Below are 56,833 nucleotides of genomic sequence, written 5' to 3'. Positions count from 1 at the left end.
AGACACCTCAAGCAGCCCATTTTAGGAACAACAGCGGGAGTATAAGGGGGAGCCCAAGCTGCCCTTCTGGGACTCGACCCCAGGAGCACTTTCACACCATCCCCGAAGAGAAGCCCCATGGCCCACCCACTAACTCCCCTCGCTGGCCTCCTCTGTCTTTACCCAACCAGTTTCACCTCAACTTCTTCTTGAGCGCCCACAGGCAGTGATGGGGAACTGGAGCGCACGTCCAGTGGGAGGATACGTCCCTTGCATGTGGCCGGCCCGGGTCTCCCAAGCCCACAAGGGGTAATCCCTGAGCACAGAACCAGGAGCAACCCCTGAGAACCGCAGGGGGTGGGGCCCCCAAACAACAACGACGAACAAGAATTGGAAATTAAAACAGGCACTGGAGTGACCATAGTAGAGCAAGTAGGGCGTTTGCCTTGCACACAGCCCACCGGGGGTTTAGATCGCCTCACAGGGTCCTCTGAGCACCTCCAGGAGTAATTCCTGAGTGCAGAGCCAGGAGTCAGCCCTGAGCACTGTTTTGGGATCTGGCCCAATAACAAATTCAGCAGAGGGCGGAACCCCCGGCCCGGCCGCCCTCCCTGGGCTGCGGTGCCTTTAAGGAGGGGCGTGGCCACAAGGGGGGCGTGTCCAGGGCGGGGCGGGGCCTGCGGCGGGGCGCGGGGCGAACTCCGGACGCAGCGTCCGTCCGGCGGCGCGGAGGGGCTGGGGCGCGTCGGGGGCCGCGGGGCTGCGGGTTCGAGGCCCGGCCGAGGTAAGGGGCGCCGTTCCGGGTGTCACCCGAGAAGCGTGTCCCGGGTCGGGACTGGGAAACTGAGCGCAGGAATGTTCCAGAGCGCGGGCGCGCGAGGTCAGCGCGACCCCCTGCCCTGCCCCTGCGCCCCTGACCCTCCTCTCCTCTCCGCCCTGCAGATTCCGAGCTCGGGGCGTCCCCGGCCGGCGCCCCCGACACGCGGGCTGACTCTCCAGCGGGGGTCCCGGGGACGCGAGGCTCCATGTCCCGCCGGCTGCTGACCCGGGGCGACCCGCCGGCGTCCGCGCTGTCCAGAGGAGGACCCAGAGCCCCGCGCCCGCGGGTGCCCAAGTGAGGTGGGGAGGGCAGAGCAGGCGGGCAGGTGGAAGGGGGCAGGTACCCTCTGCCGGCCGCGCCCCTGCCCCGCGCCCCCGGGCTTCCCCCTGGCCCAGCCCCGCGCTCCCCGGGGCCTCCCCCGCACCCTCCCCGGGCTTGGCCCCGGCCCTGGCCCTGTCCCCAGTGGGCTGTTGGGAAAGACCATCCCCGAGTTGCAGAAACCGCCCAGCCGCGGCCACCGGCAGGGGAGGAGCCTGTCTGGGGTTTGCTTTTCCCTCCCCCTCCCTCCCCCAGTTTTTATTTGTTTGGAAGGAACCTGGCGCTTTGACCTGGCAAGGAGGGAACTAGGCAGATGCTCACCCGGAGGGGGGGTGGGGGGTGTCTCTCTCTCTCACACACACACACACGCACACACATGCACACACATGCACACACGCACACACCAGTTCTGCTTCTGATCAGCAGGGGACAGTGGAGCAATTCACTTCCCTCTGGCCCTTGATTGCCCCACAGGACAGGGGTGGGGGGCAGGGGGGCAGAGGGGAGGCTGTCCCGCTCTCTCCCCCAGCCCCCTCCTGGGGAGAGCACTGGGGGAGAGGGCCCAGGATGGGCTGAGTGCCAGTGTGCCCTGATGAAGTGGGGATCAGGGCGGACGCCTTCTTGTTCCGTGAGTCCTCGGACAGCTGCCGGCTGCCTCTCTGTGCCGGCTTTTGGTGTTTCCCGCCCTCGGCACTTGCTTCCTGTGCCTTTCGGACTCTTCTGGTCCCAGGAGGCAGAAATCTGGGCGTGGGAATCTCCTTCGGAGTCCTGGCAGTCTTAATTTTTGTTTCATGTTTGGGGGGGGTTTGGACCCCCCAGGCGGTGTCAGGGATTGAACTGGCTGCGTGCAGGGAGGCACCTTCCCCTGTGCTCTGCTCTGACCCACTCCTGGCGCAGGGTGGGGCATGGCCGTGAGGGGTCTGACTCTTCATGGAGGCCTTCAGGGATTGCAGCTGGAAGCCAGGGTGTGGCCCCCAGAAAAAACTGCACAGCCATATCCTGGTGTCTGCCCGGTGGCGGGGAGGGTTCTCCTGCGTTCCTGCGCCAGGTGTCTGTCTAGGGTCACACCTACCTCTGCTCCCCTCCCCCCAGGCCCGAGTTGCCAGCCCCTGGGAGCTGAGACCTGCAGAAGGGGGAGCCGGGGCCGGACCCCGTTGGGCGCACATGGCCAGGTACCTGCAGCAGGTGCCGAGTTTGCTCGGGCTCCTGCTCACGATGGCGGAGACGGTGTCCGGGACCAGCGGTCCGCCGCCGCCAGGGTCCCTGCAGTTCCTGCCCACCAGGGAGAGCCGGATCCCCATGGGAGATGTGAGTATCTGGGCAGGAAGCTGGCATGAGGCAGGGCAGGTGGGATCTCCCAGCCGATGTTTATTGGCAGCTACTGTGTCCTGCCTGAGGACCAAGACAGGGGACCCTGTCCTGGGGCTCCAGGTAAATGTTCTCCGGAGTCTGGAGGGTTCCTGGGCAGGGCTGGGGAACCTCTGAGTCCTGTGACTGCTGGGGCAAATGGCCTGGGGCAGGAGCTCATTGGACACAGGTCTGTTGGCCTGGAGGCTGCCTGGAGGGCTGAGAGGTGAGGGGCAGGAGGTGAGGCCAAGGACTGTTTAGTGGGCTGGAGTGATAGCACAGCGGTAGGGCGTTCGCCTTACAAGCGGCCAACATGGCCGACCCGAGTTCGATTCCTCCGCCCCTCTCGGAGAGCTACCGAGAGTATTCGATATGCCAGACACAGTAACAACAAAGTCTCCAATGGAGACGTTACTGGGACCGCTCGAGCAAATCGACGATCAACGGGAGGGCCTTTAGGGCTGGAGCGATAGCACAGCGGTAGGGCGTTTGCCTTACAAGCGGCCAACATGGCCGACCCGAGTTCGATTCCTCCGCCCCTCTCGGAGAGCCCGGCAAGCTACCGAGAGTATTCGATATGCCAGACACAGTAACAACAAAGTCTCCAATGGAGACGTTACTGGGCCCGCTCGAGCAAATCGACGATCAACGCGAGGGCCTTTACCTTTACCTTTACCAAATTAGAAAAGGCCTCCTGGGCTCAGTCTGGGAGGTGAGATTTGTTCAGAACAGCAGGGCGATGAGACTCTCAGCAGAATCCCAAGTTGATGCACTGGCAGGGGGGCAGGGGAGGGGGGCACCCGCGGGGAGGGTCCGAGTGGCAGGAGCAGGAGGGGCTGGGAGTGCGTGAATGGAACGTGGCAGCTGGGGACCCTTAAGGGACCAGGCCAGTGGGGGGGTACATGGGGAGCCGGCACGCAGGGACCCCTGGGGTGTGGCCAGAGGTGCACTTGGCAGTGGGAGGGGTGGAGCGGGGGTGGGGGGGCGCCCCGCTGAAGGCGGCTGGTCCCTCCGCGGGTGACGGCCTGTCGCCCCCAGTGCCGGGGGGTGTGTGACCTGAACGCGTCGGCTCGCTGCGTCTTCGTGCGCACCAACCCGGACTGCCACAGCCCCGGCGGCTACCTGGACTACCTGGCCGGCATCTTCTGCCACTTTCCCGCACACCTGCTGCCTCTGGCCATCGTCCTTTACGTGAGGCCCCCTGGGCTGGGCTGGGGACGGGTCGGGGGGTGGGGTTTGCGCTGGGCCCGGGGACCCTCACCCCTCCTCTCCATCACCCCGCCAGGCCCTCTGGCTGCTCTACCTGTTCCTGATTCTTGGGGTCACCGCGGCCAAGTTGTAAGTCGGCCTTGGGGCTCCGCTGAGCGCGAGGTGGGGGTGCAGGGCCCCCCTCCCCTGGAGGCTGTCTGCCGCTCTCCGGGTGGCACTCGGGGCTAACTCCTGGCTCTGTGCTTGGGGGTCACTCCTGGCATCGGGGGACCCTCTGGGGTGCCGGGATGGAACCTGGGTGGGCTGTGTGCCAGGAAGCCCCCTCCCCACTGTGCCATGTCTCTGCTCCCCACCCTCCCCCAGCTTCTGCCCGAACTTGTCAGCCATCTGCACCAGCCTCAAGCTGTCCCACAATGTGGCAGTATCCTTTGCCTGGCCCTAAGGGGCTGCAGGGGGCTGGGTGGGCCGTGCCCTGCACCGACCACCCCCTTAACTCGCCCTCCCATGGCGTCACCTTCCTGGCCTTCGGCAACGGGGCCCCCGATATCTTCAGCGCGCTGGTGGCCTTCTCGGACCCGCGCACGGCTGGCCTGGCTGTGGGGGCGCTGTTCGGTAGGCGCGGCTGTGAGGGCGGGTGGGTGGGGAGGGGAGCAGGGGGTGCAGTGTGCTGAGCCCGACCCTTCCCGCAGGCGCCGGCGTGCTGGTCACCACGGTGGTGGCAGGGGGCATCGCCATCCTGCGCCCCTTCACGGCCGCCTCCAGGCCCTTCCTCCGAGACGTCTCCTTCTACCTGGTGGCCACGTTCCTGACCTTCACCGCGTGCTACCTGGGCAAGGTCACGCTGGTCTGGGCCCTGGGTGAGACGGGGCCCGCGAGGGCCAGGGGAGCGGGCAGGGGCTGATGGCGTCAGTGCCACATTGGTGTGTTTCAGGGGTCACCCCCGGCGGTGCCCAGGAGACTGGCTTTGGCACTGGACGGGGGCCAAGCTCCAGCCGTTGGGCTGAGTGACAGCAGAGGGCGCAGGGGGCGACAGGGCGGGGGCCCAGCGACCTCCAGCCCCCCGCCTCAGCTTCCCGAGTTCTCCCTGCGAGGGTCCGCGCTGCTCTGCTCTGGGCTGCGGTGACGCGTGTCCCCTCCGCAGTCTGCCTGGGCCTGTATGCCTTCTACGTGGTCACCGTGGTTCTCTGCACCTGGGCCTATCGCTGGCAGCGGCGGCGAGCGCTGGCCTGCTCCATACCCGGGACCCCAGGTGAGGCCACTCCCCCCCAACGGCCCCCGCCGTGTGCCCCTGCCCCGCTGGCTCCCTGTCCCTCGCGGCGCCGTCACCACTCACGGTCACTCTGCTGCTCACCGCACTCCAGGGCAGCGGGCTGTCTGTCCGTGTATCCGTCCGTCTGTCCGTGCACATGCTTGCGGACACACGCGCACAGAGCACAGAAGCCAGCATTTACGCACGTGGGTTTACACGCCGCAGAGATCCATGTCGCCAACACATGCACACAGACACATCAGAAGTACCCACGGTCACAGATGCACACGTGACACACACACGAGGCCTGCAGCTACACATAGGCACACGCATTCACAGACACGCCGATGGTCACACCGCATATGTGAGCAAACAAATCTGCACACGTGACATGCTCCGTATACACAAGCACATGCCCACACACACTCACAGATAGCACATCACGTACATGCCATGTACATGAACACACGTGCAGGCGCATCCTCACAGATGCGCATATAACATACATCGCCTCATGAACAAACGTAGGTGCACACACAGACACGCAGGCAGCGTAAACGTGGCACATGTGCGCACCCGTTCATAGACCCATATGTACACGCCATGCGCTCACACACAGATCTGCACCCACATGCACAGATGCCCCCCGCATGCAGACTCAGAGCTCATGGTGTGGAGCACATGGGCACGCGTGCAGAGTGGCCCACACGCCTGACACACGGGCACAGGTGCAGGCACTGGTGTGCCACGTGCCCATTCCTGTCCCCAGCCCAGTGGCCACCCCCTCACAAACACACACACACACACACACGTACACACACACACACATCCTCCCCAACACGAATGTGCTTCTGTAAGTCTGCCTGAGGGGGCTGCCTGGCTTAGAGGCTGAGCCTCCACTTGGGCCCCCAGGTGCCCCTCACTGCCTGAGCCCCCTGGTCCTGCCTCAGACAGTGCCAACTGCAGTGTGTTGTACCCCAGGGGGTTCAGGGCATTGTCATCCCCCTCCCCCGCCGAGGGAATATACCGAGATCCTTTGAAAGTTCAGCCAAGGGCCTGGAGCGATAGGCCAGTGGGGAGGGCATTTGCCTAGCATGCAGGAGACCCAGGTTCAATCCCCGGCATCCCATGTGGCCCTCCGAGCCCACCGGGAGCAATCCCTGAGAAATGTCCAGGGTGGACCAAAAAGCAGTAAAGCCCAGCCAAGGTTGGAAATGAACAGATGTGCTGCTACCTCAAGCCTAAACCTGTCCTCTGGCATGGCCACACGGCTCAACAGGGCTCCCCCCCCCCGCCCCTGGCCTCCAGGGCTGCCCAACTCCTGGCCTTGGCGGGGCTGCATGGGGCCGGAGAGGCGGCACGGCCCTCTGTGCTCTGGGCTTCCTGCGCCAGTTTGGTTCCTCAGAGGTGCAGCCCACCCCACCCCATACACACGCGCGCTCACACACACACACACACACACACACACACACACACACACACCCCACAGGTCTCTGGGCCTTTGCAGGATTTGGCTTATCCTTTTGTGGGAAAATTTCAGGGCTCAGACTGGGGGGAAATCTAGAGACCCCTCCCCTCCAGATCCCCCCAGTCCACCCGAGTGATACCTCATTCTGATTTTTTTCTTTGTTTAGCTTTTTGGGTCCCACCCAGCGATGTTCAGGAGTTCCTCCTGGCTCTGCACTCAGGAATCACTCCCGACAGAGCTCGGGGTTCCCTATAGGATGCCGGGGATCGAACCCAAGTCAACCATGTGCAAGGCAAACACCCTCCCTGCTGTGCTATCGCTCCGACCCCTGTACTAATTTTCATATATGCCCACCTGTTGGCCTGTGAATTCCGTTCTGTAGGACCACACTCTGATTTCCAACTTTATGCAGAGGCACCTGCCCCCTACAGGAAGTCTGCCAGGATTTTATTCCTCCTTTGCACACTTTGTCCCTGGGCCTTCAGAGTTCGGTTCTTATCACCCCTGGAGGACTCCCCAGAGGAGGTTCCCGCTGGAAAGGAAGCAGAAGCAGGAGGGGCCCCTGACTCTGCATTCTGCACAGGGTGCTGCAGCCCCTCACAGTCCTCAGGGGCGCAGACATGGGAGGCTCCGGAGGGTGTGGGGGGCTGGGAGACCCCAGCAGCACGGGGCCCACAGAAGTGCACCCACAAGGGGGCCCATGTGACACGCTCACACCCTCTCTCCCCCCAGCAGAGCTGCCGTCCGACTCCGAGGAGGACCCAATGTCCTCCAGCACCTACAGCTCCGACTACTGTGGTGAGTGGGGCCCGCAGGGCGCGGTGGGGAGGGGGCGGCCGCCCACACGCCGTCACACCCGCCTGTGCACGCAGGGGAGGAGTTCCGGCCGATGCTGTTCTACCAGGAGCCCACGGCACGCATCCTGGCCCGCGGCCTCAGCCCCCTGGACAGCAGGACGTGGAGGGCCAAGTCCACCACCTGGAGGGTCCTCAAGGTGCTCAAGGTATGACCAGGCCAGTGCTCGCGATCAGGGGAGGCTCTGAGTTCGGCTGCGGGCCTAGCCCGGGGCTCTGCAGGAGGACGTTGACCCGGAATAGTGCAGGGGGTTGGGGGTTGGACCAGCCCCACCACACACACACACACACACACACACGCACGCATTTGTAGGCAGAGATGGGGGGATCTGGGTGGGGGTGAGGGGCTGGACCAGGGAGCTCAGGGGACTAGGGTGAGAGCTCCGGGCACTGGCCGCCTCGCTGGGCTCTGAGGCAGCCAGGCGCCCCTCCCCCCCCACGCTCCGACAGCTGCCCGTGGAGTTCCTGCTTCTCCTCACTGTCCCCGTGGTGGACCCCGACAAGGATGACCGGAACTGGAAGCGGCCCCTCAACTGCCTGCACCTACTCCTCAGCCCCTTGGTCGTGGTCCTCACCTTGCACTCAGGGACCTGTGAGTGCTCCCCGCCACCTCCTCCCTGCCACCACACTGCCCTTCCCGGCTGTGGAGGGGACACTGCGTATTCAGACCCCCTGGGCCAGCATCTCTGATGGTTGGTCCACCCCGGTCGCCCCTCACAGTCCTCAGGCTCAGTCGCCAGCCTCAGCGTGTAGGGTCATGCTGGGTGGGCCTCTAGGAGGAGGTGGCTGAAGCTGGGTGGTCAGTCCCCTTTGCCCGTTTGCCCCGGCCACAGATGGCGTCTACGAGATCGGGGGCCTCCTGCCTGTCTGGGCCGTGGTGGTGGTCGCAGGCACAGGCTTGGCTACAGTGACCTTCTTCGCCACATCCAACAGTGAACCCCCCCGGCTCCACTTGGTAAGACTCGAGGACCCTGTGACCTTGGCGGGCAGCACGCCGGGCTCCCAGACGGGCCCCCTGCCCTGGTCTCTGGAGCAGCTTGGCCAGCAGGTCCTGGGGGGCATGGCTGGTGTTCCCCGGGGACCCGGGGATGGCTGTGGGCCCGTGAGCAGGTGTGCCCACGCCAGTGCCCACTTTTCCCTTCTCTTTTTGCTCTTGGGCCACTCCCAGCTGTGCCCAGGGCTTACTCCTGCCTCTGCCCAGGGGTCACTTCTGGTGGGCTCAGAGTATGGGGTGCCATCTGGAACCCCGGTCAGCCCCGGTGGGACAGCGAGGGCATGCTGAGGGGCACACAGTTTCTGTTCCTGTTTGGGGGGGCACAGGGCATCGCACCCCATTTCCCTGCAGCGCCCATGGCAGGGAAATGGCGTGAAAGAAACGGGACCCCGACTCCCGCCCTGAGCTCGCCGGCCACGGGCGCTGCACGCTCGGGCCCCCCAGCTCATGCCACCAGGCCCCCACCAAGCCCTGATTCCCCCACAGCTGGGGCCCAGCCTGACCCCCCTCCTCATAGCTGGGGCTGAGCCCTGACCCCCCCCCCACCACACACACACATGCCCTCCCCCCTCAGCTCTGGGCCTTCCTCGGCTTCCTGACCAGCGCGCTGTGGATCAACACGGCCGCCACCGAGGTGGTGAACATCTTGCGGTCCCTGGGCGTGGTCTTCCGGCTGAGCAACACTGTCCTGGGCCTCACCCTGCTGGCCTGGGGCAACAGCATCGGAGGTGACTTGGGGCGGGTGGGGCATCGGGTCCCGCTCTCGGGGGAGGGGCGAGGCACACCCTGCACCCGGGGATCATAGGCCCCCCCACCCCCCGGGCCTCTCCATTCCTTGCTGTGGGAACATCCCGTGGTTTCCAGAGTGCACACAAGGCATGGAGCCCCTCGAGGTGCCCCCCCCCAACTCCCTTCCTGGCTATAGCTGCAGTACGGTTGGCCAGGTTGTACACTGCACAAGAGGGTCCAGACAAGGGTCTGGGGTGGGGAGGAAGGCTACAAGCCTCCGCTTTCGCGCCCTTCGTGGCAGAGAGGGGCTGAGTGCAGCCAACCGGGCTTGCCACGGGCATCGCACCGACCAGGCTGCCTCTGGTGGGAGGCAAAGAGGTGGGCTCCACGGGGTTGGGGTGGGGACTGTCGGGAAGCCCCGGAGGGCCGGGAGCCACCGCCCCCCACGAGCGTCCCCTCCACGCAGACGTCTTCTCGGACTTCACGCTGGCGCGCCAGGGCTACCCGCGGATGGCCTTCTCCGCCTGCTTCGGCGGCATCATCTTCAGTATCCTTCACGGCCGAGAGCCCGGGGTGGGTTCTCCCGGGACTCCCGGGGCCAGTGCTCCAGCCCCCTCAGCCGTCCCCAAGGGGCTGCCCTGGGCCGCCTTCACAGAGAGGCCCCTCTTGTCGGGGTGGGGGGTGCAGAGGCCAGGAAAGCTGGGCTCCCCCTTCCCCCTGGGGCCGTGGGCTCTGTGTGGCGTTTCCTGAGCAGGCCGCAGACATGCTGGTGGGCGTGGGCCTGGGCTGTCTGCTGCAGCTGTCCAGGGGCATCCCGGAGGTGAAGGTGAGTGGCCTGCACCCCCGCTCTCCCGTGGCCTCCGCGTCCCACTGCTCACTGTGTGATGGGGAGTGTCTTAAACAGAGCACAGGGAGTTCCACAGGGAGGCCCCGCCATTCCTGGGACGGGGGGGAGGGGGGGGGCGGGCCACAGTACCAGGGTGACGGGGAGCGCATCTCCGGGCCTTGGTTTTGCCCTCTGTGAAATGGGCCAGTGACCCTCCTGTGCAGGAGTGAAGGACAGGGCAGGTCGTGCGGGAGGCTCGGGGGTGGGCGGTCCAGTGCCCGAGTAGGCGGGAGGAGAGTCGAGGGCCCTGGGCAGACTGTGCTTCCTGACTGGACGGAACAGAGCCCCGGAAGTGCCCTACAGGCCCTGCGTCCCGTGGTGGCCCTGGCTTCACGTGGGCTCAGAGGAGCTGGGTGCAGGCTGGCTCTCGGGCTTGGCAGGGAGACAGGGGCGGGGGCCACAGGGTGCCTTAGTCATGGGGAGTCACACCTGGCAGTGCTCAGGGGACCATATGGGATGCCGGAGATCGAACCTGAGCCAGCCGCGTGCCAGGCAAACTCCCCGCTGCACTATTGCTCGGGCCCAAGGCTTGGCCCTTCCGAGGCAGCCTGCCGTTCCCAGCCCTGTCTGCCGCGTTCCTGCTCTCGTTTCCCACCTAAGGCTGTGGGCAGCTGCCCCCCAGGCCCCTCCCACCCCGGCCCTGTAGCGTGTGTGTGTGTGTGCATGCGTGTAATGTGTCGTGTGTGGGGCTGGCTTGCCTACCTGCCTGCCTGCCGGCTCCAAGAGGCCCTCCTGCCTTCGCTCCTGCACTGGACACAGGCTGTCCTGGGGGACTGTGACCTGGTGACCCTGTCACCGAGAGCCACTTTGCAGAGCTGCTGTACCTGCGAGTGTGTATTCACCTGCCTGAGTGCCTCTTTCTGCGCGCGTGTGTGCATGCACGTGTGAGTGTGTACGCGCGTGCGTGAGCGTGTACACACGTGTATGTCAGGCCCGGATGCTAACCGAAAACAAGGAGGAAACCGAAAGGGTGGGGGTGCCCCATCCACGTCACAGGTTCCGACTGGGGGGGGGGGAGAGAAGGGTCACGGGCAGTTTCGCTTCCTTTCTCTCCTTTCTCGTGTTGTGGCATGTTCTCCGGCACCTGTGTGTGTGTGTGTGGGGGGGGTGTCTGTGTGTGTCTGTGAATTTGTGTACACATGCAACTGTTTTCTCTCGGAAGCGCAGAGCCCACTACCCCAACTCTGATGGGCGGGGGTGGGGGGTGGGGAGGATAAGCTGGTGGGCACCCGGGAGCGGTGACTGGCATCTCAGGCACTGCAGACACAGGGAGCTCTCCGATCCCCACGTGGAGCCCCCCATTTCGCTTGAAGGTTCAGTCAGAACAGTGAGCAGGGCGGGATGCTCAGCCCCCCCTGAGCACCCTCCTCCTCGGCCCATCAACCTCCCAGCTCCTCTGGGGGTGTCTCCCAGTGTGTGGGGGAACCCCCTGCAGGCGCCATGCGGGGTAAACGGGCAGAAACAGGGTGTGCTGGGGCTGGAGCGATAGCACAGCAGGTAGGGCGTTTGCTCTGCACGCGGCCGACCCGGGTTCGATTCCCAGCATCCCACATGGTCCCCTGAGCATCGCCAGGACTCAGCCTTGAGTGCAGAGCCAGGAGGAACCCCTGTGCAAGGCCGGGTGTGACCCAAACAGCAAAAAAGAAAAAAGAAACAGGGTTTGCAAGACCCAAAGGCTTCAGATGGGGGGGTGTGAGGGCCTGGAAGGTTCCCCGCAGGCTGGGAGGTTGGAACGGGGCCCAGGAGGGCTGTGCAGTGACCGTCCCCCCATCCCCTGCAGCTGGAGCCCGAAGGCCTGCTGGTGTGGGTGCTGGCAGGCGCCCTGGGGCTCAGCCTCGTCTGCTCCCTGGTGGCCGTGCCCCTGCGCCACTTCCAGCTGGGCCGCGCCCACGGCTGCTGCATGCTGCTCTTCTACCTGGGCTTCCTGCTGGTGGCGCTGCTCACCGAGTTCGGGGTGATTCGCCCGCGGAGCGTGTGAGCGCCGCCCTGCTGGCCGGGAGGTATCGCTGCGGGCAGCGAAGGCCGGGTCCTTCCCAGGGTGGCCAAGATCCCCCGAGGGTGCGGGTGCGGGGCTGGCCCCCTGGTGCTCCCGCGGCCACCTACCAGCTGCATCTTTACCTTGGGCCCTGAGTGACCACCAGCCCCTGGACTTGGACCAAATGTTTGGAGTCTTGGCTGCCCCGGGAGACAGCAGGACTGCAGCTCTGGACACGTGCGGCGGGAACCTTCCCACTGGGACCTTGGAATTAATGCAACGGATTCTTGCACTGTTGCACGCTGGCCCGTGGCGTGGCCGCGGCTGCCCCCCGCTGCAGACACCTCTCCCTGGACCTGGCTCCCAGCCGCCAGCAGGAGCCCGTCTCTGTGCCTACCTCAGGGGAGCCCGGGCTGGGGGGTCCCGGGCCCTGCCCGCCAGCGCCACCCCCTCCCGGCAGCCTCCGCTGCTCGCTGCCTTGGGCCGCACCTGCCTCTTCTCCAGTGCCAAGTGAGGAAATGCTGCAAGCACCCGGATCGCGCCTGCTCCCTGCTCTCCCGGCACCCTGGGGTCCCTGGCCCCCTCCCCAGCCGGAATCAAGAGGCGCAGCCTGTACAAAGCTGAGGCGCCTTTATTCACGTGCCGGAGTCGCGCCGACGCCGGGTCTCCTGGGTAACAAATCGCCAACGTACAAACCGAAATGCGGCCTGATACAAAATGATAGTCGCGTGCTGAGGAGTAAGGCTGGGGTGGGGGGGAAGCAGGGGGGGCGGACGGGGCCCCCGAAGCGGGTGGGGCAGGGCCCGGTCCCAGGACACCTGGGAGGCGGGAGGGGGCGGGGTGGTGAGCAAGTGTGCTGGCCGGTGTGTGTGGCGGCCCCCCGGCCCTCGGCGCCCCCAGTCTGCCCCGCTCCCTGCCTTCACCCACAGGGGTCCGGTGCCCCCACCCCCACTGCACAGGCCTGCTGCGGGGCAGAGGACGGGCCTCCGTCTGGGGCCAGCACGCCTCCTGCTTCCGAAATGCCCGTTTCACCGCACAAAAGCTAAAAGGCACTGAGTGTGCAAAATGTGGAGCTCCTTGTGGGGGAGCGGAGGGGCCCGGAGCCACAGCCCCCCCGGCCAGGAGCACTGCCCCTGGCTCCCGAGCCCCCCTGGGAATCTCAGTGGTTCTCCTTGCCTCAGTTTCCCCAGAGAGCTGTGCTTTGACAAGAACCCCCAGGGGGCTCTGGGGGGGATGTGGGGGCCCGCTGCGTGCCCCTGGGGTCCGCCATGACTGCGGGGACAGGTGGTGGGTGGGTGGGGGCCCTTCCACGCAGCTGGGGGCTGGAGTGGCCCCTCCACCCTCGGGCCGACTGAGGGGCCCCCGACCCCACCGCGGCTTACCAGCCCTGCCGGAGAGGCCTGCGGCATGTGGGCTCCCCACCCCCCCGCCAGCCCAGTCTGGGTGCTGCCCAGACCCCCGAGGCTGCGCCCTCCTGTCGCCAAGATGGCTAGCGATGAGCTGAGCGATGGGGAGGAGGAAGGCCCCAGCAGGGGTGCAGCCGGGCACGGGTGCCCCCGAGTTGCCCACCCCGCCGGGGCACCCCCTCCTCAGTGGTTTTGTCCCTAAAGCAAGAGCTGAAAGGCCCGAGGCGGGGCTGGCAGGCGGACTGGGTGGGCTGGCGGGGTCCCTGCAGACCCCCAGCATCTGTCCCGGGTGGGGGTGGGCTTCCTGCGTGGCCCCGAGCCCTGCCCACTGAGCCCGTGGCGCGGGGTGGGCCCTGAATGCGCATCTCAGCGCGGAGGTTCTGCGGACGCAGGCGCGGTGCCTTAGGTGATGGTTCTGGCGCGGGGGCGGCCCGGGGGCTGCTGGGGGGCGGCTGGCCCCCCACCGAGCAGGCGCTGCTCCTCCTCCTGCTGCCGGGCGTGCTCCTCGTACCACTCCTAGGGCGCAGGGCGGGCAGGCGTTGGGCGGGTCGCAGGGGGGTCCCCCCCGCAGCCAGAGGGGCGCCAACAGCCCTGCCGGGGTACTCAGTCTCCCGTGAAGGAGACCCACTGCAGTAGCGCCATGAAGGGGCCACGCCCCTCCCCTCTGCTGTGCGCCCCCGACACCCACCCCCCATCCCCACCTGCTTCTACCCTCCACAAGTCAGAGGTCCCGCCACGTCACCCCAGGCTTGCTGCCTGCACCAAGGCTGAAGGAGCATTTTGGGAAACAGCAGGGCGGGCTGAGGACTGGGCACCGTGTGTGTGTGTGTGTGTGTGTGTGTGTGTGTGTTGGAGGCGCAGGTGCCGAACCAGTAAGCCTGAGCACTGCATCAGTAATCCTGCCCCAGGAGGCATAGTCCTCAGTGCCCCAGGACAGCTGGGGATGGCCCGTCTTTTTTAAGCTTACAAAAGGAGGGACGCGCAGATGCTCAGGGGTCGGGCAAGTGCCTCACAGCCCCCTCTGATCCCACATGCGGCCCTGAGCACCACCAGGAGTGAGCACTGCTGCGTGTGGTCCAAATCACAAAACCCCTGCAAAACACCCCCACCATTGGACAGGCAACAGGAGCTCCCTGGTGGGCTGGGGAGCAGACAGGGTGCGGGGAGCCACACGGGACTGGCTATCAGCGTCCTCCCCACTGTGCTCCCCACCGCGGCCCCCACCCGCCTCATTCTTCTGCCCTCATCTGACACGGGCAGGCGAGGGTGGAACTGAAACCCGCACCGAGTGCTCTGACACCCGAATCGTAACCGAGCTTGTGTTTGCATGAGGTGGGACGGTTTCGGTCCCTGGTCCCCGAGGTCCCCTGAGCACAGAATTGGGAGTAACCCCTGAGCATCGCAGGGTGAGGCCCAGAAGCAAAAAAAGGAAAAAAAAGAGAGGGAGGGAGGCCTGAGCCGAGACTGTGCAGGGAACAGACGCTGGTGCAGGGCCGAAGGGCCGTGGGTCAGAGGTCAAGAGTTCCAGGCTGGGACAAGTCAATCACAAAAAAAAGGTCCCAGAAGGGGGTCCTGCATCTTCCCCGCCCCCCTGGCCAGGAGAGGGCGGCGGGGCTGGGCCTCCTACCTGGATCTCCTCCTGGTACATCTTGAGGCTCAGGTCGCTCTTGGTCCTGGATCTCCGTCCCAGGAACACCATGGCGTTTTGCTGGGGGCGGGGAGCAGAGGCTGTGGGCGCCGGCCCGGCCCTCCCCGCACCCTGTCGCCTCGCCAGCGCCCCGTGCCTCACCTGCTGCCTCTCCATCTGGGCGAGGAGCCTGAGCAGCCGTGGCACGTCGGACGAGGCCCCCCGTGTCTCCCGGAGCAGCCCCAGGGCGCCCAGCAGCTCGTCCTTGGACAGCTCCTTCTCCAGCGTGATGCCGCTGTCCACTGTGGGGACACGAGCGTGCTCCAGCCCCGCCAGCCCTGCCCCCGGCCCTTCCCTCCCCGAGGTCAGGCTGCCAGGTGGGAGGCCCCGAGCGTGAGGGAGGCTGAGGCAGGAAGCACCAAAGTCCTGGGCACGCACACGAGTGATGCCCTTTATGGAGCATGCAAGGTGTGGGGGGCCTCGGGGGCTGTTTGGGGGCATCTAGAACTGTCTGGGGGCACCTTAGGGTATCTGAGGGCACCTGGAGGTATCTGGGGGCGTCTGGGGGTATCTAAGGGCATCTGGGGGTTTCTAGGGCACCTTGGGCTACCCGGGGGTACATGGGGTAACTGGGGGCATCTGGGGCTGTCTGGGGACCCCTGGGGGCACCTGACACTGTCTGGGGCATCCAGGGCTGTTAGGGGTCATCTGGGGGCACCTGGGGGGATCTGAGGGCATCTGCGGCTCTCTCAGGGCATCTAGGGCTGTCTGGGGGCCCAACACTATCTGTTTGGGGCGCCTGGGGCTGCCTGCGTCTAACTGGTTGTCAGAGCGTGAGGGCGGGAGCGGAGACCTGGGAAGCCTGGTCCAGCCCAGCGAAGGGAGACGAGGCAGAGACGAGCTGCGAGCACCAGGCCCCCGGGCTCCATGGAACTGAGCAACATGGGATGCCCTTGTTTCCAGCTGGTCCAGGGAGCCTGCCCCAGATGCCGGACCTGTGTGTGCCCTCCAAACACTGACGTGGATAATTTTCAACTTTTTAAAAAGGTTTTTTTTTTTCCTGTCCTACGTTTAGAAAGCGGGGGGCCAGCACTTGCCAGGTGAGAGGCCCGGCAAGCCCCAAGCACAGAGCTGGGAGTAAGCCCCGAGCACCGCTGGGTACCCCCCACCAATTTAAAAATCAGGACAAACAGGAGATCTAGAAAGATCACCCTGAAAGAGAAGCAAGAATGGCCCAACAGCCAGAAAGCAGCCAGCTGGGCAGAGACAGCGGGGCAGACGGCTGGGCGGACAGAAGGGACAGGCAGACGGACAGGCAGATGGACAGGGAGACGGCCGGGCCGCGGGCGCACACCTTCTGAGTCCTGGTTCTTGCGACTGTAGTTCATCCGGAAGACGAAGGCCTCAAGGATGAAGGCGACGATGATGGTCATCACCACCTGGGCGGGCGGGAAGCATGGGCAGCGGGGGCGGCCGGGGCCAGGGTCTGGGTGGGCAGGGGCTGGGTGGGGGGGAGGCGGGGGGCGAGGCAGCCGGGCCCGGGGCCTACCATGGTCACGATGTAGAAAGTCATGAAGTACAGGCGGCTCCAGTGGGAGGTCTGAGAGGTGACACCCTCCTGTGGGCAGGGGCCAGTGAGCAGCCTGGGTAGCGGGCCTGTCACCCACCCCCACCCCATAATCTCGGCTACCCCGTCACCTGCTCCCCCACCCTGCTGGGCCCTCAACCGCCCCTCCCCATGCTCCCAAGTCTGCGCACTCCTCAGACTCCCCCCTTGCGCCCTAGGATTGAGCTCCCCATGCTCCCTGGATCTGTGCTCCCCCGTATTCCCCACGGTGTGTTCTCCCCCGTGCTCCCGCATCTGTGCTCCTCTCCCATGCTCCCGCGCCTATGCTCCTCTCCCGTGCTCCCGCACCTGTGCTCCCTTCATGTTCCCCAGGTCTGTGCTCCCCATGTCTGTGCTCCTCCCCCATGTTCTCCACATCTGTGCGCTCCCCCCGTGCTCCTAGGTCTGTGCTCCCCCTGTACTCCCTCCGTGCTCCTGGGTCTGTGCTCCCTCTATGCTTCCCAGGTCCGTGCTCCCTGGGTCTGTGCTCCTTCCCGTGCTCCCGGGTCTGTGCTCCCCCCACGGCTGTGCCTGGACTCCTCACCATGATGATGTACCAGTTGTTGACAACCGTGAGCTCAAACAAGGTCACTGTCAGGGTGGGACAGGGAAGACGCAGCTCCGTCAGACCCTCTTCCTCCTCCACGCCCTGCCCCCCCATGCTGCCACTCCCTCTGCCCGCGGGGTCAGGACACTGGGAGGACCATACCAGGGCACCCCTCAGGGCCTGCCCCTGTGGCTTGTCCCCGGGGAGTCACATGATGGACAGGGCTGGGCGGAGTCCCGGGTTTGGAGCTGAGGCCCTGAGCGGGGCCGTGCCAAGGCACTGAGGCCGGCAGGGGGGTGGGGTGGGGGGTGTCCCCTACCAGTCACTGTGCCCCTGCTGGCCATATACAACGCTCCTTGGGTGCCCAGAGGCGTACAGGGGCAGGCCGCGGGCACTGGAGCGGGTGGTGAGTGCCGGAGTGGGCGCAGGGGCGGCGCTCACCGAAGCTGTTGAGGAGGTTGTCGAAATTGTTGAGATAATAGTACCCCGCCTCCACCACTGTCCTGTTGCCCTCCGTGCGGTTCAGCCAGCGGTAGGCGTCGGCCACGGTGCTGGTGCTGGGGAGCCACAGAGCCGCAGCCGTTTGTGGGCACCCGCAGAGGGTGGAGGAACCCCGCGGCCGCCCCACGTGGTACTGTGATGTTGCTGGCCCGACTCGCCTCGCCAGCCCCGAGAGGCCCTGGGGGTGGGGGCGCAACCCTGGGGGGTTCTCCAGGCTGGAGGGGGGCACTGGGCGGGGGGCTCAGAGGCGGTCTGGTTCTGAGCACTGCGGGGGGCTCTGGCCCCTCCCGCTCAGAGCCAAGCCCCAGCAGGACCCCAGAGCCACTTTCGGGCAGACAGGGAAGCGGCTGGGAGGGGCTGGGGTCCCGGGGAGGGTCCCGGTGGTATGAGGCTGTGGTTGGAGTCTCCAGGAGGTGCGACACGGTCTGACTGGGTCCCTGGGGGTGTGGGGAAGTGGCGGGCTCCCGGGGGTGCTCACTTGCAGCAGTTGGGGTACAGGATCCCGCAGAAGAATTCCATGCCCACGATGGCGAAGGAGTAGTAGAAGATGAGCAGGGTGAGGCCCAGGCTGGGGAGAGAGCGCAGGGGTGATGGGCCTGGCCGGAGAGCGCCGGGCGACCCCCGGATCGAGGCTCCCCCCGGAGTCAGCCCACCCCCCGCCCCGAGGAGGGGGCAACGTGGCCGGGAGGGGCCGCACCTGGCCATCCGCGGCAGCAGCTCGAACATGGTGTCCAGCACGTTCCGGTAACGCTTCTTCAGCTTGAAGAGCCTGCGGGGGGGGGGGGGGGCGCACATGGATGACGGAGGGCAGGAGGCCCAGGACTGCCCCCCACAGGACACCCGTCCTCCCGAGGCCCCGCCTGCACGAACACTGCACGGCTGGAAGGCCGATGGCCGTGCCGGGCCCAGGGAGGGTCACAGCTCCTGTCCCCGAGGAAAGGGGGCACGCTCACACCCCCGCCACTCCGTCACTCGCCATCCCCACCCCCCATGCACGCTGGCGCCCAGACAGGCCCCGGCCCCCTCCCTCCCCTCCCCTATCTCCTCTCCGGAAGGCGGGTCAGGGGCTGCTGCCCGTTTCCAAAGGGACCCTCAGAGCCCCAGAGGCCGGGGCGGGTCCCCTGCTGCGTCCTGGATGTTCGTCTCAAACACCCCTTCCCGTCTGAGAGGCCCTGGGTGGCTCCTCAGACACAGACCCTTGGCCAGGGGGCACCCGGGGCTGGTCCCACATAGCCGCACCCCTCCCTGCCCCGCTGGGCCGGCACCTCAGCAGCTGGAGGGGACGCAGGACCATGATGAAGTAAAAGGGCTCCATGTTGAAGGCCACGGCCAACAGCCCCAGGAAGGCGAAGGCCGTGACGAAGAAGTCGAACCTGCAGGGGACAGAAGCCGCCGGTCAGGTCAGCGCTGACCCCCGGGACAGCCATGCCCCGAACACCTCCTCTGGGAAGTCCTCCCGCACCAGGTGACCCAAATGTGCCCCCCCCCCCGCCCTGCGGTCCCTGACCCCAAGGAAGCCACTAAGGGAAGGGGCCCGGAACTCACAGGTTCCATCCAGAGGACAGGTACTCCACGGGGCCCAGGCCGGCCACCTTGAGGAACAGCTCCACCCCATAGACTGCAAAGAGAGGCAGCTGGCAGCACCCTGCCCAGCCTCTGCGCCCGGCGGGGAGGACGTGTGGGCAACACAAGGGGCCGAGCGGGTCAAAGGGACAATGGGCATCGAGGGGAAACTCTGTGCCTCCGTCCGCCCCCTCAATGCTCAGACATCGTCTCTCCTGGCACCTGGGGTTTCCCTGGCACCTCCCCGGGGATAGGCCTGGCCAGCGGGAGGACATAGGGAGGTGAAAGCCACACAACGGGGATTCAGAGGTCAGAGGAGGATGTGGAAGACGAGGAGGAGGAGGAGGAGGAGGAGGAGGAGGAGGAGGAGGAGGAGGAGGAAGAGGAGGAGGAAGAGGAGGAGGAAGAGGGAGAGGAAGAAGAGGAGCCAGGCTTAGGGTCAAAGCAAAGGGATATGCAAAGGCCCTGAGGTCGACAGAGGCCACAGGATGGGAGGACAGGGTGCAGGCGGCATGGGTGCTCGGATCTCAGGCCGGGGGCACAGGGCGAGTTTATGGGGGCAGGAAGACGCGACACCACTTCCAATCCATGCACGGGGCTAGGGCCCCGCTCCGGACACGGGCACTTACTGGAGAGAAAGACGAGGTAGCTCCAGGGCACGTGCTGGGAGAAGAAGTTCCCACCTGGGGGAGAGAGGGCGGCCGTTCAGGGGGGACAGGCAGGCAAGCCCGGGCCAGCCCACCACTGGGGCCCACCTTTCAGCATGAATGTCTCCAGGAGGATCCAGACACCGTTCACCGCCACCACCAAGTCTGCAGGACGGGGCAAGAGGTGCTGTGTGAGGGTCAGCGCGGAGGCACGTCCAGGCCTGCTGTGTCCAGCTCCCCCACAGACATGACCCCAGCGGGTGGGAAAGCGGGGTACACGTCGGGGCCAGCCTCGCGCACAGCGTTCAGCAGGACAGAGCTCAGTATGTGGGAAGAGCAAAGGCCCTGTGGCCAGCAAGGCGAATTTGTGCCACTCTTGCTCTCGTGGGGCCTGCTTCAGAGAAAAGAGGAGGATGCTCTCATGCACCCGCCAGGCGGGTCTCTGGGATGTGCCGTGAGCTGGAAGAGCCTCAGGCAGGCCCTGCAGCGACTCAGCCGTTGGGGCACGCACGTACCCGCCGAGCAGCATGTGTAGCGGGCATTAAGATACCCCCCCCACCCGGCTGTTGGGTGCTGAGGACAAGAGCAGAACCGGCCGCTTGCACAGGTGCCCGAGAGCTGGACCGTCAGACGTGAGTCCCGTGGCTCGCTGGGGAGGACGGGGGGGGGGGGTGGGGGGAGTGGAGCAGGGCGTGGGGCTGACACTCACACATGAAATACCGGAAGGCCTTGGACTTCACGAGGATGTTGATGCCTGCATAGAGAGAACAGTGACCAGGAGGTGTCCCCGGCCGGGACAGGCTGGTCCGCAAGGAGGTGGAGGAGGTGGGGGAGGGACCCCCACTCTCAGAGTGACCCCCACTTTGTGCTCAAAGCCCCCCAGCCCCACCCCATACACAGCCTCAGACAGGGCAGCAGGGCCTGGGACCGGGCTGTCCCCTCCCGTCTCGACCTGAAATTCCGAGTGCCAACCACCTACGGGTGGGGCTACCAGACCAGCTCCTGCCAAGAGCCAGCTCTCAGGAGTATCACCGGGGTCCTGGCTGACCCTCCAGGTCTCCTCAATGCGCATGGCACGAGGGGATGGTCCGAAGACACGGCCGGGCCAGCACCTGCAGGACCTCCAGTTCCAGCTCTGCATCCCCCCAGCACAGCCCGCGGGGATCCCAGGGGAGAATGTCCCCCCCCACACACACACTGTATTCATCCTATTCAGCAAGGGTCTAGGAGCAAGAACCGGAGCACAGCATGGAAGCATGACCCAGGGTTGACTCCCGGCTCCCCAGATGGTCCCCAAAACTGCCAGGAGAAAACCCTGGGCAGGAGTAGGCGCTAAAACCCAAAACCAACACCCCCAGAAAGAAGGGAGCAGGAGACAGGTCAGGGTCTAGGCTGTGTAGGCTGTGCCTACGTAAGGATCGGCGCCAGCTGTATCCTAGAGGCCCACCCCCCACTGCCATTGCGGCCCCGAGCCGAGCCACCCAGCCCAGCTGGCCGGTATCACTGGGAGAGGCCAGGACCACAGGTCTTACGTGGGAGCCCCCAGATTCTCCGGGACAGACACAAGCGGGAGCCTTTGTAGGCTCAGAGTCATCAGTGAAGGACTAATCGTCTCTGGATGGTTTCTCTCTCTCTTATTTATTTACTTTGCTCTTGGGGCCGCACTCAGCAGTGTGCTAGGGGCTTCTTCCTGGCTCTGCGCTCAGGAATCACTCCTGGCAGTGCTTGGGGACCATCAGGGTGCCGGGGATTGAGCCTGAGTCAGCCACTGCAAGGCCCACACTGTCCTGTGGTTCTGGCCCTGTCTCGGTACGATTATTTTGGTATGAACACAGCAGAGTCTTTTGTTTGGCTTTTAAGCAACTGATTTCTTTTTTTTTTCCTCTCTTTTTTGGGTCACATCTAGCAATGCTCAGGGGTTCCTCCCGGCTCTGCACTCAGGAATTACTCCTGGCGGTGCTCGGAGAACCATATGGGGTGCTGGGAATCGAACCCGGGTCGGCCTCGCACAAGGCAAACGCCCAACCTGCTGTGCTATCACTCCAGTCCCTAAGCGACTGGTTTCCTTCCCTTCCTGCCTGTGCACAGACCCCCAGCATGGTTCTAAAACGTTCCATGCCCCCCACCCCCCCACTGCTCACCTTTGAAGATGAGGAAGGCGGTCCGGGGTAGCTCGTCAAACCAGTGCTCTCGGTTTTTCTTGGCCTGGAGTGGGCAGTGTCGGTGTGAGCAGAGACGCACCCTGAGCTCGGGCCCAGCTCTGCCCCTGGCTTTGTGGGGACCATGGGATCACGGGGTCTGACGTGAGGACAGGCCGGCCAAGGACAGCCTGACCCATGTCCAAGGACACAGGCCTCGGGAAGGTCCAACAGCTGCCGGGTGTCCCGGGTGCCTGTCCGGTCGCGGCTCTCTTAACCGAGGGGCTGTGGGTGCCCGGGGTCCCAGGAGCCCTGTGGGCCTGGGTCCGGGTCTCCTGCCTGAGTCCCCCAGCAGGGCCAGAGCCTGAGACCACTTTCCACCCCGCAGGGCCGACTCTATCCCCCTCTCCATCCCCGTCCACTGCACCTTCCACTTCAAGGCGGCCACTTCATAGATGTCGTAGAAGTCCTTCAGGCTGTCAGAAGCAACGTGGGAGGGTCAGGCCGGACCCTGGGGTCAGAGCACGGCCGGCCCCCCACTCCACGCTCCCACCCGAGCATGGCCCCGGGCCCACCTGAGCAGGGCCCCACCGCTCTGGTTCAGGGCCTTGAAGGTCAGGTAGCGCTCCCAGGCGCGCATGCGGGGCTTGTAGAAGCGCATCAGCCCGTCAAACTGCCGGTAGGAGATGCCGCCGGGCTTCTGGGGGGCGGAGGGGGAGACAGCGATGTCGGGGACCCCCAAGCACCCCTGTCTGGGGGGGGTGGGGCAGCTGCCCCGAGACCCCACATTACCCCAGACCCTGGGGTGCCCCTCGCCCTGGCCTCCCCGGCAGCCCCCGTTTCTGAAGCCGCTGGCCCTGCGGGGACCCCGGTCCCCCCCAACCGCACACCTGCTGGCGGCCGAGCAGCCGGAAGGCGTGCTGGATGGCCGTGCGCTTGTGCAGCAGCAGGGACTTGAACTTGCGCTTCTCGATGTCGTTGAACGTGTCAAACACCACGGCCAGGAGCTGAGGGGGGAGAGAGGTACCTGGCTGTCGCCATGGGGGACTCGGGGGTCCAGAGTGCAGAGACACCCCCAGGTGTCTGGGGAGACCCTTGGGCCGCCCCCTCCCCACCCAGGGCCCAGGGTTCGAGTCCCGGAGGACGCCGTTGTGCCGCGCCACACGATTCCCTCCAGCTGGAGGACGTGGTCATCCAGAGGCCCAGCTCACCCTGTTCTTCCCCCCGGGGGCGGCCAGCTGGGCATGCTGACTGGAGGAGGGGGCCAGGGGTGCCCGCGTCAGCACCGGACACCACGAAGGTCACTGCCAAGGCCTCCTCCCTCCTCCCCTCCCCCGACCAGGGGTCACAGCGCTGAGCCTGGTGTCCTCGGGAAGGGGACCCAGGAGCGGAGCAAAAGGGACCTTCCCAGACTACCCGACATCACGCCCGGTGACACTCAGGGCATCCTCCTGGCTCTGCGCTCAGGGATCGCTCCCAGCCGGGCGCGGGAACCGTATGAGAAGGCAGGGATCGAACCCGAGTCGGTCGCGTGCAAAGCAAACACCCTCCCCTCTGCCCTATTGCTCCGGCCCAGAAGCTTCTTTCTGAAAGGAACCTTTTGTCCCCCCCACCCCATCAGATGCCCCCCTCCCTCCCTGCGGGCCCAAGCAACAGTTTCTCCCAGCAGGGCCAGAGAACAAACAGTTCCCGGAGAGCCAACAGATGGCCCCAGTGCCCGGCACTCATGCCAGGGACCAGCGGGGCCGCCGTGTAAACAGACGGACAGCCCACGTGCCCACACCGGGCCCTGGCAGCAGCCAGCTCGGAGCCCCTCCAGGGAGTTCACGGCTCAGGGCTCCGGTCAACCAACCCCCCTGCGGCTCCCTCCGGTGGCTGGGCCCACCCTACGGTGACCGCCGCCTGCTGGGGCCGAGTGTGGCGCTGGCAGGGAGCCCTAGCTCCCAGGTTCTCGGCTCCACGGGGTCGTAGCGCTGCCCAAGAGCTGAGTGGCAGGGCAAGGTGCCACTGGCACGCCCGTCGTGGCAGCAGTGAGCCAGAGGGGCCCGCAAACACCTCCGGCGTCCCCCCTGGGGCCATCACGGCCTGGGTGGGAGACATGCGGGCCCGGGGTGCAGGGGAGGGAGGCCGAGAGCAGGTTCTAGAAAGGGACCGTGGAGCCACGAAGCAGTGTGGACGAGGACGGGGATGTCCACGCAAGCACCACGGAGGGCTGGCAGCCCCCAGGGGCCGGGTTAGGGCCCTGAACCCAACGGGCAAAGCAGGCCACGCACTGCCTGCCGGGGGCCCAACCAGCATGTCTGGGGTAGAACCCGGCGTCCCCAGGAGCCGCCGCTCCATCCCGGGCACCTGCCCCCTCCAGCCAGCACCCGGCCGCTGAAGTGTCTGAGTGGGGGGCTCACCAAGTTCATGATGAAGTAGAGCTCGAGAGAGAGGTACACGATGAAGAAGACGCAGGACCAGGGGTTCCGGGCGTACGACGGCATCATCACGTCTGGGAAGCTGCGAGGGGCGTGACTCGTGCCGCCTGCCCCTGCCCCCCGACCCCCGCCCGGCCACCCCCTCCACCCATGGAGCCCGGGCTGAGCCCCACTCACTTGGCCGTGGTCAGCAGGACGAAGAGGCTGACGATGCTGTTCTCCAGGCTGCTGAAGTACTGGCGGGCGGGGGAGAGTGGTGGGCGCCGGCCCGTGAGGGACCCACCGGGTCCCCTACCTCCCCCCAGGGCTGGGTCCAGGGGCCGAAATGGGGGCCCCCGGCAGGAGCAGAGGCCGCAACACGGGCGCTCGGCTCAAACCTGTGCACAAACAGCCTCGCAGGGACAAGTAGGGGAGCCCCGACGGGGACGGGAGGCAGGGCCCTGCCGTGAGAAGCCAGGGGACAACCCCCTCCTCGGGAGGCCGGGCCCGTGTGGCCCTGTGGCAGAGGGAACAAGCAGACAAGCACGCAGACAGACTTACCGGGTCGGACGGGTTAGGAGAGAACAGGTAGAAGCCTAGAAGCGGCGGGAAATGGACAGAAAACAGGGTCAGCCCAGTGGCAGGGGACAGGCGCCCATTCCCGGCACCGTCCAGTGTGGTTGCTGTCCCCGTGACTCAGACAACCACATGGACACCACAGAGACGAGGGCTGGAGAGAGCAGAGGCCCAAAGGACGGGACATGGCGGCATGTGGATGCAGCAACTGAGAGGCAGGGGCGTGGGGCCCTGTGTGTTTCGGCGCCCAGGAACATGTGTGTCTCGGTCCCCAGAGGACATGTGTCAGCGCCCAGAAACACATGTGTGTCTTGGCCCCTGAGAACACATATGTATCTCAGCCCCTAGAGGGCACATGTGTGTCTCGACCCCCGGGAACATGTGGCCTGCAGGGGCAGGCATGCTCGGACACTGCCACGCACCACTCGGAACATCGCCTCCTTGCCCCCGCCCCCCCCAGTCCCCCCAGGCCCCGGGCTGGGCTCTGCGTGACCATCTCATTCACCATGAACTCACGTGTGCAGTGTTCTCAGCCCCAAACCCACCTCACCCAGGCCTCAGCAGACCCTGCCACAGTGCCACGCCTCCTTTGGAGCAAAGGACATCCCACGGGGAAGGGGGCGCAGGAGAGCACCGTGGCTCAGGACAGTGGGCACTGGCCCAGGGTGTCCCTGCCTTGGCTAACTCAGCACAAAAAGCCCCCCCCCATGTCCTCTGGGCCCTGTTGGGGCGCCACAATCTCAGCCCCTAGCTGGGTCTGGGTGTGGGGGTCTGGGCCCAGAAAGGAAGAACTTCCGGGACCGTGGAGAGCCCATGCGGGCACCTGTGGGATCCACAGAAAGTGCGTGTGACGGAGACGCCACCAGGGGGCAGAGGCACCCACAGGTCTCACACCCACCTCTCGGGCCCCCAGAAGGAGCTGGATCTACGTGGACTCTGGGCTCCATAGTAAAAGGGCAACTCGGACGCAGACACGCCCGTCCACACACAGGCGCTGGTACTTAGAGATGCCAGAACCTGACGGGCAACTGCCTTTGGCCTGCTTTTTTTTGGGGGGGGGGGGGCCCTCCTGGCCGTTTAACGTGATTCCCCAGTTCAATTTGGGGGTCCAAGGAGGCGGAGCTGCTTGAGCCCTTCAGTCCTGGGATGCCTGGGCCGCCTGGCCGTGCCTGGGGCCTCCAGGACTGCGCCCTGCAAGGTCGCGGGCTGACCCAAGCTCGGCCACATGCAAGGCAAGTGCCTCAGCCCCTGCCTGCCCTCCAGCCAGTGACCCCCGTTCCTGCTGCTCAGGAAAGGCCGCAGAGGGAGACTCCCCGGCAGCACGAGCCCCCTGGGGCAGGGGCCAGGGGGGCGATGGGCTCGGGGGTCAGAACTGGACGTGCAGCAGAGGCCTCTCCCTTACTAACGACCTGCAGCCCCTCTGCTGAAGCGGGGAGGTGCGGGGGGTGGGCGGGAGCGGGGTTGACTCTGCCCAGGGATGCTCCTTGTTGTGGGTGGTGCTGGGTGTGGTGCTCACCGAGGATGGCGAAGATGATCATGAAGAAGCAGAGTAGCAGGAGGATGTCCATGAAGGGCGGCAGGGACTGGAAGATCTGCCGCAGGTTTCTGGGGGAGGGGGGGGGTGGGAGGGGGGTGGGCATGCGGTCAGCCCCAGGGGACCCATGTGCAGCACCGGGGGGAGGCAGCAGGAGGCCCGGGGTGCGACCTCAGCTGTGGCTCCCACGAGGCATGGGGCACTGAGGCCCAGCACCCAGTAGAGGCTCTCCCCACAGTGCTCACTGAAGTCTGCCTGGGGGTATGGGTGGAGGGCCCCGTGCAGGGGGGAGGAGACCCATCAGCAGGATGGAGAGCGCAGGATCCGAGATGGGGACACCCCGCCCCAGGGGGCTGCAGAGCCGGGACCCCTCTGCCCCCTCCGCCAGGGCCAAGGTGTGGCACCTCCCCTTACCGCCGCACGCCGCCGCAGTACCGACAGTCCACCAGGAAGATGCAGCGCAGGGCCCGGGTCACCCGCATGTGGGACGTCTGGCGGACCAGTACCACGATGGCCTCGAGGAACTGCACGGCCAGCACGGAGGTCTGGAGGGGGCAGGAGGGTCATTTGGCCGGCCCCGCCCTCACAACCCCCTTCAGGCTGCCGGAAGCAGCTTCGCAAGTGCCCCCACATGGCCCTGGGCCCAGGCAGAAGCGTCAGGACGCTGCGGAGAGATCAGCGTGGGGAGACCTGCCTGGGCACCCCGAGTTCCTGGGACTCAGAGCCCCCCTGTGCAGGCTGGCCGCGTGGAGGCCAGCAGAGGAAGACATCTGCCATGCCCCAGCACTGCGTCATGGTGGGCACGGGTTGCAGGTGCCCCAGGAACGGGATCTGCAGCGCGGGGGTCCTGGGCCACAGGCCTCTCACCTTGACCATGGTGCGCTTGTGCCGGATGAAGGTGTGGAGGCCCAGCCAGCGCAGCTTCATGCAGAGCTCGAACACCACCACCGTCAGGGCCAGCAGCTCCAGGGTGGTGTGGACCTGCGGCCAGAGGGCACGGAGGTGTGGCTCAGGGAGCCCAGACCCAGAACAAGACCAGGCCCTCCTGGAGCACAGGCCACGCCCCTCAAAGCAAGGCCACGCCCCTCGCCAGAGACCACGCCCTCTCAGAGCATAGGCCAGGCCCCTCAGTGAAGCGGCATTCCCAGAGCACAGGCCACATCCCTCAGTTGAGACCACGACCTCCCAGAGCATAGACGACGCCCTCTCAGAGCAAGGCCACGCCCCTCACCCCGAGACTACGCCCCCCAGAGCACAGGCCACTCCCCTCAGTAAGAGAGATTCCCTGAGCACAGACCTCACCCTTCAATTGAGACCACGCTCTCCCTGAGCAAGGCCCCGCCCCACTGAAGACCACGCCCTCCCAGAGCACAGACCACGCCCCTCATCGGAGACCACGCTCCAGAGCATAGGCCACTCCCCTCAGTAAGAGGCATTCCCTGAGCATAGACCTCACCCCTCAATTAAGACCACGCCCTCCCAGAGCACAGGCCCCACCCCTCACCGAGGCCACGCCTCCCAGTTCACAGACCATGCCCCTCATCGGAGACCACGCCCTCCCTGAGCACAGGCCCCGCCCCACTGAAGACCACGCCCTCCCAGAGCACAGGCCCCGCCCCTCACAGAGACCACGCCCCTCAGCGCAAGGTCACGCCCCTCATTGAGACCACGCCCCCAGAGCATAGGCCACTCCCCTCAGTAAAGAGGCATTCCGAGCATAGATCTCATCCCTCAATTGAGACTACGCCCTCTCAGAGCACAGGCCACGCCCCTCATCAGAGACCACGCCCCCAGAGCATAGGCCACTCCCCTCAGTAAAGAGGCATTCCGAGCATAGACCCCATCCCTCAATTGAGACCACGCCCTCCCAGAGCACAGGCCCCGCCCCTCATCGGAGACCACGCTCCAGAGCATAGGCCACTCCCCTCAGTAAAGAGGCATTCCCTGAGCATAGACCTCATTCCTCAACTGAGACCACGCCCTCCCAGAGCAAGGCCCCGCTCCTCACAGAGACCACGCCCCCTCAGAGCACAGGTCACGCCCCTCATTGGAGACCACGCCCCCAGAGCATAGGCCACTCCCGTCTCAGTACAGAGGCATTCCAAGCATAGATCTCATCCCTCAATTGAGACTACACCCTCTCAGAGCACAGGCCCCACCCCTAGAGCAAGGCCACGCCCCTCATCGGAGACCACGCCCCCAGAGCATAGGCCACTCCCCTCAGTAAAGAGGCATTCCGAGCATAGACCCCATCCCTCAATTGAGACCACGCCCTCCCAGAGCACAGGCCCCGCCCCGCTGGAGACCACGCCCTCCCGGAGCATAGGCCCCACCCACTGGAGACCACGCCCTCCCAGAGCATATAGACTTGGCCTGGAGCTGCGACCCCCCCCATCTCATCCCACCCCCTACCCCGTCTCACTCACGTAGATGCCCAGGCGCAGCGCGGGCACGGCGGGCGCCTCGCACAGCGAGAGCAGCAGGAGCAGCAGGGCCGTGGCGAGCTCCATCAGGTAGAAGTGGTGGTTGTGCACAAAGAGGTAGGCGGCCAGCGCCTTGGCACTGTCGGGGTGCGTGACGAACTTGTCGTTATTCTCGCCCTCCTGAGGAAAGAGCGCAGGCGGGGCTGCAGGTGGGAGTGGGCAATGGCTTCCCTGGCACCCTGCACACTGCCTGGCGGAGCCCCCAGGCAGGAAAGGTTCCAGGGACGGGGGCCACGTGCAGGGCAAGTGCACTACCCGCTGGGCTACCTCTCTCACTGCAAACCTCTGCTTTCAGGGGAGGGGGTTTCCCAAGCGATGCTGGGGGGGGAGGGGGGGGCCCAAGGTCACTCCTAGTGACTGTCCCTGTGGGCCAGCACTTCGGCACAAGCTCCTGAGAATAGGGTAGTGCTCGCTGACGGTGCTCGGGAGGCTGTGTAGGGCCGAGGCTGAGTCCTGAGCGGGCACACGGGCAGCAGTCGCCGCTCCAGCTCCCAGCCCCGGGCGTCAGCCCGCAGATCAGCCATGCTGAGAGTGAAGGCCTCAGGCAGAAGTCTCTCCCCTCGCTCGTTCGGGAATGATTTTGATCAAAATGAACTTATTCATTTTACTAAATTTATTTATTTATTTATTTTGCTTTTTGGGTCACACCCGGCGATGCTCAGGGGTTACTCCTGGCTCTGCACTCAGGAATCACTCCTGGCGGTGCTCGGGGGACCATATGGGATGCTGCGAATCGAACCTGGGTCGGCCGCGTGCAAGGCAAATGGTCTACCCGCTGTGCTACTGCTCCAGCCCCTCATTTTACTAAATTTAAACAACTCCCCCGTCCCCCAAAAAGTACAAGCCTGAAACAGCAATCACAAAAATACAAACAAGCAGAAGAAGAAAAGACAAGATCTCGATTTCTCCACCAAGGATTCCTGGCCCCAAACTGGCCGTGTTCGTGGGAAGAGAGCGTGGGGGAGGCCAGGCCGCGTGGAGATACACAATACACAGGGACGGGGGGGCGGGGCAGAGCCCAGAGGGGGTCTCTCAGGTTGGACCGAGCACACAGCAGGAACCAGGGCCTGGCGCCCTTCCCTTCCTCCCACAGGTGCCAAGGCCAGGAGAGACCTTCTGGGTGCAGAGCAGGCCCGGACGGCTCACCTGGAGGTAGATGGCCGCCTCTTGGTAACTCATCTCCCAGCTGTGTCCCGTGGGGCTCAAGGGGGAACTCTCGCCCCCTGAGCTCAGGCTGGGGGTCCCAGAGTTGTGGCCGGCACAGGTGCTGCCATCTGTTGCGAGAGGATGAGAAAGTCAGAGAACGAAGACACCCTGCAGACCGCCCCTCAGTGCCCACCCCCAGCACGGGGCCCATCGGGTGGGAGGCTTTGCCAGAGTGACCAGCAACTGTGAGTGCGTGATACAGCACACGACGTTTGGGCGCAGAGGGATCTGAGAAAGCAGGAAATCAGAAGGATCCGCTGGAGCTTGGCAGGGAGAAACAGGAAGGCTGACACGTCCCAGTGGCCTGCTCTTTGTGTCGGGTTTGGGGGCCACGCCTGGCCGAGCCCAGGGCTTCCTCCTGGCTCTGCGCTCAGGGTTCACTCCTGGTGGGCTTGGGAAAACCCTCGGAGGTGCCGGGGACTGAGCCCGCATCGAAGGCACGCAAGGCAAGCGCCCCGCTGGCTGTACGGTCTCTCCTGTCCCACCCTGCCTCAGATCTCAAGTCTTTAGATCCCTTGCATTTCGTGCAATTATTGATATGCTCAGAATTAAGTCATCATCTGGCTATTTATTCTATCGCCTCCTTGCTCCTGGCCCTCCGCCATCTAAACGTCTGCTTTCCTTTTTTGCTTTTTTGCTTTTTGGGTCACACCCGGCGATGCTCAGGGGTTACTCCTGGCTCTGCACACAGGAGTTACTCCTGGCGGTGCTCAGGGGACCCTATGGGATCCTGGGAATCGAACCCGGGTCTGCCGCGTGCAAGGCAAATGCCCTACCCACTGTGCTATCGCCCCAGCCCCATAAATCTCTGCTTTTCAGAGCTGGAGTGAAAGGGAGGTGTGGCTCTCAATGTGTTTTGGCTGTGTCTATGGGACCTGTGAGCCCCTCGGCAAGGGTAGAGGGGTGACCCCGTCTCCATTTTCTGAGCTCCCTGTGGGAAGGGCGTGGAGGGGCCAGGACGCCTGCAGGGACCCCCGATGTGTCCTGGTGCAGCGTGGCTCCCAAGCACCAGCAGGGCAGCCCCTCACACTGCTGGGAAGCCCCCCACTCCCCAAAAAGAGCAAGTTAGGGGAGAACCTTGAAGAGAATGGAAAGCGCTTACCGAGGCTTCCGACCCTTCCTGGGGGGCCGAGCCCGCCCGGCAGTTGGGGCTCAAGCGTGGGCAGTGGCTGCTGCATGGGATGGGGGGGCCTCCAGAGCCCCTGCCTGCCGGGGCAGTGCCCAGGGATTACAGGGCAGTGGGGCGGGCGCCTGGTGGTGCAGCCTCCAGCCGGCGGGCGGCAGGTGCCGTGCAATTCAGAAGCGCTTTACACCTCGGCAGCACGCAGAGGCGTGGCATAATCCCTACCTGGCCCAGCGAGTCAGGTCTGGCCTGCTCTGCCACGACGGCCAGCGGACACCGTGGCCCAAGAGGTGATGGCTGGGCTCCAAGTCATGGGTGCCCGCCCTCCTGTCCAGGGAAGGGCAGGGTAGGAGAAGGGGCGGGCAAAAGGCCCAGCAGCAGGAGGGCGTCCCAGTGCCCAGCCTCCGGGGCCACAGCCCTGAGCTGGGGACGGCTTGGGGGCGGGGGGGAGCTGGCCCCTGGACACGTCTGAGCATGGAATCTGGAGGTCCACTGCTTCGAAGCCGCCTCCCCCATCTTCCTGGGTTGAGCCCGCAGCTCCTGGGACACACACAGGAGCGAGTGGTGGGCGGCCAGGCCAGGCACAGGCACCCCGGAAAAGGCTGCCCTGCAGACGGTGCAGGACCTTCCCGGCACACTCACTGCAAGGGCCCGGCCCCAGGAGATGGGGTGGCTGGCCGCGGTGCCGCGGGGAGCAGCCCTCCTCCGGGGAGAGGGGGGAGGAGGCCACCTCTGCATTTCCGTTGTTCCGGGGAGGCCCAGGGCTGGACACCAGGGCGCTCGTGAAGGGCAAAGAGCGGCCGCGGTCGGTGGAAGGGGGCGGGGATCACAGACCAGGCGCGTCCCCTGGCTGTGTTCTCAGGAACGGGCCAGAGGAAGCTGAGCTGGAACGTTCCGGGCACCAGCAAGGCCCCACTCGGCGCCTCTGGGGAAAGCGTCAGGAAGGGAAACATTCTGTTCTGCCCTCCCGGTGCCCGGGGCAGCGTCCTCCCCCGAAAGCGGCTGCCTGCAGCGGCTCCGGATTTACGCTCCACCTACTCCTGCCCTGGCTCTCCCGAAGCTGGCAGCCGGCCCGGCCAGGGAGGGGGAGACTCGAGCAAATCGCAGGCCGGAGGCGGAGCAGGGGCTTAAGTCACAGGAACAGCCAACGGCAGCCTGCGAGAGCAAGGAGACTCCCCGCACCGAGGGGGAGGCGAACCGGGGTGACCTGTTTGCACAGATGGGGACGCTTCCTCCACGCTGATGTCACAGGCCCGGCACTGCCTGCACAACAGCTGGGGACTGTGCGTGCGGCCTCGGAAACGGGCCCGCGGGGAATCCACGGGTTCCGCCGCCCGAGCACAGCCGGCAGCCGGCACAGCGCGCGTCCTGGCGCGGGCAGACAGACACAGTCTCCATATGCCGCCGTAAAGCGGGACGGCGGGGGGCGCAGGGTCGCTCAGGCTAGGGGACCCCTGAGGGCCTGGCTTCGGGGGTGGGGGGCACAGGTCTGGGGCAGGCCCCACCTCACAGCCTGCCCTTGCATAGTCCACACAGACCCAACGCAACCCCTTGCCCACACCGCACCCCCATCGCGAAGCCAGTCCCCGGTGCCTCAGTTTCCCCTCCACCCACCAGCAGGCCACCGCCCCAATGTATGACAGTTGTCACGGATACACCCCGACCCCTTGCTCCACGGGAAAAACTGAAGAGGGGGAACAAGGCAGGCAGAGGCAGACGGACGCCAAGGGGCAGTCGGGGGCGGTGGCCGCCAGGGCCAGCGCTGCCATGGCAAACCCAGATGAGAACTGGGGCTGGAGGGATGGAAAAGCGGGAGGGCACTGGCCGTGCCCAGGGCCGCCAACCCGGGTTCCACCCCTGGAGCCCCGCCAGGAGTGATCCCTGAGCACAGAGCCAGGAGTAAGGCCTGAGCACTGCTGGGTGTGGCACCATAAAAAAATACATGAAAACTGGGCCCAGTCACCCCAAAACGCACGCATGCGCACACATACACACACACACACAGAAAGAGGGAGAGGGAAAGAGAGGGAGTGAAAGGGAGAAAGGGAAGGAGAGAGGGAGAGAGAGGGCACGCTGCCTCCTGCTCAGACCTCCTCGCCCCGCCGTGGCAAGCTGACGTGGGGGCAGGCCCCGCGGTGTCCACACGCTGGTCCCGAGCCTATACCGGGCAGGGCCCTGGGCCCGCAGGATGGGCAGGAGTGGTGCTGGAGGGAGCCAGAGGACAATGGAGAGCAGCAGAGGGTGCGGACAGGTAGGGCCGGACACAACCAGCTCCAGGGGTCAGGGGGCGAGAGGGCGGCGGCCAGGAGCTGAGAGAGGCCAGGACTCTCCTAGGGCCGGGTCAGCTGATGCCAGGAGCCCACCCTCTGCCTCGGCAGTGCAAAGGTCACCTGGAGGGTCAGGGAGTCTGGCCTGAACCAGCCAGTGGCCATTGGGTTTCTGCGGCCAGCTGGGCTTTCTGTTTTGGGTGATGCAGGACGCCTGCTCTGTCAGAGGTCACGTCCTCCCCCAGCAAGGGTTCTGGGGAGCAGGGCGGGTGAGGGCTGTGCTTTACAAGGCTGACCTCTGGGGCAGATGAGGGGGGCCTGATTTGAGCGGATGTGGGCCCCGGGCCAGGCCTGGGCCTCGAGAGAAGCGTGAGCTGCAGCCTCGCAGAGACTAGGGGGTTGGGAGGTGAAGAAACGGGGCCGGTGCCTCCCCTACACACACACACACACACACACACACACACACAGACACAGTATCTCCACCCCCCACACACACACAGACACAGCATCTCCACCCCTACACACACACACACGCACACACACAGCATCTCCACCCCTCACACACACACACACACACACACAGACACAGTATCTCCACCCCCCCCCACACACAGACACAGCATCTCCACCCCTACACACACACACACACACACACACACACAGACACAGCATCTCCACCCCTACACACACACACACAGACACAGCATCTCCACCCCTACACACACACACACACACACAGTATCTCCACCCCCCCCACACACAGACACAGCATCTCCACCCCTACACACACACACACACACACACACAGACACAGCATCTCCACCCCTACACACACACACACACACACACACACAGCATCTCCACCCCTACACACACACACACATACAGACACAGTATCTCCACCCCCCCCCACACACAGACACAGCATCTCCACCCCTACACACACACACACACACACACACACAGCATCTCCACCCCCCCCACACACACACAGACACAGCATCTCCACCCCTACACACACACACACACATACACAGACACAGTATCTCCACCCCCCCCCACACAGACACAGCATCTCCACCCCTACACACACACACACACACACACACACACACACATACACACAGAGCACCTACAGGGTGGCCCCCAAAACAAAACCAGCAAACAAAATTACAAAGAGAACAACCGGGACACCCCAAAGTCACATGAGCGCACGCAGGGCTGGGTCAGGTGGCGTCGGCTCCTCTGCCCAACGATAGTGGACAGACAAGGGGGTCTCAGGCCCACTCAGCATCAGAGGGCAGGAGCGGGGGCGGGCCTCCCGGGACATATCCCCCAAACACAGCTGCTGCCCCAGGTGCTGGGGGAAACAGAGGGGGTGGGTCTCTCTGGGAACCCCAGTTCTGGGTCCTGTGGCTGTGGATGCCGGGGCAAGGCTCCATGGAAATGGCCCGTCACATGCCTGTCCCCAGGCACCCAGCCAGCACCCCGGGCCTCCCCAGGGCCTCCTGCACCCTCCCACGGCCACGGGCCCCCGAACAGAGGCCTCTCTCCAGCAGGCAGACGCCCAGAGAGGCTCTGGGACGTGCGTCAGGTCACGGCGTGAGGAAGTGGGGCTCCAGCCTGGACGCCCCACCTCCCACCGCCATCTCGCGGGGTCACTGCCTCAGTAGTCCCTTCCCGCCCCGCACCAGGCAGGGCAAAGCAGGTGCTTCTCCAGTTCTGAACTGAGAATTTCAGGCCCAAGTCTGCACAGGACCTCCAGCTTGGGCACCGCAGGCTGACGGGAAAAACCTCCCTGGCTCTGCTCAAGGCCTGTGACACCATCCCTGCCCCCCTCCACCAACACCGAGAGCCCACCAGCTGCGGTGCACATCTCAAAGGCCCCCACGGACACAAAAGTACGGAATCCACACATGCACACACACGCATGCGCGCACACACACACATGCACGTATGCACACCGCACACGTGTACATAAACACACATGCACAGACATGCACACGCGTGCGTACACACACAAACACGTACTCAGGCCCTGCTGTGGATGCAGTGAGGAGCACACACCAGCGCCCGCCCCAGCTCCGTTGCACCTGGAGGTGTCAGAAACCAGACCGGGCAAGTGGCACACAGGGACCAAAGGCAGTTCTCTGTTTTGTCTGGGGCTGGGGTGATCATTCTCCAGCAGCCCCCCATCTCAGGACCTGCAGGTCCGGCACATCCCGGGCTGGGGGAAACACATCTCCCAGGAAAGGGCGCAGAGCCACAGGCCGATTGCACGGGCTGGTACTGAGCGGCAGGACACTGCCAGACTGGCTCGGGGCAGCAGGAAGAACCACGATTTCCAGCGATGAGCTGGTTGGCCCATGTGAGCCGTGGAGCCCCCAAGAAGGGGGGACCCTTAAGAGTCCCTGAGGAGTCGTCACGCCAGTCACCAGCCAGACAGCGGGAGGCCCCAGCCAGCAGCCGGGAGCAGCTCCAGCCCCTGGCGGGCACGGAGCACAGCCCTCTGCCCGTGAGCGGGGTCTTCTGCAGGGGCCGTGAGGGTCAGGGGCAGACACCCCGTCTGACGGGGAGAAACGAACCACACAGGAAGTGCCGGCGGGGGAGCGGGGCCGGCTCAGGCCTCGGGGCCCCCAAAGGTCCAGCAAGGAGGCGACGTCCAGGCCCCACCTCGGCTGTCCCTGGCTGGATCCCGTCTACATGAGTCTCCTTGTCACCCCAGATGACTCCGGGTTGGTTAAGGGGTGACAGTCTCCAGGGACCCTGGGCACCTAGCGGGGGGGACTCTCCCCGATCTAGCCCTCGTGTCCAGCTGGGGGCGGGAAAGGCTCAGTCCCTGAGCTCCGTCCCCGCCTCGTGTGCCACCCCGAGTGCCACCTGCTGTGGTCCTGCTGGCCTGTGCCCCCATCCATGCTGGCGGGTTAACCCACAGCCTCCTGAGGCCAGTCTGGGGGGGCCCTCATGAGTACCACGACCAGGAGTTACGGCTGCACATCAGCCCCCAAACAATGGCCCCTCTAGGACTGCCTGGGGGACCCCCAAGCTCTCCACCCAGCTAGCCCAGTCCTGTCGGGGGTGTCCCCAAGGGACAAGAAAGCAACCCACAAACAGGCGCACCCTGAAAGACGGATCGGTCAATGGAAGCCGAGAGGCCCCCATGCTACATGCAGCCCTTGGCCCGAGTCCAGGGCTCTCCTTGCCCGAAGCCCGCTGCTCAGCCCCGTGGGTGCTCCCTGGGACCCTCGCAGCACTCGGCAGTGAAGGGGGGTCAAATCGCGTCCAGCCCAAGGACAGACGGCTCAAGCCAGCGGAGGAGGGTGGGGGGAAGAACCAGGGGTCTGTGGCCGCAGAGAAAAATGACAGTGGAGGGGCCCGAGTGACAGTACAGAGGGTAGGACGCTTCTCCACATCGGCTGACCCAGGTTCAATCCCTGACACCATAACAATCCCCTGAGCACTGCCAGGATGAGTCCTGAGTGCAGAGCCAGAGTGCATCTTTATTGGTGGCGTCCCCCACCAATAAAGATGAAGAAAAGGCCAGTGGAGGCTGCAGTCCACAGCAAGGTGGGCGCGTGGGAAGTGGGTCATCCGAGGGAGATTATGGGCCCCTCAGAGCAAGGAGACCCTCGGGAGCCTCGGTCCGACCCTTAGTTCTGACTTCTACTGTGCAGTGAAGGTAGCCTGGAAAGGTGCAGGCGGTGGCGGTGGTGTGGCCTGCGGCCTCGCTGCCATCTGAGAAGCAGGCCTGACCCTGGCTGAGATGGTCGGCCTGGCCTGCAGCTAAGGTTTCCTTCCTGGATGCGGGTGCAGGAGGACCAGGGCACGGGGTATGCCAGGCCAGAGCCTGGTGGTGGCAGGGCCCTAGAAGGAGGACCTACCACCCCATCTGCCAGGGCCACTGCAGGAGAGACCCCTGCTGGGCCCAGAGCCACTATCTGAAAAATGGGGCAAAAGAGCCACGGCTTTGGGGGGCTGGGAGGACACAGTCCCTACAGACCCAGGCCAGGCCGCCTCCAGCGTAGACCGTGGCTCTAGGGAGGACGGCTTAAGGGATGGAGAGGATAGCGGCTTGCAGCTACCAGACCCAGGGCCAGGCCAGGGAGTGGGGTGGGACCCTGAGCACGCCTGGGGGTGTCAGAAACGGCCCAAATGAGCATGGCAGGACGGGGGAGGCTTGGCTGGCCACACACCCGCCTCAGGGACCTGAGACCACGTTGCACGGGGTCAGTCCCCCACACCGTCCACATGCCAAGCAAGGCCCGGAGGCACTGCTGACGGGGACCCCAAACAAGCGCGACCCCCGGTGGCACAGCAGTAGCAAAAGACAGAAGAAGAAGACAATCGCGCACCAAAGCTGGGGACCCCCTGGGAGGGCCTCCCCGCACAGTCGGGGCCTGTGTGACAAAGCCAAGCCCCCAGATCACACCTGGGTAGCCCAGCACGAAGCCTGCCGGCCTACACCCGGCCCTGCACCCCCAGGACTGACCTGGGCAGAACCCGGCCTCGACCATTAGTAACACACACTCATGCCTGGGGCCGCCTCGCTGGTCCCCTGGGGGTCCAAGAGCGGGTCTCCACGGCATGCGGGGTGTGGGGTGCGCTGGGGCGGGGCCCGCAACATGCCCTCACTCACGACCTCCTCCCTGCCAGGCGAGCTCCTGAGGTGTCTGACCTCTCCCCCGTGCCCGTGGGCTGCAGGAAGCGTGGGCTCAGGGCTGCCGAGGCAGGAACCAGGGCCCGGAGAAGTTCAGCGTCTGAACTGAGAGCCACATGCGGTTCCTGCCACTCAAGTGAGTTCTGGAAGCTTCCACTCACCTCCCAGTCTCTAGGGGGAGAGAAGGAATCGCTATTCAGGGCTGACCACCCTGACACCCCCCCTACCCGCCTCCCCCCCCCCCATCAGAGCTGAAATTTAAAAATCGAAGCCAGCTGGGATCAAATCGCTAAGGAAAGAGGCGACACAAAGCCCGTCTCGCAGGCGGGCAGGAGGCCCGGAGGCGAACAAAGGGGACCTGGGCCTCGAGCAGAGTGGCTGGCGCGACGTGGGGGAAGGGAAGGATGAACCAAGCAGGCGGTGTGGGGGCCGGGGGGTCTCCCGGGTGGTGCACCCCCCTGCACAGCCGACCCTACATTCTCGGCTCTGGGAAACTGTGGAGATGGGTGGCCAGGGGTCTGCGCCGGCGCGGCTGCCCTGTCAGACAATACCCCCCCCCCCGGCAGGTGGCCGGGCCAGGGGCCCCCACGGCACCCAGCCCCACTCTAGTGCTGTGGTCAAGTGTCCACGATCAGTAGCACCGAGGGGAGTCCCTGGGGGCAGGCGAGGCCAAGGGGTCCCCGGGCGGAAGGCAGCATGGACAAGGCCCAAGGATGCCCACAGAACAGTCCCATCGGAGGGTCCCTGCAGGGGCTGGGCGGGAAGAGGGGCACGTGTGTACCTGCAGCCGGGAAGATACAGACAGGGGCTCTGGGGACAGGACCCCAGCCTCAAATGACAGGCCACGCAGGAGAGAAAAGCGTAACGGAGGGGGCTGGGGTGACAGCACAGTGGGTAGGGCGTCTGCCTTGCACGCAGCAGACCCGGGTTCGATTCCCAGCATCCCATATGGTCCCCTGAGCACCGCCAGGAGTGACTCCTGAGTGCAGAGCCAGGAGTAACCCTTGTGCGTCGCCAGATGTGACCCAGAAAGGAAAAAAAAAATGAGAAAAGCGCAACAGAGATGAAGAGGGAAACTGATTTCCCTTGGAAACTAGAGTCCAGAATTCTAGAGCACGGCCCCTGCCCCTTCACTTCTCTCTTCACTTCTGGGGGAGCATGCCACTCCCGGCAGGGGTCGCTCTGCACACGAACTCGCGGCCCCTGACCCTGGCTGAGGAGCACTGAGGGCCAGAGTTTCTTCCGCAGCCAGTGGGCACGGAGGCGCCCGGCCTCACACAGGGCCTGCCCAGCAGGGGGCAGTCAGGAGGACAACGAAGCCCTCGGCCGCCACTCCAACAGCTCTGGGCCACCCTGGGGTCGGGGCCGAGTGCCTCGGAGAGGCCCTGGTCAGGGCATCCCCCACCAAGGCTGTCCTGGGGTTCCCCGGACACGGTGGTGGGCCCAGTGATCCTTCCTGATTCCCTGCAGGAAGCCTGGGGGGCGCGGGGCTCCCTCCCGCCCTCCGACTGCAGATGCCGCACGGGCTGGGGAAACATGCTCGCTCACTCGCTCTTTTGCAGAAAACTGAACCCAGGCCTCCCTCGGGCGATGGGAACGAGCGGGCAGCAGGCGCACCAGCCCGCACCCAGCTGCTGCCGCCCGCTGGGGCGGGAGATGGCATTTCGTGGCAGGGGAGCCCGCAGCAACAGACAGGATCCCCCCATAAAAGGCGAGGCGGGCTGCGGCATCCCGGGGCTGCGACCCGGCAGGCCGGGTGCCCGCTCATCTTAATCGGTGCCGCCGCCGGGTGACGCAGGCTCGTGTCTCGGCAAGGCCCGGGGAAGCGAGGGAGCAACTCTGCCCGTCAGATGCCCGCGCTCCGCAGGACGCCGCCGCCGAAAGCTAAATCGCTGCTCGCTCTCCAGCTGCCAGGCTGCCGCTGCCGCCCAGCTGGGCGGGGCCCCCTGCTGTGCCAGGCTGGCGGGTTTCGGAGCTTGGCCTGGGTTCAGGACCCCTGCTTGGTGCACTGGGAGATTCCAGAGGGGCGGCCCTCGCCTGGCCGTGACGGGGATGCCAGGGCCTGAATGCGCAGGCGACCGGATGCCACCCCAGTCCCTCCAACCATCCTCCGGCCCCACTCTCAGGATCCCAGTTCAGACCACGCTCAGCCCGTGACTCCTGGGGCCTCACTCTGAACTGTCGCCAGCCAGGCCCAGGCTCGTGGCGCCCAAGAAAGGCCTGCAGGACTGACGCTCTGCAGCCGAAAGCTCAGCCCTCGAGAGGCCCTGGCATCCTGCAGGGGTTGCCATCCAGAAGCCATGAAGCGGTTAGCACCCAAGCAGCCGTGACACTGAGTGACCGGCTCCAGCCTTAGTCCTGCTCTGGCCACCAGCCCTGCCACCCGTGGAAAGCACGGGGCAGCAGGACCAAATCCCTCTGGAGAAGCCTGGAACAAGGGGTCAGGGTGATAGTCCAGCAAAGAGGGCGTTTGCCTTGCACATGGCTGACCTGGGTTCGATCCCCAGCATTTCATATAGTCCCCCGGGTACCTCCAGGAATGATTCCTGAGTGCAGAGCCAGGAGTAACCCATCACTGGGTATGACCCAAAAAGCAAAACAAACAAACAAAAAACCAAAAAAAAAAAAAATACAGTAGCCCTGCAGCCTCCGGGCGGGGAGAGGCTAGTGGATAGCCCCAGTCGGAGGGACAGCACCCGGAGACCAGAAAGACCAGGCAGGAGGCAGACGCTGACCCTCTGCCCACCCCTTCACATCTCAAGGGCTGCCACAGGCCGGTATGGGGGGAGGGGGGGCAGCTGTGGCCTCTGACCAGCAGACAGGGTGGAGAGGCCACCCTGCACCAATGGGCCACACCCAGCAGCTACAGGCCCCAGACAACAGTCATTACTGCATGGACAGCACAGGGTGGGGGGGGTCTCAGAACAAGAACCCATGGGACACTGCAGGCTGAGGCCTCCAGCGGGAGTCAGGCCGGAAGGGGTGAGAACACGCCGGCTTTGCTAGGCAGAGGGGGCCAGGGTGGGGGTGGGGTGGGGATTTGGGCTCCTCTGCGGGAGGGGACAGTCCTGGGGCTGGTGGGGGTGGGGGGTGGAAGTGAAATTAGCCGGTTGGGATTTGCATTGTAGACAGACTGCAGGGGACCTTGGGTAAAAGCAAAACTTTTGGGGTTTTTTTTGCCTTTTGGGTAACACCCAGCAATGCACAGGGGTTACCCCTGGCTCATGCACTCAGGAATCACTCCTGGTGGTGCTCGGGGGACCATAGAGGATGCTGGGAATCGAACCCAGGTTGGCCGCATGCAAGGCAAACACGCTCCCCACTGTACTATCACTCCAGCCCCCAAAAGGCAAAACTTTTAAGCACAATGTGAAGGCGGAAGCAAGCCGGTCTGCAGACCAGCACCTGCCACCATCCTTCAGCGGCTGCAGAAAGACATACCAACGCACTAGAATGCAGACTGCACACGGGAGGCCTGGGCTCGGTCCCTGCAGGACACCGTCCCGGGAACCCCCCAGAGTGAGCCCTGAGTGCGCAGCTGGGAGTGGCCCTTGAGAGCCACCGGATGTGGCCCAAGAACAAACAAAAACACGAACTCAAGCAGAGAAGCCTGTCCCGCCACTTGCCCTCAGAGGCCCTGCCTTTGCTCCTGGCCAGGCTCAGGGAGCCCCCGAGCCCCCAGGGGCACCGACAGGAGAGGGACGAGGAGAGGGAGGCCCCAGCATATTTTCTGGGCCACAAACACAACCTCCCGGACCCCTGGACGTTTTCAATTTCACTTAAGAATGGCGCTTATCTGCCCCAGCACTGTGGTGCAGATAAGGAGTCTCCCTGGCGGGCCGGGCCTCTCGTCCAGCCTGTCTGGCCTGCAGGTCCCGCCTCGTCTGGTGCTGCAGGCCAGCTGGACATGCTGTCCTCAGCTCTGCCCCTGCCCAAAGAGTGAGGAGCAGTGAAACTTTCAATCTGCTGATTCCAGAAGGATCCAGAAGGATCCATTCCCTTCCGGGTCACTCCCTCTCCCTCTGTCCTTTCCCTTGGGGGCAGGATGGAGCCGCCTGCATGGGTCACCCTGCCTAGGTCCAGTCACATTCCACACTAATAGGGAGCGGCACGGCAGCGGATTGGCTGGGGGGGGGCAGTGGGGAGGCTGGACATGTCTCTACCTCTCCTCTTCTTCAAAAACATAGAAAATAACCACCACTCTCCCCGGGTGCTACGTGCAAATGCCAAGGAGGGGTGGCACGTGTTTCTAAGGCCCAGGGAAGAAAGAGGGGCAGGAGGGGAGCAAGGAACTTGGGGGTCGGGCCTTCCGGCTTTCAAACCTCAGCTCAGCCCCTTGGCATGGGCCTGTGAGCTCAGGCACGATCCTTAACCTCTCGGACAGAAGGAGGCAGCGGCTCCAAAACACAGATTGTCCCGAGCCCACTCAGCAGCGGAATCTTGGTTAAAATAACAGATAAGCAAGCCCTGGCCCCGAGCAGGCCGGCTTCAGCACTTCTCAGAACAGAGCTGCCTCCACCGCCCAGAGCTAGGGCCTAAGTCACAGTTCCTGCCAGGCAATGCAGGCTTGGATGCGGAAGACCCCGGTTTGATCCCCCGACACCGCTGGGAGCCGCACCCAAGCACCATGAGGTGTGGGTCCCGTACAGCAAAAAATGAAAATGGTTTTCGCTAATCTTCTGTTGATGTGGAGGGAGCCAGACCCTCCTGCAACTCCCTCACTGCTTCCGGGAGGCCGGCTGCGGACCTCACAATGGTCACTCTGGGCCAGGGAGGTGGAGCAGGCCAAGCTGGTGTTTCCTGGACCCACCTGTCCGCACTTGCGACAGGAGAAAAGCAAGATCACCCCTCTCCCCAGTCTTGGACCCTAATCCGTTGGTTCCCCATGGCTGGGAGCCCTTCTGTGAAAGGAAAATTACTATTTGGTTTGGGGCTATCCCCCGCAGTGCTCAGGGTTTACTCCTGACTCAGCACTCAGGAATCACTGATGGTGGGCTAGGGGGGCGTTATAGGGTGTGGGGGATCGAACCCAGGTCGGCTGTGTGCAAGGCAAACGCCCTTCCCGCTGTGTGATCGCTCTGCCTGGTGAGTTATTTTAAGCCTCTCCTGAACCCAAGACGCCTGCCCGAACACGCGAAGCAAATGACCTCGGGACAGGAACCAGAAAGGGTTTTAAGGCCTTTCATTCTGCCAGAAACACATTTAAAATTTAAAGCATTTCGAGCTCACAGCCTCTCTGGGGCGAGCTCTGAGCGAGCTCTGGTTTGGCGGAGGACGAGGCCGAAAGTCCAAAGCCTCCCTTTAAGGGGATCACAGGAAACACCCCCAGACCCCCAATCTGCCTGCCAACCCGTTCAGAACCGGGAGGGAGGGGGAGTTGGCTGGCTTTCGGAGTCCCCCGAACCAGCATCCCTGAACAAAGGGAGGGAGGGTCCAGTAGGCGGAGCCAGGGCTTCCCAGGAGGGCAGTCCAGGGGCCCCCCACCTCTGCGCACCCACCCAAGTACCTGGAAACTAGGGAACCCGGACCCCAGCGATCTCTGTGTCAGAATGTGGGGGTCGAATGTGGAGTCGGCCACAAGGATGCAATTTCAACTCTCAGAACACGGAGGCCCCTGAGGAAGCCCTCGAGGGGCACATGCCCCCCCCACCTCCATCCCTACCCCCGCTGTCTTACTTTGGCTAGGCAGCTCCTCCTGGCCGTTGCAGGGAGCCACTGGGGCGCCGCCTGCCTCGTCCAAGGTCAGGATGAGGGGCACGTCGTCATCCAGGCTCGTGGCCATGTTCTGCTCCCCCGCGGACCTCAGGAGGCGATGTCCAGGGCTTTAAATAGTCTCTGCGTGGAGCTGGAGGTGCTGCTCAGCCACGCCGCCATCACGGGCATCTCTGGGGCTGGGGGCGCGGGGAGAGAGACGATGGTTAAGCTACAGCCAGGCCCTGGCGAAGACGCTCGAGAATTAGGAGGGCAGAGGCTTCATCTCCTTGCAGATACACACACACACACACACACACACACACACACACACAAAACTTCAACTTCTAAATGGTGGGGTTCGTGGCATTGACGCTGGACCTCAAGTTTGAAAAGAGCCGATGGTAGTATACGAGGATGAAAATAAGGGGGTGGGGGGGGCTGGAGCAATGGCACAGCGGGGAGGGCGTTTGCCTTGCACGCGGACAACCCGGGTTCAATTCCCAGCATCCCATAGGGTCCCCCAAGCACCGCCAGGGGTGATTCCTGAGTGCAGAGCCAGGAGTAACCCCTGGGCATTGCCAGGTGTGACCCCAAAAAGCAAAAATTAAATAAATAAATGAGGACGGAAGGGGCGGCTGCAAGAATTCTGGTAAGGGTACGAGGAAAAAGGTGAACCAGGCAGAGCACAGACCCAGCACACGCGAGGCCCTGAGGTCCCCCCAGCACTGCCTGGCCCCTCTGAACATCCCCAAAGCAGCTCAAGGGGTCCCCAGAAGTGCCACACCTGAGCACCTGAGGAGGGGGCCCCTGAATGCCACCCTCCAATGATGCCAGGAGATAAAGATCAGTCCCGTCTCTCTGCCTCATTATGTCTGACACGTGGTACGAGTTTTTCTTAGAAGATTTCAGAGACCAAAGGGCGAGTGCACCAGTGTTATCGGCAGAAGGCCAGGCTCCATCCCAGATCTGCATGGACCCCAAGCCAGGTGTGTCTCCACAGCAAAACACAAAACAAAACAAAACAGAGGTTAGAGATTTGGACTGGGCATGTAGGAGGTTTTCGCAGGCCTCGAATGTGTGAGGTCCTGGGTTCAATCTCAATACCAACCCCCCTCCCCAATGATTTTTAGCGACAAAAACAAACAAACAAACAAAAATTAAAATAGTAACAGAGGCAAGTGGACTCACAGGGGTTAAGGCACTCGCCTTGCACACAGGCAAGCCTGGCTCATCTCTGCCATCATACATGGTCCCCTAAGCACCTCCAGAAGTGACCCCTGAGCACAGAGCCAGGAGTAAGCCCCAAGCACAGCCAGGTGAGGCCCCAAAGCCAAGAGTAAACAAATAAAAAATAAAATAGTAATAGCTGCCAGCAATGAATACTAAGTACCGGGGGCTCCCCCGGCCAGTTGTGAGTCGAACCGATCCCTCCAGAAGAGGGGACGGGCTTCGGGCGGAATAAGCACCTCGCCCAGAACCTGGCGGCTGGAGAAGCAAGGGTGTGACCAAAGCCCTGCACAGTCGGGGGCCTGGCCCTCCTCCCCCAGATTCTGCTGTCTGATGCGGAAGGCAGAGTGGACCCGAGCACAACCTCCAGCTCAGCCCTGACACCCCAGATAGGACCCGCAGAAGCAGCCCGCGACATCCCTGTGGGTCTGCAGTTCCGCGGAAAGCGGAGTCAGCAGAGCTAGAGGCAGGACCTTTGAACTTGAAAACCGCAGCTGGAGCCTTCCCGGAGCCGCGGCTTTCTGGCCCCAATCAATCTCCGCTCCAAACGAACTCCCTGAACTGCAGCCTGCCCACTTCTGGGGTGAATCACCCGGCAGGGCAACCCCGGGCAGGCTCTGGGGGCGTGCAGGGAGCCAGGCAGAGAGGCAGCCCCGGGCTCTGGGTAGCCCGCCTCCCGCTCACTTCCTCCCGCCGGGGACTGCTTTGGCTTCTGGATCTCAGGGGGCGAGAGGGGGGTGTATCCAGAAGAGGGAATCCCAGATGAGAAGCTCTCACTGAGCCATTTCTCTCTAATGCTGCTCTTTGGTTCAACTTTCAAACCAGGCGTTGTCAAATACACTCGGGCGCGTGCTGTCACTCAGCTCTGGGTTTATTTTGAGAAGGGTGGGGAGGTCTGCCCACCCTCTCTCTCCACCCAGCAAGGGTGTCTTCATTGCCACACAGTTACCCTCATGGCCTGGGGGGTTGGACTGTTAACATGCGCTGGGGTGGGGGGTGGGGGAGGGATCAGCCACTCAGGAAATGTCCCTGATTGTCCAACTCAGGGGAGAGACCAGAGGAACTGGAAGCACCTTACAGGGTCCAGGTGAGCCGCAGAGAGGAAAGGGGGGTTCTGAAGGCCAGGGTGCTAGGTTGAGTAATCCCACCGAGCTAAGGGCCCCCGCTTCCCGGGGTGGCCAGGAGGCTGTGGCCAGGTCTCGCCCCTCCAGGAAGTAACGGCACGCAGCCCAAAGTGGAGGTGCAGCCCCTAACCAGGGCCTGGACGCGGGGATCCCGGGTTGGAGGTCAAGCTCATCATCCCGGAGGGGGCAAGGCACTGGCCCAAGGTCGCCGGCGCTGCGCTGCGCTCCGTGCCGGGGCCCCGCTTCTCTCCCCGGGGTCCCGGAGGCCAGGGCCCCCCCCCCGAGCCCGACTGGCCCCGGGGGTGCAGCCCGGGCAGTGGTCCCGCTGTCGGGCAGGGGGTGGGTGACTGGCCCCGGGTCTCCGCGGGGTCCCCGAGGGCTCCGGGGCGGAGGGGGCGCGCGGTCCAGCTCCACGCGCTCCCCGGGGCTGGGCCCCGCGCGGGGGTCGCCCCCCGAGGCGCGGGGGCGCAGGGCAGCCCGCCGGCCCCCGGCGCGGGGACAGACGCGCGGCCAGGCCTCCCCCGCTGCCCCTGGGGGCTGCCCCGGCCCGCCTCCCGCGGGAGCTCGCCGCGCCCCCTACTCCGCGCCCTCTGACCCTTGACCCCTGCCCTCTCCGACAGGCCGTCCCTCGCGCCCCTGGAGTTCTTACACGCGCCGCCCCTGCAGCCCGGACGGCGCCGGGGTCCGCACCGCGCAGCCCGGCCCGCCGCCGAGAGCCCCGATCGCGGGGAGGGGGGTCGCAGCCGCCCGCGCCGCCGCCGCCGCCGCCACCTCGGCCGCTGCCACCGCCGCAGCTGCGCCAGCGCTCGCATCCGCCGCCTACCGAGCCTCAGCCCCCCCCGGCCCCGGCCCCGCCCCTCGCCGCAGCCTATTGGCTCGCCGGGCAGCCACGCTGAGCCCCGATTGGCTTAGCCTCACGTCGTTCCACAGTGCTCTAACCCTGCCAATGCCCGGCATCTGACCCGCCTCCTTGGGCGGGTGCGAGACGGAGCCGCCTCGCCCCTAGCTCCGCCCACTCCCTCGCCCCGCCTTCCGTGGACGGCACAGCCCATAGGGAGTCCCGGGCCTTTCCATTGGTGGAGGGTCAAACGGAGGGTGCTGCCGATTGGCCAGACCTCAGAAGGCGGGGAAAACGGAGTGAACCGAGTGAGCCAATGGTGTAAAGGAAAATCAGTCAAACTCAGTCCCGCCCCCTGGCATTGGCTGGTAACCTAGCAACGGAGGTACCGCGGCGTAAACGCTGAGTGGAGAACCTGGAGCCTTGGAGCTGGTAAGGAACTAAGTGGGAAGGAGCTGGGCTTAAGAGAGGCGTGGAACTGAGCCTGATCCACTATCCTTTAGCGCCCCGAGGAGTTAGTAGCCCCGAGGACCGTTCTTCCCAAGGATTCTGTCCCCGTCTCTATCTAGACTTCCCGCCCATTCCCAGCCAGGACCGCTTGGCCCCTTGAGCATCTCAGCCTGTGCTCTCAGCCTCGCTTGTTATCTTCCCCGTCCAACTTTCTTATCCTCGCAACACGGAGTTACGCGGAGTCACATCGAAGTCAACCATATTCAAGCCAAGCATAGGTGATGGTGTTGGGAGGGTCGAGGTTAAACCCACCCACCCACCACATCTGTACCCTCCAGGCTGAGAAAGAAATGACAGGCATCTCACTTGAGTGTTTAATTTAGCTTAATTCTGCGCGTGCCAGTGTTTGTCTTGTGTGCCAACTTCAGAACTTAACTCCCATTGGCTCCTTAAAATGTGATTCTGCTTACAATGGGTTTACTAAGACAATGGGTTTGTTGTGAGAAAAAAAGGCAATTTAGAGTTTGGCATGGAGCCTAGAAACTTAGTAAGTTCTCAATAAGGAGGGGGATGTGGAAATGGAAAATGAGGGGGGCAGACCTTGAACACAGACACCCTGATTCTTCCTGCTTAAAATAGCTTCAAGGGAGTTGCTACACCATATTTTAACTATTCAGATCTCCAGCAAGTATTTAATGAATATTGACCATGGGGTAATGTGCAATTAAAAAAAAAACCAAAAGCCAGAGATATAGTACAGGGGTTAAGACAACTACCTTGCCGTTACCTGACCCCAGTTTCATCCCCAGCACCATTCAGTTCCCTGAGCTCTGCTGGGAACAATCCCCAAGCACAGAGCTTGGAATAGCCCCCTCATACTGTCGAGTGTGGTCCCAAAGCAAAAAATAGGTTAAAAAAAAAAGAAAAGAAAAGAAGCCGTGCTAAAGCTGAACGGGACTCTTTGGTGCTTTTCTGAAAAATCAACCAAAGGCATGCAAGGCTGGGCACTTCCTCCTCAGAAGGCCTAGCTTGTGTTTTTTTTCTTTTTGGGTCACACCTGGCGATGCACAGGGGTTACTCCTGGCTCTACACTCAGGAGTCACTCCTGGTGGTGCTCAGGGGACCATATGGGATGCTGGGAATCGAACCCGGGTCAGCCGCGTGCAAGGCAGATGCCCCACCCGCTGTGCTATCTCTCCAGCCCCCCTAGCTTGTGTTTGAGGTGGATTTAGCTGAGATTTCCCTGATGTCTTCTCTGTCTTGCCCCCTGCCCTGCCCACACTCCCCACCTACCCCCAAACCCCCTTCCATTTTGGGGGTGTGATAGATCAACCAGATCAGCCAGCTCATGAAGACCTACAACTTCTCTCTTGCTCTCCGATGGGGCTTGCTGGATTTGGATTATCGTCAGCTAAAGTGCTGACTTGGGAGACAATAGAAAAAGTCGACCCAGGAGCCGCTTAGACTAGCCTGCTGTCCGCTCGGAACCCACAATAACTGACAGCTTAGAATTCTGGGATGCAGCCACAGGGACCGGATATGGGTTGTCATATTCCGTGGATTGAGTTCCTGCACACGTAGTAGCATGCAGAATCCTCCCCAGCCCCACCCGGCCAAGTCAGTTAATGTTTGATCCCAAGTTGGTCGGCATTGGTGCTCCAGTTCTCTGATCTGGCAAGCTGGTAACTGGCATCTCCCTGGCGCTCCAATGCAGGTGACTGGCAGAGACACAAGAGGACAGGCACCAAAGGAGTCAGGCAAGATTTGAAAATGACCTAGACAGGAGCTGGAGGGATAGTACAGTGGGGGGAAGGCGCTTGCCTGGCTCGTGGCCAGCCTGGGTTCAATCCCTGACACCGTATATGGTCTCCTGAGCACTGCCAGGAGTGATCCCTGAATGCAGAGTCAGGAATAAGCCCTGAGCATGATTAGGAAAAGAAAATGATTTAGACACTGTCCTCACCCAGCAGGGAATGAAAGCCTTTGCAGAACAGAGTGGGAGCACCATCACTGACCAACTTGGGCTTGAATATTACTTTACACAGACAGAGAGATAGCAACCCCCCCCCCCACTGGAAGCCACCCCAGTGCATTGCATTTTGTTTGGACATATAAATAAGGGTGGAGAGATAACCCAGGAGGTGAGATAGGCGCTTGCCTTGCATGCAGTGACCCCATTTCCATCCCTGGCACCACATATGGTCCCCCGAGTACCCCCTGGCTCTGAGCACAGAGCCAGGAATGGCCCCTGAGCACTGCCGGTGGGGGGCCACAACACCATCATCATCACAAGTAAAGTAAGTAAAGGCCCTCCCATTGATCGTCGATTTGCTCGAGCGGGCCCAGTAACGTCTCCATTGGAGACTTTGCTGTTACTGTGTCTGGCATATCGAATACGTCACGGGGAGCTTGCCAGGCTCTGCCGTGCAGGCGAGATACTCTCGGTAGCTTGCCGGGCTCTCCGAGAGGGGCGGAGGAATCGAACTCGGGTCGGCCATGTTGGCCGCTTGTAAGGCGAACGCCCTACCCGCAGTGCTATCGCGGGTAAGATCAAGTGTAGTATCGATCATCACAAGTACAAGAAAAAAAAGGAAAAAAAAATAACAGAGACATCTGCAGCTGTCTATTGTGGAAGAAATTGTCTTGAAAGATTTAATCCAGGAAATTATTGACCAGACACCCAAGCAATAGAATAGTATGAATAGCAAGAGCTGGAGCAATAGCACAGCGGTAGGGCGTTTGCCTTGCACGCAGCCAACATGGCCAACCCGAGTTCGATTCCTCTGCCCCTCTCGGAGAGCCCGGCAAGCTACCGAGAGTATCTCGCCCACACGGCAGAGCCTGGCAAGCCACCCGTGATGTATTCGATATGCCAAACAACACAGTAACAAGTCTCACAATGTTACTGGGCCCGCTTGAGCAAATCGAGGAACAATGAGAGGACAGTGACAGTAAGGCAAGCAATTATCGGGGTGAGGGATCAGAATATAGAATCAGTGCTTCTAGCTAACATTTTTGAGTCACGATCACGATCATCCTGTTGTTCGTCGATTGCCTCGAGCAGGCACCAGTAACGTCTCCTTCGCCCTAGCCCTGAGATTTTAAAAAGTGCCATATTCAAGGCTCTTTCAGGGTTTTAGGAGAATGAGACCCACTTTTGCGTACGCAACAAAAAATTAAATGTGAGGTGTCCAGAGAAACAAAGTTTGAAGGAACAGGACAACAAGCTGAGACGTGAAGTCTGAGCACAGAAACTGTCTTCATGTTTTCCCACACCCACCCGCCATCCCCTGGTCCGGTGCTGTCTTAGCAGCAAAGGCTTCAAAGCAACCACTCAGGGGACTGGAGCCATAGCACAGCGGGGAGGGCATTTGCCTTGCACACGGTCAACTCAGGTTCAATTCCCAGCATCCCATAGGGTCCCCCGAGCGCTGCCAGGAATAATTCCGAAGTGCATGAACCAGGAGTAGCCCCTGTGCATCACCGGGCGTGACCCAAAAATAAATAAATAAATAAATAAATAAATAAATAACAAAGCAACCACTCAGTCATAGAGTAGATCCTTCACATGCATGGGGCCTGAGTTAAACGGTCATGGTCACGGTCCTCCCATTGTTCATCGATTTGCTCAAGCAGGCCCAGTAACGTCTCCTTCGTGAGACTTGTTACTGTGTTTGGCATATTGAAAACATCACGGGTAGCTTGCCAGGCTCTGCCGTGATCGGTAGCTTGCCGGGCTAAACAACAAAAAAAAAAAATTAAGGTTTTTTATTTGTCTTGGGTCTTGTATGGGTTTGGTTTTGGGGCCATACCGGCTTGCTCAGGGCTTAACTCTGATTCTGAGCTGAGGGATCACTCCTGGTGGACTCGAGGTGCATATGGGGTGCTGGTGATTGAACCTGGGTCGGCCTCGTGCAAGGCGAGCCCCTCCCTACCTGGCTGTACTGTGCCGTGCCAGCTCCCCACGATTTTTTTTTTAAACTTGTTGGTTAAAAAAGATTTAGAAAATCTGTAACTACCTAGTGTCTCCAAATCGCGTCCATGATGTCCTGGACGACAGAGTTGCCATTTATGGAAAGCCCAGAGTGCTAAGCCAAAGTAGGAAGCCAGGGGTGGGCTGTTAGCCTAGGGGTTAGGGTGCATACCTAGTGTGTGCCAGACATGGATTAGATTCCCAGCATCACATAAGTCCCCCCTGGGGAAAAAAAGTTCAAAATCAAAAGATGACCTACGTTCAGACATCCCCACAATTCAATGTTACGGGAACAGAAACTCGTGGCTCATGGGAGTTGGGAGAGATAAGACTTAAACATTTTGTGGTCATGTGACCTGACTGTCCATTTCTGGAGAGGTCACTGCGTCGTTGCAAGCCTCTCACGAGCACGTCTTACGGTATGTGACTCTCAGCTAGGCAGAAGCCTCCAGAATTCAGGATGCTAGTTTGTCCTGGGGCCAGAAGAGCCGAGAGCCCAGCAGGATGTGAAACCGTGTGTCCAGGGGCCGGAGTTGGCTTCTGGCCAAAGCAAACTGGTGAGGTCAGCTCCTAAGGCGCTGGATCTTGAAAGGAGACCCATGTGGATACAGCACAGTGGGGGAGGGGGTGCGGGGGAATCCCCCGGGGGGTGCAGTCCATGAGAGGGAACCCTGTCACAGCAACTGACAGGAGGCCTGGCCCTCCTGCCTCTGCAGGCCCCCAGCAGGGCCTTAGTCTCTGTCATGCCCTCCCTGCACTCACCCGTGTCTCCTTCCGGGTCTCTCTTTTTTTCTTTTTCCTTTTTGGGTCACACCCGGTGATGCTTAGGGGTTACTCCTGGCTCATGCACTCAGGAATTACTCCTGGCAGTGCTCGGGGGACCCTATGGGATGCCGGGAATCGAACCATGTTGGCTGCGTGCAAGGCAAACGCCCTACCCGCTGTGCTATCGCTCCAGCCCCCCTTCCGGGTCTCTCGACACCTCCTGATTTACCTCCCTCGTGGACGGCCCTCCCAGAAGACCAGTGTCCCCTAGCGAGGGGCTCGGCGGGGCACACACCGCCCAGAGCCCCAGACTTGGCCTGTCCTAACACCCCCAGCTTTCACCCCTGCTTCTTCCGGGCTTTGTCCTTTGGGTAAAAACACTGCTCCCGTCCAAACCAAGCTGTACCCCTCCCTAAATGCCCTTCCCCCTCCCGCGTCCCCTGCTTCACCCCAACCTACTGTTTCTCCTGCTCAGCACCCTGAGCCCTGGCCCTGGCCTGGGGGAGGCCACTCGCCCTCTTTTTTTTATTTTTTTGGGGGGGTCACACCCAGCGATGCAAGGGGTTACTCCTGGCTCATGCACTCAGGAGTTACTCCTGGCAGTGCTCGGGGGACCCTATGGGATGCTAGGAATCGAACCCGGGTCGGCCGCGAGCAAGGCAAACGCCCTCCCCGCCGTGTTGTCGCTCCAGCCCCCTCACTCGCCCTCTTGCACCCACCATGCCTTCATTCGTTTTTCAGGGTGCAGATCACTCCTCACTAGCTGTTAAAAGTCCGTCAGGGACGGGCTAGAAACCTAGTCCAGTGGGGAGGGCGTTTGCCTTGCACACCGCTGACCTGGGTTCGATCCCAGGCATCCCAAAGGATCCCCCAATCACCGCCCAGAGTCATTCCTGACCACTGCCGGGTGTGGCCCAAAACAAACAAGCAAAACACTCTTTTAGGGACCTCCTAGCCTCTGGAGCCATGAAGGAAGTTGGCAGACGTGAGTTTATGAGTGGGTGTGTGATGCTTCCCGTGGGAGTCGCCGCCACAGGTCCCCCAGCAGAGGAACAGAGGGACGCGGGCCACAGACTGTGGTCAAAATGGCCTTTTCATGCAGAGCTGTTGTCATACTTAGAGAACATCTGAGAAGGTTTGAGGTACAGGATTGCATGTAGGTGTGATTGATCATTTTTTGGGAGGGGGAGGGTCACACCCGGCAATGCACAGGGGTCATTCCTGGCTCTGCACTCAGGAATTACTCCTAGTAGTGCTCATATGGGTGCTGGGAATCGAACCCAGGTCGGCCGCGTGCAAGGTAAATGCCCTACCCACTGTGCTATCCCTCCAGACTCGTGATTGATCATTTACAGAGGTAAAGCATTTCGATGGAGGCAGTTCTCCTGGGGGGATTAACTCAAGGAGACACTCTGTCTCCCAGGGACATCTCTATTGTTTTTCCCTTTCCCTTTAATTGTACATATTAAACAATTAAGCTTACTCCTTATTAATACTTGCGGTTATTTGGAGATATAGAATCCAAAAGTTGATTCTCTGGGCTCAGAGGGCAAGAAAGGCTTTTACCATAAATCCCAGATTAAGTACTCAGGCCAGTTTAGCTCTTCCTTCCTCATGGGGGGGTCCTATCTCTTAAGTCATAGTAGCTTGCATGGAGACCGTGCTTATATTATTTCTAGATTGTCCCGTTTCAATGCTGGGGTAGCTTCACTGCTCGCCCCAAGTCCATCCCAGTCCTGATGTGGGACCTCCCTTTTGGGGTGTTCGGAACTACAGCAAGCAAAGCCTGAATCAAGTAATTATGCTGGATGCCCAGATATATTTCAGAGTCAATCGACTCCCAGATATTAGGAGCACAGCATTAACAGTCTCTCTGTGTTTAAACAAAGAACATCGCTCTACAGTAATACGAAAAGGTTATAGGAAATAAAAAAGGTTATAGGAACTAGAAAAGCAAGTAATTCACTATGAATACGAAGTCCATAGTCACCTAAGTAACCCAGCCTGACTTGGGGAATTGTAAAGCACAGAGGAAGGGATCAAAATAAACTTGGGGGATTGAAAGTGCTGGTAAGAGCACTATAAGCTTCTGGGGGGGGAGGGGCAAGTCACTGATGAAGCCTAAAGCAGTTTGGGTTAATATCCAGCAGTCAGAGTTGACCCCCCCCCCCAAGACAAGGGCACTCTCTCTGTCCCTGAATCAAGGGGGTGAGAATCCCAAATAACAGAAGCAAGCAGGCCCAGAGCCCTGGGAGCCCCTGGGATGGGAGATGAGGAGTGAGGAGGGGCTTCTGGGCACCGGAGTGTTCGTGGGCTCTGAGGAACAAGCTCGACACCCCTTCCCAGGGCCCACCCAGGAGCCCTCAGGAGCCCCATGAGCAGATCTGTGATCTCCACACCCGTCTCCTGCCCCCAGGCTGGTCCACACAGTGGGGCAGTCGAAGAACTGAGTTAAAGTGACTTTTTCCTGCAGAATTGCTACACACACACACACACACACACACACACACACACACACACACACGCGCATATCCATCCCTTCTCCAACATGTCCCCTGTCTCTCTTTTGATGTGGGGGAACAGGTCCTGTGTCCCCCAGTGCCAGGGAGATAAGGGATCTTCCCAGGCTTGTTCTGAGCTCCCCACAAGGCAAGTGGTACAGCCCAGTCTGAAGTGGATTCTGGAACCCATCTGGCTCCCCCTGGCCCAGACGCCAGACCCTGAGGGGACCAGCCTAGCCTCGCCGGTCACTGGGGGTGCGAGAGGGCAAGGCCACTGTGGTGCAGTCTAGACCAGTAGGTCTCCACTGGACGCCTTGAGCTGGGATGTTGCGTGTGCAGCACTTCTGCTAGATGTGGTTTCTGTTACAGAGGAGGAAGCCCAGGTTCAGAGAGCGGGGCCGGCTGGCGGGGCGCCACACAGGCAGGAAGTGGCGATCCACGTGGCCTGATTTCCAAATTCACCGCGATTCCAAGGCCAAGAACCCCCTCACCACGCGTAAGGCTCACGTTCTTTCCTGCCTAAAGCGGAACGAACACTCAGAAGGTCACGTGCAAATATTTGCCAGTGCTCTGTGGCCGGCAGACAGCTGTCCATTTCAGCCGGAGATTTCGAAACCGGTCCTAGGAAGCTCATCTTCTGAAGGCCACAGCCCCGGGACCTGCAGCTCATGCGGGCCACCCCATCCTTCGTCCTGGCTGTTGCTTCTGATACACCAAATATTGCCTGGAGAACGTCTCCAAAGGACAGCGCAGACTTAGCTCCAAAGTGGTGTTAGAGGTGGCCAGAGAGATAGCACAGCGGGCAAGGCGATTGGGAGTTTACCTGGGTTCGATCCCTTGAGCCGGGAGAAATCCCTTGAATGTGCAGAGAGCCAGAAGTAAACCCCCAAACAAAAGCAAACAAAGGTGTGCGAGGAAAAAGAAAGAGAAACAAGCTTTTAAAAAGAAAAGCACATTACAAATCTTTCTGTTTGGGGCCAAACCGGACAGTGCTCAGGACTTACTTCTAGCTCTCCACCCAGGGATCGTCCTGGTGGACCGTACTGGGTGCTAAGATTCGAACTCGAGTCAGCTGTACGCAAGGCAAGAGCCCTCCCTGATGTACTTATTGCTCTGGCCCGTAAATCTTCATTTTTAAAAAAATAAACTTTTTAATTCACACCTGACGATGCTGAGGGGTTACTCCTGGCTCTGAATTCAGGACTTAACTCCTGGTGGTGCTCAGGGGACCATATGGGATGCCAGGGATCGACCCTGGGTGGCTGCTTGCAAGGCAAATGCCCTCCCCGCTGTGCTACTGCTCCGGCCCCACGAGGGACATTCCAGCCTACAGTTTTCCTTCCTGTGGGGTCTCAGTCTCCTTCGGAGTCAGAGTAAGGCTAGCTGCCTCTACTCAGTGCGTTCGCCTCTGCTTCTGTTCTTGGTCAAGAATCACTCCATCTCCTTTCTTAAATGCCTGGTAGAAATTCCCAGTGGCATCAGTGAGAGAGGCCTGATGCTTTCTCCTTTGGTTATTTTATTTATTTTTTTTTTTTTTGCTTTTTGGGTCACACCTGGCGATGCTCAGGGGTTACTCCTGGCTCATGCACTCAGGAATTGCCCCTGGCGGTGCTCAGGGGACCATATGGGGTGCTGGGAATTGAACCTGTGTCGGTCATGTTGGCTGCGTGCAAGGCAAACGCCCTACCCGCTGTGCTATTGCTCCAGCCCCTCTCCTTTGGTTATTAAAAACTGTTTTTGGTTTTGGGGAGTTTGGCCCACACCTAGCAGTGCTCAGGCGTTACTCCTGGCTCTGCACTTAGCAGGAAATGCTCAGGACATTATATGGGATGCCAGGGATCGAACTCAGGTCAAGCCAGGTGCAAGGCAGATGCCCTCCCCGCTGCGCTATCACCCCGGCCAGGTTATTAATTCTTGACTCAGTGCATTTACTGGCTGTCGGCCCGTCCAGGTCATCTGCTCTCCTGGTGCAAGTAGATTCTGTTCCTCAAAGGATTGCTTCTCTCTTCCTTAGGTCATCAGCCTTGTGGTGGCATTTCCTTGATGGCACTTCCTGTGTCCTAGCAGTAGTTGCCGTGGTGTTACTGGCTGTAACGGGCAGGGGACACCCCCCTCCCGGCCCCCCCAGCTGACTCAGCATTTCAGCCCCGAGC

At 62.7% G+C, this 56,833-nt stretch overlaps 2 protein-coding genes across 3 annotated transcripts; one reads left to right on the top strand and one right to left on the bottom strand.

The window, feature by feature from the left end:
• Positions 1-702: 702 nt before the first annotated feature.
• SLC8B1 (solute carrier family 8 member B1) lies at positions 703-12,533 on the top strand. Of its 2 annotated transcripts, none has more exons than XM_056107246.1 (17): positions 703-763; positions 922-1,098; positions 2,210-2,425; positions 3,503-3,655; positions 3,750-3,802; positions 4,037-4,095; positions 4,181-4,285; positions 4,363-4,530; positions 4,815-4,922; positions 7,126-7,188; positions 7,263-7,393; positions 7,695-7,836; positions 8,078-8,199; positions 8,813-8,966; positions 9,434-9,514; positions 9,729-9,793; positions 11,634-12,533. In XM_056107246.1, the coding sequence occupies exons 3-17, from the start codon at positions 2,282-2,284 to the stop codon at positions 11,829-11,831; spliced, it is 1,746 nt and encodes a 581-aa protein (XP_055963221.1). In that variant the 5' UTR covers positions 703-763; positions 922-1,098; positions 2,210-2,281; the 3' UTR covers positions 11,832-12,533. The 2 variants fall into 2 exon arrangements, with proteins under 2 accessions (XP_055963221.1, XP_055963220.1); XM_056107245.1 differs by having other exon boundaries at positions 7,123-7,188.
• TPCN1 (two pore segment channel 1) lies at positions 12,442-46,979 on the bottom strand. Its single transcript, XM_056107244.1, has 28 exons — positions 46,803-46,979; positions 43,785-43,999; positions 30,002-30,129; positions 28,799-28,975; positions 27,240-27,353; positions 26,787-26,917; positions 26,355-26,443; positions 24,824-24,858; positions 24,461-24,519; positions 24,266-24,365; positions 22,754-22,870; positions 22,439-22,563; positions 22,291-22,339; positions 21,867-21,930; positions 20,435-20,479; positions 19,834-19,890; positions 19,708-19,761; positions 19,061-19,133; positions 18,781-18,888; positions 18,213-18,284; positions 17,994-18,083; positions 17,456-17,571; positions 17,012-17,058; positions 16,411-16,479; positions 16,216-16,300; positions 15,024-15,163; positions 14,862-14,942; positions 12,442-13,750 (listed from the first exon to the last, which is right to left on the bottom strand). The coding sequence occupies exons 2-28, from the start codon at positions 43,888-43,890 to the stop codon at positions 13,637-13,639; spliced, it is 2,445 nt and encodes an 814-aa protein (XP_055963219.1). The 5' UTR covers positions 43,891-43,999; positions 46,803-46,979; the 3' UTR covers positions 12,442-13,636.
• Between the last annotated feature and the right edge of the window lie 9,854 nt (positions 46,980-56,833).

The sequence above is a fragment of the Sorex fumeus genome, unplaced genomic scaffold (genome assembly GCF_029834395.1).
Source record: "Sorex fumeus unplaced genomic scaffold, SorFum_2.1 ptg000155l, whole genome shotgun sequence".
NCBI classification, from domain to species: domain Eukaryota; kingdom Metazoa; phylum Chordata; class Mammalia; order Eulipotyphla; family Soricidae; genus Sorex; species Sorex fumeus.
The sequence above is the reverse complement of the archived record's forward strand: the minus strand, read 5'-3'. Positions and strand labels throughout refer to the sequence as shown.

Excerpts from the sequence above, each read along its gene's own strand:
- SLC8B1 (XM_056107245.1), top strand. The coding sequence starts at position 2,282 with ATGGCCAGGTACCTGCAGCAGGTGCCGAGTTTGCTCGGGCTCCTGCTC. Across the intron at positions 3,803-4,036 it reads GGGGTCACCGCGGCCAAGTT|CTTCTGCCCGAACTTGTCAG; the intron begins GTAAGTCGGCCT and ends ACCCTCCCCCAG. Across the intron at positions 7,837-8,077 it reads CACCTTGCACTCAGGGACCT|ATGGCGTCTACGAGATCGGG; the intron begins GTGAGTGCTCCC and ends CCCCGGCCACAG.
- TPCN1 (XM_056107244.1), bottom strand. The coding sequence starts at position 43,890 with ATGGCCACGAGCCTGGATGACGACGTGCCCCTCATCCTGACCTTGGAC. Across the intron at positions 27,354-28,798 it reads CGCTGCGCCTGGGCATCTAC|GTCCACACCACCCTGGAGCT; the intron begins GTGAGTGAGACG and ends CTCTGGCCGCAG. Across the intron at positions 18,285-18,780 it reads CGTCCCCTCCAGCTGCTGAG|GCTCTTCAAGCTGAAGAAGC; the intron begins GTGCCGGCCCAG and ends CCCCCCCCGCAG.